This window comes from Falco biarmicus, chromosome 2 (assembly GCF_023638135.1).
Source record: "Falco biarmicus isolate bFalBia1 chromosome 2, bFalBia1.pri, whole genome shotgun sequence".
Lineage (NCBI taxonomy): Eukaryota > Metazoa > Chordata > Aves > Falconiformes > Falconidae > Falco > Falco biarmicus.
Genome location: NC_079289.1, coordinates 83,245,546 through 83,316,469, shown reverse-complemented (window position 1 = coordinate 83,316,469; position 70,924 = coordinate 83,245,546). Strand labels below are relative to the sequence as shown.

Genomic DNA, 70,924 nt, shown 5'->3' with positions numbered 1-70,924 from the left:
CGCTCTCCAGAATAACCCCAAAGTGCTTAAATTCAGCAGTCCTGACAGGGGAGTTAATCAGAGCTCTCATCCCCCACACTTCAGTTTTCCAGCCAGGCTCCAAGCTCAGTCAGTGCCCCGTGACAGTGGATGGAGTGTCATTGCTGAAGCAGCGGTAACCACACAATGAGGGGATGGGGACAGGCTCTATGCCCAGAGTGTGGACGGACCACAGAGACAACAAGGACATGAGAGGGTGCACGAGTGGAAATCAAGGAGGGTGGCACATCTGGTTTCTCAGGGAGAACTCAGTATTTTCAGGAGGAAGAACACATTTCTGGTGAGAAATGTTCAGCCAGACATCCAACTGTCCACTGATGTTCATGTCTGCCAACTGATTCCAACCAATCCTGACTCAATGTTGGTGTTTTTAGTGAGCTTTCAGGAAATTTCCATCACAATGTCATTATATCACGCGGGCCTGGCAGCTCAGGCTACACTAAGCTCTTAGACCTTGCTGCGTGCATCCCTCCATATGGCTACCTCATGAAGCAGCCACAAACTTTGCACCTCTGGGGGTGACTAAGCCTTTGTTTTAAACCAGAGAAATTTGCATTGTGGTAGGTGCTTTTGGGGGCTCAAACCCTTGCCAGGATTATCAACGAGGAGGGAGTATAAAGATGAAGGAGTTCTTTGACTCTTTTTGTGAATGTTGTAGTGTTAAGTAAGATACACTGTGTTGCCAACATGAAAGATTAATGGTGGCAATGTGGCATATTTCAAAAAAAATGTAAGCAGATTTCTTTATATTCTTTGTTCTTAATTATAGGAATGCTGTTATAAGCACAGGTAGAAGCTGTTACAGAGTGAGGTGACCTGGAAAGGAAAAATCTTTAGGCAAGGCAGTGGAAGATGTGTTAGATATCCTGTTAAAGGTGATAAAGAAGACAGCAATGACCAAAGAAGGGAGGAAAAAACAAACATGAGGAATGATGCAGGGGGAAAATAAGAAGACCAGGCAATGTTGCAAGGATGGAAGCTGGTCTGGAGACACTGCAATCCCAGCCTGATTTACGCTGGGTTTTTGACAGGGCACCACCAGGTAATGGCTCACCTTCGAAGCCTGGCTTGACCCATTACTGTCATAGCCAGTGGCAGAATTACAATCAAAACCTAGATCCGATTCCCAATTTTGGAGGTGTTCGGACGTGAGAGTTTTATTTAAGGCTCCCTTTTAATAAAAACTGGGCAAACTGTGATCAAGGGGAAGGAATTGTCTCCATTTTCATGATTCACATCTCCCGGCACCCAAAAGATATGCATTTCCATGCTCTGATCTGTGCTGCTCTGAAGGACACAGCTGAGAACAGAGCAGGGAGCTGCCGACTAAACGGCAAAAGAAAGAAAAAAAAATGCAGTTCCATTTTATTCTTCCTAACGTTTTGCTAAATTGGTTCAGCAAGCTTCCCCGAGTCTGGGGAGCTGGGAAGGGGAGGGAGAGAAACTTCATTAAGTGAAAGATTCTCGGAGATAATTGGGAGGCCAGGGATAATAGTGGTAGCCTGCATTGTGCTGGGAAAAGAGGGCGCTTGCTTCATATTTGTTAATTGAAGAAGCCAAGAGCAGCTTTCTGAGGGGCCAGGGCTCTGGCTGGAAGACTGAAGGGGATGTATATTTTTACTGGTTTAAATAGACATTAGGGGGCTCCATTTTTTAAAAAATAAGTCTCTGAGTTGCGTTGGCAGCCTATGCAAACAAGCACAAGCAGCACAGTCTGCAGCCTCCCCCACCCTTCTCACTGGCAGCCGGGTCCAGGGCTTGCTCTGCAAAATACTTCAGCCAGGGGAGGTGCCGCTGGATGTGGCGGGGGGACAGAGCCAGGACCCAGCAGCTCCTGCGGGAGGGAGTGTGGGAGGGATGGAGAGGGGGCTACCCAGCCGGGCAGAGGCACATGAAATTTTGAGAGACGCGGAACCTTCCTATGTGGCATGCCGGTCACTGCTTGCAGACTTTGAAAATTAAATTCTCCCCACAGTGCAAGTTTGCAGCTTTATCATGCAGACATCAGGGGTTTGTTAAATAAGATTGCAGTTCTTCTCACTGTGGAATAGATGGAGATCGGTCATTTTTCTAAAGACAGTCTTCTTTTTGTAAATACGTCCAGAGTGCTGTGCCTGGTGATATTATTTGCACATCTATCCACTTGTGCCCTAAAATTATCCAGATTTTTAAAAAAAGAATCTCTATCTGCCTAATTAAAAATCATTAACATGATACTGTCTTACTAGTTTCATGAATACTGCCTTGTCTTTCTTGACTCTTCCATGCAAATCAGAAACATTTTGGGTCTGATTCTCCTTTGCCCTAAGGCTCATTTACTCCATGCAGGAAAAGTCAATCAGCATCAGAAGGAAAGCAAGCAAGGGCTGCACCCACTGCAAGCTTTCTCTGTTCCCCAAGTGGCATAGAGGAATTTCAGCATACAAAAGAATCCAATCCTTGCACATCCAATGCTGTGCAATAGGCTGGGTCCTGTAAACTGCCGAGGAACGTGTTTTTGCTGACGTCAGTTATTGTTTCCCTTCCAAGCTTCTTGCAGTTCTAGGTCTGTTGTGACAATTAGTGATAAATCACTGCTGGGACTTTGGGCCATCCATTGGAAAAGCTCCCAGTAGTCAGTCACCAGGAGAGCACCGGGGCACACAGCAACGTCATGCTTCATATTCTCTCTGTTTTTAATGGTGGGGGGAGGAGGGTTACACTTTAGTTCTGCATATACTGTGTCAGGGTAAAATAATGTTCTTTTCTGGCAGCACTGAATCAGCACGCATCCAAAATTTGCCTTCTTCCGCTGCATGTGCTGCCCCCATGGAAATCAGCAAAAGCCTCATGCAGGCATATGAGGGCAGGATTTAGCCCGTAAATCACAACCCAGATCATAAATACATGCTTGAACCCTCTCTTAATATGATTCATTAAGAAGGAGCTTTTACGGTTGGGGTGGTTTTAATTATCGTTGTGTAATTTTATTGTTATTGTTTCCATTAAACATTAACAAACGTTCCTTATTTTTGGTTAACAAAGATCTTTCTTAGATTGCACAGTAGTTAATGAAAACCACATAAACGCATGCAGAAAGATACCAGGACTCTCATTCAATTAAATATAAAACTTAAAGTAGAAGATCTATAAAAATCCAGATTGTAATGAATCATAAATAAATACGGAAAACTAACAACTGCCTTGGGTAGAGTAGTAAATTTATAGCCTGAAGATTTGCATTTTTAAGGTCTGCAGCATTGTCTGCATTGCATTCGCTCTCACCCAAAGAAGATGCACATCCTCAGTGGCAGAGTCCCCAGCCTCATGTCATTTTCTTGGCTTCTCTAGACAAACCCTACAATTGCCACCATGCCCGGAGTTAAACCTGCCTCTGCCCGGCATGATCTCCAAGTCTCTGAAGCCACTTTCTAACTGAGGAGTGAGAAGTCACAGGCACACCAGGTTTCCTGGGTGTTTGGCCACTGGAGGGCTGGAGATGTGTCCAGCAAAGTTGTCCCCACACATGCTGTGGAGGATGCATCTGGCACCCCCAGGGCAAGACCTCTCCTCCCAGACATGTTGGAGGAGGAGGAAGAGAAATATGGAGAGAGCAACCAGCTCCTCACCCTTGGCTTCCCACACCAAGAGGGGGTTCTGCAGCCATTTGTTAGGCTGAGGTTGTCCTGTTTTTCCAAATCAGTCTGGAAATCAATTGGCTGTAACTTCCAGCCAGTCATTGGCACCTGTATGAAAAGGGATGGTTAAAAGGCTGCTTCAGCTACTGACACACAGTTCTGAGCCCATTGTACATCCAAATGAGTTTTTGTTGAGGGGTATGAAGTAAAAAGGTTTTAGCTGTGTAAAAACAAGCCCACTAGGATGCTCAACGGTCCCATAAGGGCCAGCTAGCATGCTCTTGAGATAGATATCAAGGGCATAACTGGCACATGCACAGACTCCTGCCCGTTGAATGGTGTCAAGTCACTAGTCACCAGCCTCAAAACTCATGTTCCAGCCTCCTTCAAGATTCACGCTGACATTTTAGCTTCGCAAGTGTGAAAAAAATTTGGAAACTCTTCCAGTACTTCTGGAAGCAAAGCAAACTGGTCTCCAGACCAGAGGCTCCACTGGAAACACGGGAATGTCAGCATTGAAAGAGTTAATGCGCGAGAGAAGTGGAAGGATTTGATCATGGCAAAAACTCTGAGGCATCTGCTCCAGCGTTATGAGTGTGTGTCAGTCTGTCTGACACAGCCGTTGCCATGGTGGCAGGGTTCTCCCAAAAATCACAAAAAGCGGACAAGATGGATGAGTGCCTGAGCAAGACACAGGAGAGGGGAGATGGCTGCAGATGGGGATGACTTGGCCTTTGTAGGTGGGGCTTGGTGCTGGTACTGTAGGCCAGCTAATGTAAAAACGAGTCTCGTGAGATCCATGGTCTTTTCCAGCTGGACAGATGTTTCAGGGGCTGGAGCCAGCTGTTAAAAAAAATGGAAATCCCTGGAAGTTTCACCCAACCTAACCTCATCTCCATTGTTCCAAGGAACGTGGCATGATGCAGGGAGCCACTGCCTGCAGTAGTCATAGGAATGGCTGTAGAGAACCTTGAGAATTAAGGCTTTCCCAGGCAGCCCAAGATTCTGAAAAATGTGTCCGTGTGTCTGCTGCAGCTGTTTGGACAGGCAGGAGTCTAGATGTGACTATTAAAGTGAAGAAGTCCCTCAGCTGCTGGCCTCCAGCAGCCCTGGGAGGGAAAGGCTGGGAGCCCTACGCATGCCAGGAGCTGGGGCCAGCTGGGGCTTGCAAAGCACAGGGGGACCAAGGCTGGACATGCTGGGGAAGCAGGGAGGGGTATACACACCTTTGGGCCTGGAGGGGCTTGGAGGAATGGGATGGGGCAGTTGGGGCAACAGAAGTTGAGATAGGAGCATCAGGAGCCTGCTAGAAAGAATTTGGGGTATTTGGACCCTGAAGCAGGAGAGAGAAGGACTAGAGGGGCTGTGAGTCAGGGGTTGCTGTAGTTCTTGAGGACAGTCACCACTTGGGCCCTTGTCACCATGCCCCATGCAAGCACGCAAGGAAGTTCTAAGCTGGGGCTACTTCAGCCTCGATGCAACACTGACAGTGCGAGGAGCCCTGCTTGACCAGGAGCTGATGCTGGCACGGGGAGGCTGTAGAGCCAGACCAGGGATTTGTGAGCCCCGAGCAGGAGGACACCTGCTGTTCAACACACTGGATCATCAACAGCGTATCAAATGAGGTCAGCAAGGGAGCTTTAAGCAGGGGTAAACTCATACGAGCAAGGCAACAACTGAGGCAGTGGAGCTGACTGCTCTGGAGTTTGCACATCTGGTAGCATGCAGTTTTCAGTACGTTTGTCTTTCCCTCCATCTTGCCCCTCTGATAAGAGGAACTGGCGGTTCAGTGCTCCCTAAGGAGCAGGCTGCCGCAAATGGGGAACGCAAGCTGCACGTGAGCAAAGAGGTTATCTTTCAGCTCACCAGCGGGAGTGCGGCTCTGACAGCCGAGCCACATGAACCTCTCGCAGGCTGAAGCTGGCCAAGCTGCAGCTATTGGCGCCAGCACACGGGCTGCATCATTCCAGCGCGGCTAGCGAGTATTACAGAACAAGTCAGAAGTATGCTCAACAAACCACAAGCTTAAAAATAAGGGAAAACACATTTCCTCTCCTCGCCAAGGTGGGAGAAGATAGCGCTTTCTCGAGCATTGCCTTTACTAGCACAGTGAGGATAGATCTTAGCTGGTAATTCTTTAAAAGTGAAGCCAAAACAAAACCAAAGTGTTTGGGAGCATGGGCTGGGGGGACCCGCACAGAGAAACCTCTGTATTCATACACAGCGTGAGCAGCAAGTTGTGGTCAGGCCAGCCATACAGGTGAGTATTTTCATGGGTCTGATGCACACCTGCCACATTGTGACAATTAACACTTCTGTACCACTCTTTTTTTAAGTGGAAGGAAACATTTGCAGTTCTTCTAGCCTTGGATCAGGTGAAATAATTTTCTAGTCTTGTTACTTTTCTGTTGTGCATGGACTTAATAGAAGTTACCTTGGATATTAAGGTAGGCATGTTTATGTTTTCTGGTTTTAATCCAGACCTCCAGCACCAAAAGGGGACAACATTAAGTAGGTAAGTGGCTTATATGCCAAGAGTCTTTTTTTTTTTTTTTTTTAATTGATAGACTGTTCGGTTTTGAAGGATCGTTTATGGATTATTTATTGTGGTCTCCAGTGTCCAACTCCAATATCAAGAAGATGGACTGCAAACCCTTAATTATACTTGCATGTCCTGTACATATTAAGAACCTATAAAACAAAGCACATGCATGCTTCAGGCTTGCAATACTTTGATGAAGATTTCTAAATTTTTCAAGCTGCCAGTTCATTTCAAAAGATGGATTACCTCTCTAAGGATTTCATCTACCTAATTATTTCTGTCCTGATTATGTAACTGCCCCGTATTTTTCCTCCTGCTGCTGCCCCTGAGTAGCACCCAGAGTTCAAGTGAATTGGTGCTACTGCTTAGCAAGGTGACACGCAGTAGCAGCTCGGCTGTATTTGTAGAAAAATGCTGTTAGGGAGGTATATGGCATACGAAGTGCAGGGGCACCAGGCTCACCCCATTGTTTCTGCAGGTGGCAGACAGATAAGAGCACAGAAAAAGCATGTGTCCGGTCAGGTGCGTTTGTACCTAAGCTCTTTGCAACACAAAGTTATCACATGGCAGGAAGCACAAAACGATAATATGATGGTGGGTATACTTAGGTGTCTACACAAGGAGACCTGTGAATGCCTAGCAGGAGGAACATCGCCTGTTGATGGCACGCTGTGGTCCTGCTGGCCTCACTTCCCCACTCTGCAGGAATGACAGGCAGCATTTCAAATGAGACTTAGGAGCAGAAAGCTCTGTAGTGGTTTCAAACCAGCCAAGCAAGCTGTGAGACTGTCCAAGAGAGACCTGCTCCACAGCACAGCACGGCTACAGTTCAAACAAAGCAGCAGTGTGATCTGAGCAGGTCTTGCAGCTGGCAGCCTCCTGCTCAAGGCTTGACGACACACACGGATATATGTGTCTACAAGGAAGGTTTTGTCTGAGCAGAGGGGAGGACAAGTGCTTTCTCCTCTGGAGCCTCAGAGGTCTACATGGCTAAGGGACTGGAATGTCTGCCCCCAGGCTCCAGCTACCAGCAAGGCTCCCCAGATACAGAATTCCAAGCCACCTCCAAAGTTTCCATGTCATAAAGTAAAATATGATAGCAAGCAAGCTTTTTTAATAGTATGACGCTGCAGCTGAGGTTTTAACTGTTGATAACATAGGCAAGGCTCTTAATATTTTTTGCAGGAAGAATTGCCCCTAATTGCAGTGCTTTCCTTCTGAAGCCAGCCATGCCACGGATCAAACAACACAAGAAGATGGTGTTTTAAGTTTCTCTTACTTCTTCTTCCCCTCCCTGCCAGTGTATGGCCTTTATTAGCATTACGGCTGTGTAACTCCTCTGTAGCCATCACAGTTCAATGAGAACACCTGTCATTCATTTTCAGTGCAAGGAGGAGTCACAGCATGGGTTTGAAGCCCCCCTCAGTGGGGGTGTGCTGAGAGCTGCTCTTGCCCGTCTTCATGGCAGTGGGTCTGGGGGGGGTCCCTGTTGCACTGGCACCAGCACAAGTTTTCCAGGGGTGGGACGCAAAGGTGCCCGTGCTTAGGAGAAGGGGCAATGGGTGCTTCCCCCAGCCATCGCGGTGCAGCGGGATGCAGCGAGCACAGGGAGCACCTCGCTCCTCGGGGACTGGGGAATACAGGTACATCCTGGTGGTGGTTTGGTGTGTCAGGATCCAGCCCAGTCCCAGCATCAGCGTAGGACTGGGCAGCAAGCAAGTTGAGGCAGACACACGTGCCCCAGCTGGTGCTTGGTGCTAGGGCAGAAGGGAACAGTGCAACTTGGGGGGGTAGTGGGTGAGGGGACCTGGCTCGCCCCTACACCTGCCCCACCTGGGTGCCCCGCGCAGCCTGTGTGCTGCCCTTTGGCTGATGCTGCGGCCGGGAGGAGGGCCAGGACCTTTGAAACCGCTGCCCACCCGCCCGGCGCAAGCGGCCTGCCCTTGAGCGATGGTGGGCCTGAGTGGGGCGGGAGGGGAGCGGGGGGCGACCAGGGAGGGAGCAGGAGGGGAGCTGGGGGAGATCAGAAGGGGAGCAGGGCAGGAGCTGGGGGAGATCGGGGAGGGGGGCGGGGAACAGGGGAGATCGAGGGGAGATCAGGAGGAGAGCAGGGAGAGAGCAGGAGGAGAGCACCCCTCGCTCCCCAAGCTGCAGGGTCACCCCCTCTTCTCACACCCTGCCAGGAAGGAGGCATTTGTTTCCAGCGGATTAATTGCAGCCTCTGCACCTGTGGTTATCAGCTTCAATATACTTTAAATTTAACCTGCATCATCTATTTATACACCCAGGGCCCGAAACACGTTTTTCTGTGGACTTGGTGTGGGGGTAGCAGCCCCGGGGAGGGTTGGGGCTGGCTGGGGAAGCTGTACAGCCAGGCTGATGATCCAATTAAGTCAACAAAGAGCCCCAGTGATACGATCTAAGGGTTCAGGAGCTGGGAGTAAACAGGGAACTGCGGCAGAAGGCAAAGCCAAGCAAACATATGGAATAAGTTACGGGGGAGACGGTTGAGACAAAGTGCAGAAATGAGTTCAAGAGATGCCTGGGCTTTTCTCAAGAGAAGGAAAAGGACTCGAGGGGGTATGCTTGAAAAAGCAGGAAGGGAGGATTAAGATAAAGCCAAAAGATGGAGGCCTGCTGTGCTGACTGGCCTTTGCTTGTTCCGGGAGCTTTTTTTTTTTTTTTTCCCCCTGGTTTTTTTTCCTCTCTTTTTTCATTTGACTGTAACAGATATTAATGTAATTAAAAGATGAGGGAGCTACTGGAGAGATCAGCAGTAAGTTAAGGGCAAGCTGAAGGGAGTAGGAGTGGGAGCTACCTAGCAACCAATGCACAGGAGCCAATAAAATGTACGGATAGGCAAAATCCAGGGGAAAAAAATAAAATACAAAGCCCAGGACCATGAACAATGAGCTCAGACGTTGCAGCCCCAAAGTCCTACAGTGGCGTAAGCAGGAGAATTGACAGCTATGCAGTGGGCCAGGGGATGTGACACCAGTCCCAGGGTCCTGGGACAAATTCCCACCTGCCCCCATCTCTGTGTCGCTGTGGCCTTATGCCATGGCTTGGTCGTGTCCAAACTCTGGCCAGCACTTTGTAGCACCTGTTGAGGGTTCAGCTGGGTTTATGGCCAGGGCAGTGTTGGCAGGCAGGTGGAGAAGGTGAGAAGCACAGGTCCCCGTGCTGGGCAGCTGAGGGTAGTAGAGGCAGCGGCAGCAAGACCTGGGAACCCAGAGGAAAGTGTCTATAAGTAGTGGGGGCTATTTTGACTGCTGTCTGTAACCCCCAGGGATGGCAGCGTCCCCCACCCCTGGGAGCAGCCTTCCTGCTGGCTCCAAAACCCAGCCTCAGTGGGGTGAGCCACGCTCCTTGCCCAAGGAGGAGGGAGGGGGGAAACTAGCCCACAAAGAGTGTCCCTGCTATGCTTTGACCTGCTTAAGAGCTTTTTATAAAACTTACTTGCAGTTAAAGCTGTGTGACTTTTTATTTCAGGCAAGACCTCACATTTGATCCTGTAATTGTGGCATGATTTATTTTTTAAAGAAGACAGTGTTACAGAAAACAACACCCAAGAAGAGCTCATCCTCAGTCTTGCTGTGCTTTCGGGAAGGACAGTGGCCTTTCTCCAGCAAGCAAACCCCCAGTTTCCATTTTGAATCATACTTCCACATTATTATTGGATGTAAAACTTGTTTGGCTTCAGAGTGTGGAGAATTATCCCAAAAGGTCAAGTAAATTGGACAAGTTGCCTTCTAAATTACCAGGCTGTAAAAAAAAAAAAAAAATTATCCAGATTTGAAATTTTGTTCTGTGTATTCTTTCTTTAATGTGGGTTTTTATTTACTAAACTGCTGTTACTATATCACTGAGTTTTTCACCCAGGTGAAATGTGTTGACAAGCTATTTCTAAGAAAATATGGCATGATTAAGGCACTGAGGGGTAAGGAGGGCTAAAGAATTTTTTGCCCTCCCGTGGCAGATTGCAGCTGATATCTCCACTGGTGTCATACATGTCACCTTGCCATGGGCTTTCTCCCAGGCCCTGGGCAGGAGCAACCACAGAACTGAAGAGGAGGGCTAGAGCTCCACTGCATGCTTCAGGGCTTGACCACATCCTTATGTTTATTTGGCCCCCACTCGTGCATGCTGCTCCGCACTAATGCCAGTAGCTTCTGCCGTGGCTTCCCTCGGTACACTTGCATAGTTAAAAGTAAGCACATTCATGCTTGCAGGATCAGGGACTTGTTTTGCAGTAATGGATTTGTTGCAGAATTATAGCTAACTAGCTGTGTCTTCTGCAAAAAAGAAAAAAATTGGTTATGCTGGTTTTTGAGTTTCAGGCCATTAAAAATTACCCAGAATGTACAGTCACTCAGTAGCAGCTTCATAGATAAGGATTTAATTATAAGCCCTGCACTTACTTATACTCTTTGAATACCAAATGTATTTTGTGATTGCTTTCAGAGCACACTATTTTTTTTCCCCAGAAATTTGAAGGCAATTGAGCAATTTTACAGTCTGGAGTCCTGATTCAGCAGCCTTCCCTGTTCAGCAAAGAAATGATGTGCATAATTCCAATGGGACTTGGGCATATGCCTAATTGGGACCAATGTTTAAGATCACATTAAAATTAAAATCTTAATTTTTGTACCATTTTTGCGCCTCTGTGCGGAACACAATTTGGTTCTCTGACTCAAACTTTTATACAAAGAGGTCTTCGTAATATCTCCACTTTGCTGCAGATGCTCTTGCATGTACTGCACAAAGCCCAGAAGGTTTAATGGAAACTTTGCATTCAGTTTGTATGTAAAATACTTTGAATACTTTCTATGTATTACAACATATGTATGCACTCAGAGAAGGAGGAAGAGAAAAGGAGGCTTTAGAGATGCCCTTTGGAGATGACCCGGGGGTGGGTGGGGGGGTGTTAGCTGAGCAGTTCAGCGTGGGGATAGCTAAAAGTAGGCTTGTAGCTGGAGATTTTCCCTGGCCAATGACAACTTCCACTGTTCCGAGGTTTTGCTTTTGTTTTTACAGTGTTTCTTGCTTTCTTTTGCCTTCCCCATCGCACATCCCAATTCTTGGAGAATTAGATGCTTCAGAACAGCTTTGCAATGCTGAGCTGGCCCAAGGCACCCACTGACAGTGTTGGAGACCCAGTTCAAGTGCAAGCTCTGCTCAGCTAAAAGATTTATACTCAGTCTTCCCTTGTCCTAATCATTTGGCTACTGGCCAGGCAGTCCTGATATTGTATCCTCCTCCAAACTCTGGCTTTAAGCAAAAATTCCATCCTTCTTTCTGTGAAAGTTTATAGCAGCTGCTGTGCTCCTGGGGAACAAATCAGCTCTGATGAGCTTGCATTGTCTTATGGAAAAGCCGTTTTATTCATAAATTTCTAGGCAAGCTGTAGCCAGCATGCTGGGCTTTGTCCCCATGCTCTGAATGACGTGTGATCTGCAGCACTGGGGACCACGCTGCGGTGCCTATCTCCAGCAACCTGGGGGCAACTGAAGAGCAGAAGCCCTGTGCCTGGGATCCATCCTCCCTCCTGCCTTCTCATCCAGTGGGATGGGGAGAGGAAAAGGTGTTTGTAAGCAGTCCCTGCAGAATATGTGGGGAGCATCATGGTCACTTAGCCAGGGTAGGTTAAACCAGCACATGTGTGCTGAGCCCCAGGACTGCTGGTGTGGGTTTAGGGGTGCTAATGGAAATGTGTGGGGCACAGAGAGTGTACATGGGAAATGGTGGTTCACTGGTTTTGTCCAACTTCCATCAGCACCTTGGTTTCACCGGCGAAAGGGATGACCCAGCCAGGGGCTGGAACTCTGGTTACACATATGTTCAAGAGGTACAGTGCATCATGTAAGAGGACCTCCAGTTTGGACTGTAGCTGTGATCTTTCACACCAGCATGTTACAGGGCAGATAAACCTCATTTGAATTTTCCCCAATAGGATTTTTTATGACCTGTTACACCAGCGTGAAAAATAATTCTCCCGGACAGTTGACTTCATTACACCAAAAGGCTTAGGCTGTTTCAAACTGCAGCGCCCTTCATGCTTCTCTTGTCTGCTACAGACTTGCCGAGGAGGAGAAAGACAGGAATATGGGAGTGCTGTATCCCTCCTACCCTGAACCACCCCACAACTGCACAGCTTTGCTTCACTTGTGCTTGTGCTTCCCCTTCCCTCGCTGTTTGGGACACCAGCAAACCAAGCTGAAGTACTGTGAGCCTTCCCAGGTGGGAACCATGGCACTGAACTCACACATCATCCCAGAGCTACAGCATTCTCATCCAGCAGCCCCTCTACTGTGAATAATTGGCCAAACACAGACTAACACGTCATCTGCAAGTATGCCATGCACTGGGTCCTGGGTCCCTTCAGAGTACCCTGCCCACTAAAGGTCACACCACTGGGACCCTAATTCACAGAGGGTCTCCCCAGCATCTGCTCAAACCAGAAGGGTGCACTGCTTCCCAGCTTGCTTTAATGTCCCTTCTCCTGGAGGGCGTCAAGCTTTGAGGAGCTGGACCAGTCTGTAGGGCAGGTGGCAAGCCCCATGGAAGTGTCTGGGGGAAACACATCTCCCTCTCAGCCCCCTCGTGACAGCACAGTTGGGAACAGTAATGGGTCACAGGGCAGTTTTGCTTTAGGAAAGCTACTACCGCACATTGTACGCTACTATGCTGCAAGGTAGTATCTGGATATTAAATAAGGAGCATAGAGGTTTTTCTCACCATTATAATAACACTGCAAACTGCTATGTTATTTATTGTCATATCATTTTTGCCAAGGGCTTTAGCTTGTCTATTGGTCGTTAGAAGCAGAAGCGTTTGCAAAACAGTTTAAAAAAAATCTTGCGCTGTTATTCCTCAGCTTCCATTTCCGAGCGCTCTACCTCAGGATAATGGTGAAACTGCCTGCACACAAAACGCTGCCAGATGTAGAAAGTAAACGAGCTGAGAAAAAGAAATGCTTTTTATCATTTCTTTCAGCTAGAGTAATTGTACGTGTTACTCGGAACAATTGCAGGAATGAAATTTTCAGAGGGAAGTGTGATTTAGCTGAATTTCAGCTCCCTTTTCCCTGTCTTTTTTTAACACTAGCTGTAACTTGTGTCTATGGCCAGTCGTCCTGGAGGGTCTGTTGGGCTTTCCACAACGTGAGCAACCCTGAAATACAGGCTTTGCCTGTCACCCATCATAGTCTTTAGCAGCAGTCTGTGCCACAGCCACTGCACCGCACACCACGGCCGACAGCGAACAACTGCAGCGCTCTGGCGTTCGCAGCATGTTTGCTTTTCGCCCCCCTGCCACCCCACCACCACCCCCCCCACCACCCCCCCCGCCCAAGCAATCGACATGTAATTGCAGAATATTTAGAAGAAGAGGAGAAATGAAGGTCAGGACCCCGCAGCCCACGCCTGCTGCCCCCACGCCGACCAACCGTCCCTGCCGGCACTACGTGACATGACTCGGCCGCAAGCCCGGCCTCACCCCGGCCGTGACTTGCATGGGATAAGGAGTGGGAAGCGCTGGAGCCATCTCCCCGGTGTCTGAGCCAGGGGCACGGTGTTCCCAGGGCAGTGCCCTGGCTCCAGGAGCCGGCAGGGATGTCTGCTGCTGAGCAAGGCAGGCACCAGCCTGCCAGTCCCTCCGTCAGCAACCACTGGCTACCGGCTTTTGTCATTCAGATGGTGATGTCCCTGTGTCTGCACCGTTATTGGGCTCTTAATATTTAGCAGCCTGTCGGGCAGCTTTAATTACTTTCTCTCCAGAGCAGGCTGTGGTTTGAGGAGGGCGGCGGGGGTGGGGGGTGGGGGGGTTGCTGCAAAAGGCATTTGCGGAGGTTCACATGCAAGGCAGCTCAGGCTTAAATGCGCAGGATCGTGGGATTAAAAGGAGTGTTAAAAATGTGCCCTTTGTGATATGCCTTGCAGCGCCAGGGGCCGGCGTGCACAGCAATTATGAATATACGCAGCTGATTTAGGGCCACAGCCTGCCAGCAGAGCTGCCGCAGCCCACACAGCCGAGCAGAGGACGGCCCCCCTGGCCCCTCTGTCCCCACTCTGGTGGAAGCCTCTGAGTACCCCTCAACACACAGGCACCCCTCCCCTCCCCAAACCACCCTCCAGCCCCAGGAGCAGCTGAAGTTCCCCCAGCTCTCCTCCACAGAGGACACAGACCCCAGACCAGCACCCTGGCATTGCTCTACCCCTTTGCTTGCTCCCCCTTGCCCACCCACTGGCTTCCCTAAGTCCCCTCGTGGGCCCTCCCCTCCCCGGTCCCACAGCCCAGTCCTTCTTTTAGTGGCACCCGAAACAGCCAGGATGACACCTTAAGGCCCATTTGCCTTCATTTTGTCTGTCCTGAGTCAACCAAAAAGTTTGTACTCTCCCTGCCACCCACCCCACCGCCCCACCCCGGTATGTTCTACATGTCCTCTACATCCCATCTATTCCAGACCACCAGCACTGGGGAGGGTGGCCATGTGCTTCTGCGCAACTCAGGAATAATCCCATCATGACCTAGGGTGGACCCATGAGCCAGAAATAATAATTCCAAATATTTTAAACAGCCAAAGGAGACTGGCTGAGATAAAATGTCATGGGTAATTCCCTGCCAGCACAAACAATATGAATTACAGAATTAGTAACACAAAGTATCGTTAGCTGTCCTGGCTCCACAAAAATAGGCTGTGTCTCCACAGTCCGAAGGCAGTACAGGGCGGTTTGAGAAGGGTGAGACTGGTGGCACACGGATACTGCTGAAAAGAAGCCAATTAGTGGTTTTCTTCATGGCTTTTGTGGTGTTTCATGACCTCCCTGGTTGGGCATATTCTCCAGAGGTTGCTCTGACCTGGATCGTTGGGATTCAGATGTTAATTTTTTTTTTTTTATGTGATAGAAGTAAAAGTGGCCAGCCTGGCATTTGGGACATATGCGTTGCTCCCCAGCAGGTTGGAAAAGCATTGGCTCTCAAGGCAGCACGTGGCCTGGCTTAGCTGTTTCTGAAATGAAGGTAAGCCTACAGTGTCCAGAGCAGCTAGTTACATCAGATATTGAATATTTGAGGAAAAAAAGTCCCAGTATGGAGCAGCTCCAGCTTTTCTTGTTTCCCCCTCTGTGTTCACTCCTGCACCATGAGATTCCCACTCTCCTTGACAGCATGTTGCAGGGATTGTTCGTACCAGTTTGCTTCTCAGTGCAGCAGAGGTGAAAGCTGCACAGATATTTAACAGTAATAACCCTCACATTCAACCACTTTGCAGACATTTACTGCAGGTAGCAATATCTCTGTTCTACAGATAGGGATTTTAAGAGAGACAGGGATAACCTGAATCGCCCAGGGTCCCAAAGGAGAAGTGTGGTATATCAGAGCTGCAAGTCTACCTTACAGACCCATGCAAAGCCTGTTAGACAAAATCTTTCTGTATTAAAAGTCTTTCTTTGGGGAAACCAGTGATCCAACTCTCATCCTGTGTCCATTTCGTAAATTGCTTCTCACAGCCCATGCACAGCTTTTGAAACCCATCCTGAACTCCCACTGTTCCACATGCTTCTTGTCGGCTCCAGGTGACGGCCAAACGTCTTCTTTGAAATGAGAAGTATTTTTTAAACTAGATAGAAATTAGTAGTTTATTTTTTAAATGTTGGAATATTTAACTAGATAAGAAATATTTGCTTAGAGAGACTTCTTGTGCAGCTAACCAGCTCAGTAATGCATCACTTTGATAAAAAGCTCTCCCCTCTTCATGTGGTAAATACAGCATACATTATTCCTTTCTGCGTGATGATGTTAAATAAGGGAAGCATGCTGCAGATGGGGGGTTTCCTGCCTTTCTCATTTGATTTAGGCAGTTCCAGATGATGAGAACTCAGATCCGGGAGGGATGCAGTGACTGCCTATGTGGGTTAAAAGCGGCTCTGCCACTGACTGCCTTTATGTCCTTGGTCTTATCACTTAGCCTGAAGTATTCTCAAATTCCTTACTTTTAGGTTTCAGGGAGGGCTGGGGGGTTTACACATTATTGTAATAATTTCCTGAGGCTTTACACGTGACTCCCTGAACTCCCTTCCATGGGAAATGGTCAACAACAGCAAAATCCTGGGTGGGCCCACCAAGCTCCCTGGACCCCTAACCTGGAGGCAAGCAGAGGGGATCCAGGAAGGCAGGATTAGCCAGGAAACACACCCAGTTGTGATGCAGGCTGAGCCAACGGCTGGGAGTTTGCGAGTGAACAAACTGGCACCGCCTAATCAGATGTTAATTCCAGGGAGGGAAGAAGCTGGCTGGAGCCTGCAACGGGTGCTGGCAGCAAGGAAAGGCACGGATCCACTCCCCAATCTGCTCTGCAGAGAGGCGGGATGTGATTTGGGGTGTAAAGCTGTATTAATGTCCAAAGCACTGCTTGGCTCACACAGGAATCCTTTGTGTCCTTAATGAAGGGAAAAAGCAGGGCTTTATTCTGAAGCTTTGTGTATAATCAGATGCCGTGTTGTAAGGCTCTGGAAAACACACCAGAAATAATAATCGGGAGGAAATAAAAGGTTTAGTTCAAAACAGTGTGTGATTTAAATAAGAAGTGAAAAAGAAAGTGCGCAGGATTTGAGCATCGGAAGAATGAACTTTTAATTCATTTGCATTGAGATTACAGGGGGAGGGGCAGCATTTAAACTGGTATAAAAAACTAGTTTAGATGTAAATGAGAGATAATGGTCTTTGGTAAGGAAATAAGCAGGGGGATGAACTTTGGCCATCAGGAGCCCGCAGCAAGTCCTGGCATTGTCGCTGGAGCTGGAAGCCCCAGATGCAGTAATTAGCAATGAGTTTGCAGATCTCAGCACCGGCAGAACAAAAGGGCATCGCTGTGGAGCTGGGCTGCCAGCTGGGAGAAGGGGAGGTGAGCTGGCACGCCACAAGGGATCATTACCCAGCAGTCTGCAGAGGGGAAAAGAAAAGATCCGAGGGTGCAGCCTGGGGCAGGCATAAAAGCGATCTAGGGTTTGGGGGGTTTAATAGTTCCCAGAGCCCTGGCATTTTCAGCTGTAAAAAATTCCCTCGGCAGCTGAGCCAAACGGGTCGAGGTTTTTAAATAGGTCCTGTGATACCCACGGAGACAAGTGTTGTTATTCTTTAACCCTTGAAGGCTCAGCTGATTAGTCTGGATCAGGCAGGGATGGCAGGTGGAGTAAGGTGATTTGGTTTATAATCATCTCATATGCTTGTGCTCACCTCCACAAGAAGGGAGAGTGGGAAACCGATCACAAGCCCCTGCTGGCTGCAGCCACGCTGCTGCTCACCCCCTCGTCCCCAGCCCAGGACGGTGTCTGCTGCACAGGCAAGTTAAAGCCGTTTACATACAGCCCATGTGCACCTCATGTCCTGCAAGGGTATCAATCTCCGAAGTTTAGCCAGAGATCTGAGGTTCATTACTGGTATTATTTGTATTTATTGGAGAAGAACTGGTCCCCAGTTTGCTCTGGGAAAAGCCCAGCTCTTTCCCTAGGGTCCCTTAATTCATGAAGGGATTGATTGATGTGCTTATTACTATCGTGTTATCATTTTTTAACTGCTGGCAAGGAACGGCCTCCCTGGAATGCAGCATTTGTTTCTGCTGAGGCTGTCATGGCCCAAAATCCTCCAACCCAGGACGGCAGCTTCTGGCATAGCAACCCCCATGCTCATGAAAGAATGTGCCTCTGCTCCTTTCCCTGTGTGTGGTGCGGAGCCGTTTGCTGTGGGCACATCTGATGAATACCGCCTGTTGCCACCTCTCAGTAGCCTGCCTAATCCCAAACAGATTTGTTATAGATTTACATGCGGAGTGACCTGGTTTCTAGGTCCTGTCAGGAAAAAAATAACTCTGCTGTCATCTGAGTGATGCATGAGGCAGGCAGCCCTCAGGTCAGGCCCAGGCTTTACGATCCCAGGACTGGTGGAGGAAGGCAATTTGGCCTCCTGCTCCTGTGCCACTGCGCTTAATGCCCCATACAGCACCTAAATACTGCCGAGGGTGCTGCCAGCTGAGGCTCCCCCCTCGCAGCATCACTGAGCAGGGCTTCATCTCTTCCTGTGGGCTTTCACTCACTTTTTGTAGGTGCTGGCTTTGCACACCGTGAGATGGGGTCCCAGGAAAAAGCCCCCAACCCCCCCCCCCCAAGAGGTTCCCATGCAGCATTTGAAGCAGAAGAGGTTGAACAGGCTGAAAGCCAGGAGAAAGAGAGGTTTCCACTGCAGGGCAGTGGAGAGGGAGGTGAGGGGCAGCTGTTTTGGTTCCCCACTGAGCTCCAGGTTAGCAGCCAACACCCTAGTGCCATCTGGGCAGAGGGACAGGAGGTGCAGCCCCATCTCCACCCCTGTCCCTGTCCAGGCACATTGAAGCAGCCCTGCTCTTCTACCCGGGTCTCCCACACAGAGACATCAGAGGGTCCTGTGAAGGATGCACAGGGAAGAAAGCACCCAGCCTTCGATAGCCCTGCCTGGGCTGCTGTGATTTAGAAAGCAGGTAGCAAGTCTGTTCCTGCTATGCTCAGGCCCTATTTTTATTAGTTTCTTAGCAGCGCGTGTCAGGGAAAGTCCTGAAGCTCACCACAAGGATCATTTATTTCTCTTTCTCCTTCCCTCCCCCAAACTAATCCCATTTCACCGCAGCACTGCCCAGCAGCTCCCCTGCCTGCATGCTGCCTGCTGTGCTCCTTCCTGCTGCCACACTGCTCTGAGGCCACTGCTCCTGCCCTACAGAGTGTCCATGTCCTTGTGTAAGTACACAGGTGTGTGTGTGCAGGAAAAGCAGGGAGGGAAGGGAAATAGCCCCAGGCTTTCTGCAGCCTTCTGCAGCTGCCCAGTGCTGTAGGCAGCTTTAGCTTTGCAGAGTGGGTGCCAGGGTCCCATCTTTCACTGACGGGTGCTAGGAAGCATTTATGTGTTACTGTGAAAGGCATTGAGTGACCTGGCATGGGTGGTCCCAAGGGGAGGAAGAGCAAAGGCGATGCAGGTCTCTCCTCCCTCCCATATGCCTTCTTTAACCTGGGCTGTGCCACCACTCGCTGCGAGCCTGGGGCTGGAACCTGGGTCCCCAGTCAGGTCCTGAAGGGAGCTCCACCCTGATGGCTTCAGGAGAGCCGAGCCTGGGGACCCACAGGCTTCGCCACTGTGTTTTCAGTGGAGTGAGCAAAGGAGGCATGTGGTCATAATCCTTTGACAGCAGAGCTGGGCGCTGCTTATCCAGATATCCAGTCCCTGCCCTGACACCCATGCCCCAGTGTGGCCCTGAGCAAGCTGTTTGGTCTCTGAGGCTGGAAGCGTGCTATATGGTGGTACCCCTGGCCTTTGGTGAGAGAGATGTTTCTGGTTCAGTCTGAGGTTTCCTAGCAAGCCGTTTGATAGCTGAATATGTAGAAGTGGATGGAGGATTGATATTTGAAATGCATTAGTGGATGGAGGAAAAAAGTGAGTCCCTCCTCAAAATAGCAATGTGCTAGCATGGGCAGCAACCATCTGTCCACTGCGCTGGCTGGCCTGTGCCAGGCAGCACACAGCTGGCATTGCCAGGGGGGCACCACTCTGCTGTGCCATGCCGGGCTGGTGGGTTTTTTTTTTTTTTCAAACTTCTCTTTTATTGAAGAAATAGCAGACATTCCCAGCCAGATTTGCTGCTGGCATCATCCCAGCCACATTGCTAGAGTAATGCCAGGAGCCAATTCTGCTCCAGGGCTTGACTGTCATTCGAAATGTGAAGCGGCACCAGTTAAAGCCGCTAAGGTCAGGATCCTGCCGGCCACGGAGGAGGAGGAGACGGGAGACGGGAGCGCAGGCAGGGAAACGCTGTGCAAATGGAGCTGTTTGTAGTAACCACTCCTAAAACACTGCGCTGCACAGATTGGGATTGCAGGTATTTCCCATACCTGTCATGTAAAGCTCTGCTAATCCAGCAGCATTGTGGTTGGCTTTTTCTCCCACACCTGCTCTGCTTTTTCCCAGCAAGAGAAGCATGGATCAGCAGCCCCAGTTCACTCGCCACTTCACACCCCTCCCTGCTTGCATTCGGGAAGAGTAGGCAAGCTTTGGTCTGGGAGCCAGAGCGTACTTGGGAGCCACCCCTCCTAACTCCCAGAGACTCAGAGCTGAGAAACTCACCCAAACTCAGGGGAAGCTTGCACCAAGATGGGGCGTGCTGCATTTGTTAACCCCCATCCCCCTCCTGGTCCTTTTACTGTTTTTCTTCCTTTAGGAAATCAAGAAATGAGTTCTTTGCCACCTAGCATGTCAGAGGAGCCTGGTGCTTCACAGCTGGGGCAGCCCCTGCCTCACCCTGCCCTCTTTGTCTGTCACTGATTTTTATTTCCAAGCTAGCTCTTTATCACCAGTTTAAAAAATCCCCACAACCATTTCTAATGCGTCTCAGGTATAATCTTCCCAGGGAGGCTGCGTCCCCTCGCCACGTGCTCCCTGCACTCCTGGAAAGGCTGGGCTGATTGCATTCATGCATCAGTGTGCAATCATACGGCCACTTCCCTCCCTGGAGGATTTCTCTCTCTGCAGGAGGATCCCTGAAGTCAGGGGGGCAGGGGAAGGATGCACAGGGAACAGCAGTGGCAGCCCTGGCCGTGGCTGCTGGGTACATGTGTGAGGCTGGTATGGCAGGGGCAGAGGGACAGGCAGGGGGAGGAGGGAAAAAAACAGGTAAAGAGGAAACAGCTCAGGCCCTTTCTCTGTGTCCCAGGTAGGCTGCATCACCTCTCTGCACCCCGGACAAGTGCACACCTGGCCCCACCAGGTGTAAATTAAGGCAAATATCTTGCACGTCTCTACCCTATCTGCAGGTGAGACACACACCAACACACAGTTTCCAGAGGGGCTAGAGCAGTAAGGGAGCCTGTGGTGGATGTGGGCACAGCAGTGCAGCGAGGCTCCACATAACCTCTCCAATCTTGGGGCTCACGGCAAGCCCCCCTCCTGCCCCATCACCAAGGGTGCTGGCTCCAAGAAGAGCATGAGCATGGCTTGGAGGCTCTCCGGCAACCCCCAGCATAACTACAAGGCAGCGCCCTGCCACGGCCACGCTCCTGTCCCCACCACCAGCATGGGAGCGTGCCCCAGCTGCTCCTGTCCCGCTCCTTAATTTTTATCCAGTGTCAACAGCTGCTGCGCCACGCAGGAGCGAACCGGAGGAACTGTCGGCTTTAAACTGGCTCCTGGAGAGACCTCCCGACTAGTAAATTTTCCAGCTAATCATGTCCCAGTAGAGGGGACACTCACAAATCAGCACAGCGCCCGGCACTCCGGAGCAACACTCCCTCCTATGGGTACAAGTAATCCTTCAGAAGAGTGGCCGGGGAGAGGGGGGTGTTTTTCCCTGTGTTCTCAGTTTGCTAACTGCAGGCCTGTGACGGCTCTTCCAGGGTAGCTGTTATCACTGCTCCTCTTCCAGAGGCAATTAGCCTGCTTCCCCCGCTGTTTGCACAGGCCTCACGGGCAGCAATGGGGGCGCTGGAAAGATGGGAAGTTAAACTTGATTGCAGAGCCACAAAATCAACAGGATGACAGCAGGAGCTGAGTATTGCGTGAAATAGGATGTAAAGCTCATTTTCTTTCGTTCGGCAATGGATTCATTCCCAGCTCAGGGAGAGCTGCTGGCTGTAGGTCAGACGGCACATTGTCTTCTTGCCATCAGGCTTTCACTCTGCCAAAACCAGACCAGCCAGATGCTTTTATCAGAGTGATGACCCATGTCTTGGGTCTGGAAAGCAAAAGTCCTGGGATATTGTCCCCCTCCATGATGCAGGTGACAGCACTCCACACCCCTGCAGAGCATGGGACAGTGGTGGCCATCCCCTGCGGATGGGCTGTTTCACTGCGTGGCGCAGGGCTGTGCTGTCAGACTGCAGCACAAGGCTTTCCACAGGCAGTTCACATCTCCTCATTCAAAATGTCCCCCCAGTCCTTCTGTCCTTCCTCTCTGCCTCTGATGGGGTGTGAGTGGGTTTGGGGTATGTGGTACTGGACCAGCAGGAGAGGGATGACACGGTGCTGAGGTGGCTCTTTGCACTTTAGTTTTCTGTTGCAGCCAGAATGCATTATCTGAACCCTTAACATGCATGAAACACCCCAGTTCCAAGCTGAGTCCATTCCAGTCCCACTTCCACTGTAAGCAGCAACAGGATGTAAATTATGAGTTTCCACTTTTTTAACATTATTCCTGGTTTTGTCAGGCTTATCCAGCTGGTGGCATTTCCCAGGGAAAGCTTTTGCCTTCTCCTAGTGCCCCAGGGGCACCTGAGAGCCAGGCTAGGACAGTTCTGCCACTTGTGCCCCCCACAAGCCCTCAACTGCTCAGGGAGGCTCCTGCGAGGAGCAAGGAGATGACAGCTGCTCCATGAGGAGCCCTTGCACCGGCATGCCCCCTCCTTCCCTGTGCTGTCTCCTCTAACCTGTGGCTGGAGGGGAGGGCAGCCCCCTGCTCTTGCTGCCACAGGGAAGAAAGGCCAGAAGGGAAGCTACCTGGCAGCCTTGGTGTTAACCCAGCATACGTCCACTATGACTGGCTGGGAAAGCGCAGCCTGACACCCGCCACCCATCATTCAAAAGGGGCCCTGACTCCATGTTCTGGTTTGGGGGGCACACGGCCCTCGGCACCTCCCCTAGATGCAAAGACCTGCAGCAGGCACCTGCAGGTGAGTGCGTCAGGCTTGGTCCTTGGCTGTAATCCAAGCTTGAGTCCCTATGCCGTTTTTCCCTGCTGAGACTTTGGGCACTGCTTGTCTTTGCTAGAACCCCTTTAGGGATCAAGCCCTTATGCAAGGATGCTGCTGCCTCTTCCCATAAAAGGACTTTGTCATTTCTTCCAATGCAAAGGCTGAGGAGCATCTAATACAACAGTCAGCAGGCTGTTGCAGAGAGGATGCCTCTTCTCCACTGGCCTCTTGCTGCCTCCATCCAGGCAAGCAGAGGAAGACGTGCACGTATTCACACCTGAGCCCACGCTCACCTGCTGTTTGTGGGAAAAGTCCCTTGGCAGGGGGAGGCAAGTCTTCTCCTGCTCTGCAAAGTTAGAGCTGCTGGGATATTCCCATCTCCTGCCAAAAGCACTGCTGCTGAAATCACATTGCTGCAAATAAAACCGTCTCCTGGCTAATTACTAGGGAACGGTTCACCTTCTATTTTTAGACAAGCTTGCAAGCGTGCGTTGAAGATTATCCTGCTCCTGTTTCTCTCCCGTCTCTTTGCTATGCATGTTTCTCTTCCTTTCTCTGCCTCGCTGTGAGTTGCACTGAACCAAGCTCAGCTTCCCCTGGGGTCGTGGAGCAGAGGACAGCCATGCACTTGCATGCCAAAAACAGTGATTCTAAAGCCATCAAGAGCAATTGCTTTAGCATTAGGTGGAGAGGAAGCAGCGTTTAGCAGAGCCAGGAGTTGCTTCTCAGCTTGCCATGCCCAGCCTCAGCCTGCTGAGTGCTCCCTCCACCTGGCCACAGCTAGGGACCTGCTTCCATCTGCTCAACACACTGTTCAAATCGTCCTGTCCAGGTTCTACAGTCTTCCAAGACAAGGGGGAATAATAAAGAAGGAAAAAAAAAACAAACCTCTTGCCTGTGGGGCAGTGAGCACATAACATGGAAGCAGGGGGAAGCTGGATGGGGACAGAGGTGGGCAGGAATAACCGCACGAGTTGTAAATCCTGCATGTGCAGCGGCTGCAGGAAAGCATGCCATGGCAGTGCTGCTTGGCACAGAGCTGCACGCCATACTCGTCCTGCCGTGCTCACAGCCGCAGCAAAGAACGAAGTCTGTTCCACTCGCCTGCCAAGGGGGACCAGCCAGCATCGCAGCAGTGCTGGTGCTGCCTCAGGGTGGCAGTCCTCCCTGCCAGGATACCTGAGATAGCACGGCTCAAAGAGCGGGGGTAACACATCCAAAGTAACCCTGGAGCCTGCAGGCATCCCCCCTCCCGCGTGCACGGATGCAGGAGGCCCCAGCCAGAAGGAGTGCATCCAAGCCTGCTTGGCGGGTTAACCTTGGTCCCAAAAGTCGGTTAGGCAAATTAGCACAGCGTTTTCCCTGAGCTAATTAACTTCCCTCACAGCAGGGCTAATGAGCTCCATCGCAGCGCTTGGCTGTGGCAGCTAGCTGGCCCCTAGGAGAGGGGCTGGCCTCGAGGGCTCACTGCAGCCTGCAGCATCACAGACTCCCTCCAGGAAACCCCCCTCTCCAGCCCCCACTGCGCAGCACCACTGGCCCAGGAGTAGGGAGGTCAGTCTTCCCCACTGGCCCTGGGGGCCACCTGCAGTTTGGAGAGTGTGTGGGAGTTTCCATCTGGCACCAGGCAGGTCCAGGATGCTCCTCAGAGCAAGGCAGTAGCAAGCACAAGCCTTGGCACCTCGGAGCAGCTTCAGAGGGACATGGCTGGGATTCCCTCCACCGGCGAATGAGAGTGTTTGCGAGCTGCCTTTCAACATGTCTCTTTTTTGGTGAGCATGGGTGCAGTCCAGCCCTGTGTCCAATAAAGTCAGTGGCCAGTTTTCCATTTATTTCGGTGTCCAGCGAAGCAAAATGTCTTCAGTATTCTCTTCCTCTCCTCCCATCCCCGCAAACCACATTTATTTTACCCTCCACTCGACTCTTCCAGGGATCGATGGGTCGTCAAGATGATGAGTTAGTGCCTGTAGTGACAGTGGCACTTTCCATTACTGCTGATATACCTGGGGGACACATGTCTCCCAAAGACTCATCAAGGGGGGGAAATTCAACAAAGAGGCTAAAACTGTCATTTCAGTGAAGCCACCCCAAAGCCACAGTCCTGCAGTGCAGACAGGACCTTCCCAGACTTGTGAACACCCCCTGGACCCTGGAGAGCTCCAAGGACACCAGCACAGGCACTGCAAACATGGAGCTGAGTACAGGCTTGCACCTAGCCTACTGCTGCTTTGTGGGGTTTTACTTTCCCCTTTTCCCTGACTGATTTTCCCACGGAGAGCCATTTGAGTAAACACTTCTAGCTGGGGAATGATTTCTTTTCCTGCGTATCTTTCATAACTAGCAGACACTGGGGTTTTTTGAGGTTGCGTTATTATGACGTTTTAATTGGCTCAGGACTAAGCAAGTCTCAAAGCCCATTTGGCCCCGGCGTTTTCAGGCAGAACTGTTTTCTGTCTCCATTTTGATAGATACTTTACAGTGGCCAAAATGTCCTTGCATTAAATAAAACAAAACCTCCTCTTCTTTTACAGCTCATGGGTGATCTGGTTCCTTCCCTTCCTGCTTTCATTTCACCTTGAAACATGAACCGTACCTGTTCCCCCATCACGAGCTGCCCGCCCCCGCGGGGATGGCTGCAGGGTGAGCGAGCGGCAGCTGGGCTGCCTGTTCCCACTCGCCTTTGTTTCACTACGGTGCGTGCAGGAGCCAGGTCTGAGCCGGCACACTGAGTAATTGCAGGATTTCAGTCAAAGAGGAGGCTGCAAGTCATGAACCGCTAATGAATGGGTGTAGCTGGAAGGGCTGGTGGGGCCGGTGAGGGATGCTCAGGGCCCGTGGGGTGACAGCCAGCCGTGTGTTGTGGCAAGGGCACTGGCTGTGCCACTCCAGCAAGGCTGGAGGATGTATCTGAAATGTGCCACACAATGTGATGTCAGTGGCAGTCAGCAGTGAGACAAACCCCCAGTGGCAGCAAAGCCCACACAGATCATCCCCACGTGCAGCAGTGCTAATCTTTAATTTGTCACACCTGCATGGCTCCCCGGCCTCCTTCCTCCCTGCCTTTTCTTTTTTTTCCAAAGGTGCTGGCTTTGACACTACCTGACACCCCGATGCTCCCGCTGCTTCTCCAACACCCCCCAGCTACCCCTGGGCTGCCCTCCTTTCCCATGCTTCCCATCTAGGAGGCTGCAACCCACAGACCCTACTGCCACCTGGGAGCCACCCCGCTGCCCTGTGCCTCCCTCCCACCCTTTCCTGTTGAGATTTCCCTTCAGAGCAAAGCTGCGAATTGCTGGGTATCAACAGCTCCCGGAAGGGTCTCCAGCGAAGCCAGAGACGACCGCCTGAATGCTGGGTACAGTGCTCACCCACCTCCGGGTCCTGCCCTCTGCAGCGAGAGCAGCAAGCAGCCCTGGCCACAGGCACGCTGCCTGGCTCGTTAGGGTCACCACCAGAGGGCTTTTAATTAGCGATGGCCAAAATGCGCAGATCAAACCACTATGATGGCCCATGCCACGGCTCTGATCCAGTGACACAGCACACACAGGCACCAACCTAGGGACATGCATCATTTATCAACTCCCCTGCCTGGAGCACTGCTTGCTTGCAATAGCAAAGATGCAGCAGCTCGCCGAGCATCAGAGGAGAAAAGCGACAGAGCCGCCAACTAATACCGCACCGCTACCAATACAGTGCCTGTCTGCCCCAGTCTTCCTTGGACTGGAAACCTTTTTGGTCAAAAAACCTCCAGTTTGCTTGTGCCACGTCTCAAAATCTTTTGGGTTTTGGCCCATTCTGAGCTAAGCCACTGAGAGGCTCCCGGAAAGGAAAGGTGCGGGACGGGTGTCAGGCAGCTGAGGTGGGTATCAGGCCTGCGTAAACCCTGCCCTGGGCTTGGGTGTGACACACGAGTTGATGTCTGTAATGTATCACCACAGGATCTTGTGTCAACAACTTCCCTAGCTTCATTTTTTTTAACCAACCTGCCAGGTGTTACTGCAGTTCATGACCTGAGATCCATTTGTTTTTCTTCTGACTTTATGCTTTCAATATGATTTACAAAAATTGCTTATAATAAAGCTCATTCAGCAGCTGGATAATGGTTGTCAGCGAGTTAAGAGACACTGTAGTGTGTTTAGCACAGAAGCATATTGTGTATCTGGGTCCCAAAGCTCTGTGGTCTTGGGTAGCTTCTACTAAGGGTGGGATGTGCAAAGGTACCTATGAGGTGCCAACAAGGTCATTTGTTGCAAGGGACATGAGGGCTGCAAAACTGAGGAGGGACAATAAATGGCCTCAACAATGAATTCACAGCTGTAAATCCAGATTAGGAGAAGAGTTCAAGGTCTTGGAAAGGCTGCATTAATCCCTTCCTAACCTTGGCCTTAAATACTTGAGCGTCTGGCTCTCTCCCCACTGCATCCCCATCTGGCAGCTGTGACCTGCCTGCTGGGTGCTGCGTGGGGCCAGGGAGGGACACCGGCTGCAGCTGCCCATAGGACCTGACAAAGCAGGTCCTCATCCCTCAGAAACATCTTTTTGTCCTGATGTTACTTGCATGCCTAGAGCACGGGCGCTAAGAGCATGGTGCTTGCAAAGCCACCCCTGCGGGTGGGAGCCTCTCCTGGGCAGGAGGGGAGGGTCTTCACCAGCAGTGGGGCTCCTTCCTTACCATGCCTGTGCCCCAGCAGAACCTGCCCTTCTGCTCACCCTTTCTTGCTGGCATCACCTCAACCACCCTTCCTCGTTTTGGGATTTATTTTATTTTTTTTTTTGAGTTGGACAGAGAGATGCTTTTGTGGCTAGCAGCTCTTGGGTTTGCCCATCATTCTGCCAAACTCGCTCCACATAAGCCAGCACTAAGTCTGTGGGCTAATTGGCTTTATTTATTGTCTCTTTTGCATAGTGCAGGGGGTTATTTGCTGTTGCTGCTGCTTTGCTTATTTGTTTGGGGCAGGGGTTTTGTTTTTCTTTTTGCCTTCCTCTCAAGGGCCTCTGTAATTATCACCTCAGGCATCAATTATGGCTCAGCAGTGCTTTTGGGCACTGTCCGAGTTTGGGAATTGAACAGCCCTGGGGAGGGGGAGGCTAGGCAAGGGAGCCTGCATTGTGCAGATGCCACGGGGTGATGCTGTGGGGAGGGGCTGGGAGCACCACAGGGATGAGCTCTGGGGTTTCATAACCAGGGCTTTTGGGATGTTTGCTGTCATAAAGGTCTCCCCGCTGAAGCTGAGCTGCATAAACTGTTGGATAATCTGTGTTAGAGGCTTTTCCTCTCTGGCAGGAGAGCTGCTGGATGCCAGCCACATGAGTGTTTCATGCTTGCAAACCTCTACTTTGCTTCCCAAATTCAGCCGCTCATAATTCTGCCAATTTTGCAAACAAAAAATTGGAGAGTTTTTTGCATGGTTTATTACCAGTAAAATCCTCTTGCTGTTTTTTTTTTTTTAATTGCCAAAAAGTGCAAAGAATGTTTCATTTCTCCTGAAACATGCAGAAAATGTATTTTGTGGGTTTTGGTGTGGGGTTTTTTTTACTTGTTTCCCCTGAAATGGAGGATTTCCATTGCAGCTGTCCCATGACTTATTTTTCTCTCCAGGGGAAAGAGGCTGGGAAGGAGTTACCTTCCCAGAAGGTTGTCTCAGGATCAACACACCCAACTTCATTACACTCCTGAAAAAGTATCACTGCAGAGCCCAAAGCATCACTTGGCAGAAAGAATGTGCTCATATCAGCTGTCTTCCCTTTCATCCTCTGCTACGCCATCTCTTCAGAAAATCAGGGTAATTAATGTAGCTGTGTCTTGTCCTGCCTAACACTTTGCGCTGTGCTTGCCATGTGCTAAGAGCCGTCTGCCTGATTTCTGGTTAGTGTAGATGGAGGGGAAAGAGGGAAGCAAGAAAGATCAAAACCAGAGTGATGCTGTGCAAAAGACCTGAAACTGCATCTGGGCTCCCCACCACAGCCCCATCAAGGGGCACATCCCCATGCATGAAGGGGCTGGCCGCAGGGATGCTTGGAGCCCAGGGATGCTAGGGGCCCATCTGCCTTGGAAGCCATGTCCTAGGAGTCAAGCAATGGGATTAAGAAGTCAGCCAGACATGCTGTCCGCTGGGTAAGATTAGTCCCTGCTAAAGCATTTCTTAATCCTAGGCGCAACTGAAATAATCTAAGCACAGATTAACCAGGTCCAGCTGGAGTTAAGCTCCCTGCTCCCCGTTTATTTTTGGCAGGCAGAGACTACTACTGCTCTGGTGCCTCATCAGATGTTTGCACACCAGACGCTGCCCAGGAGAGTAGGATTTGGAAACTCAAGTGTAGTAGATTCACTTTGCAACAGAGGTCCCAAATCCTGCAGTTTTATCACAAGTTTTGTGATACAGGGTGGCATTTTGTTCCCGGGGCCCAGTGTCTCAGATTTCTCTGACTGCATAATAAACCATCTTTTAGCTTCCAGGAGAAAAAAAAAGAAATTGTTGGCCCTCAAAATGCAAATAAAAGTGTCAATATGAAGCCATCTTCAAGAAAGCCTTTCCCTAGGGCTTTTCTGTGGGGTAAATCAGTGACTAGCTCAGGGAATTACCTCCATCAGCCTTCCACACAGCAGTATTTGAAAAGCTACAGGGTTTGGGGAGAAAAAATATAACTTCATTCCATGAGTCTCCTTTTTACTTTCTCAGCTGAAGGCTCACGTGTGGCTGGGCCTGGACACAGGAGCTGAAGGTCGTTTTGCTTTCAGGATCTCCCTGCTGCAGCATCTTGATTTTCTTTACGTGAAACTATCAGTGAAGGCTCGTTGAGTTTGTAAAGCTTTGAGAATGTTCCTATTATTCTTAGATATTACAAAAGCTTGCTTTTCAAAATAAAATAAACTCTGCCAAAATCTCATCATCTGCCTTTAAGTAATCAAGGAAAGGAACAGCATAAGGAGCATTAAAAATGTAAACTGGTATTCCCAGACCCTTAAAGCAGCTCTGGTTTTGGGGGGTTTGGTTGTGGTTTTTTTTAAGAAGAAACATCTAATTTTCAGTCTCTCAAACATTTCTGGATTGTTTTAAGGTAGCAAGAACACTGTGGCAATGACTCACATTACTGCATTTCGATACGTCCCGTTGTCATCTCCAGTATGAGACACTTTGCATTTTGGCTGAAATATAACTTTCTCACAGGCACATGTATGCATGCATGCATCTGTGTCTCTGCACAGAAATCATATACTGTGAGAAAAAGCTGGGTGCAGGGTTCTCTTGGAGCTAGCGGCTCCAGCGTGCTGTGTTAAGGGCCGGAGGGAGCTGCTGGCATGCCATGCAGCCAAAGAGGCTGTAGCAGGGGTGGCACTGGGTGCTGGTAGCACTCCTTGGGTGCTGTGGGATGCTCTCTCCAGCCTCTCTGCATACGTGATTGCTCTGCAAGAACTGTCAGCTCCGAGAGAGGAATGTCCTGGGAGATATGGGGCAGCTCAGTCCTCTCTTCAAAGAAGGGCCCTGCCCAGGGAGGGCAGCAGGAGGCAGGCACAGGTGCTGACCATCCCCAGGGAGTACCCAGGCACCTCAGGTCTAAACCAACAGGAGCCTCATCCTCCCGCACTGCCACGTTTTCCTGCTGCTGGCAGCCATCCAGGCTTGTTTTATTGCTTCAGTCTTAGTTTCTTGCAGCAACAGGCTGGCTGGGTGAGTGGGCACCTCACTGTTTAACGAAGAGCCACGTCTCCATGCTGCATCCTGGAAACTTCTGCATGTGTTTTACAAAGAGGGACAGGTTAAAGAGATGGATTTATTTTTCCCTACAAAGGCCAACACTAGACTGCAAGATGATTGATCAAATGGTCTTTTTCCCCATTTACTGCCCTTCCCAGAAACCTGTTGTATCTGCACTGCAAACACCTCCGATGGGATCTAACAGCTGTGCCATGCACGCAGTGCAAATGCTGCACACCTCAAATGTGTGATGCCTTTATCAGCCTTCTTAAGCGAAAGGTTGGAATTAGACACACACTGTTGCCACAGCACTTTGTAGCCACGCAAGCCTTCTGTATACCAGCAACACTCCGCAGCATCCTGAACGCAGAGCTGCCGGTCCTGCGGCAGCTACGGGGATGAGGTAGGATTGCTGCTGCCCCTTTCTCCTCCCACCATCCTGCTTCCTTTGGATGCATGCTTCCCTTCCCCAGTCTCCAGTGGGATGAAGCAGAGGGCAATCAATTCAGGGAAAAACCCCCACGAGTTTCCCAGGCAGCACCTTTTCCCCCTTGGGGAGCACAGCATCATGGAGCATGGTTATTAACCAGACAGTCCTGAAGGACATTTAAAAATAAATGAAAAGGGCTGTTCCGCTCCTGCAGCTGATTACAGGCATGCCTGTTGGTTTTTTTTTTCCAGAGAGTGGAAAAGAATGCTTGGAAAAAATTCTGTAATTTTCCCTTTTTGCCAGATCAGGCCTCTGTGTAATAACAAAACCACGGTGCTCACCGCTCGCTGCTCTCTTTGGGACACCCAGGCTAAGCGAAAGCGCGTAAATCTGCGGGAGGCCTGGGGCCAGAGCACAGCTGTCCTGACATGCTATCCGCCTCCCGCCTCCCTGCTATGTCTTTAGCATCTGAAACGCAGGAGACACGCAGATCTGGAGGTAAGCCCTGGTGGGAAGGAGAGCAGCACCAGGTCCTGCAGGTCACCAGTTAAGCATTTCAGCCCAGAGCAGATCTCTCATAAGCCACTTTTTGGAGATAAGCTTATCTAGACCCGACAGCTGAATTTAACCCTGAACTTTTGATCTTGATTTTTAGCCTCGGCAAGCCTATACATTTCCTTGAAATTATACACACTAGATTTCAGCTCCCCTGTTACAACGGCTCCACCGCTCCCTTAAAAGGGACCTGCATGGCTGTGCATGACAGCATCATCCAGTAATGCCCTTGGTTTCACAGCCAGCCCTGCAAGTTAGACAGGCTCCTGGCTGGGGAAAGCCTTCAATTAATGACAGTGGGGCTCCAGCAGGAGAGGAGCTGGATTTTACACTTCCAGTGATAATGCATTTGAAGGTAATATTGCACAGGAGTGGATTATAACCCCAGCACTTTGCTATGCGGGCTTTTGGAAATTTGTTTTCAGTGCATAGAGGCAGCTAGAAACGCTCTTTCTCACTGCATGAAAAATGCACTTGGTAATAGTCTTTCTATTTTTTTCTTTCTGGACAAGCTGACTGCGTTGGGGCTGTCAGAGCCATGACAGACTAGCCAAGAAGGGGTTTGCTAATCAGTTTTCCTAGCATCAAATCAGCATCTGCTATATATGATCAAGGAAATTGAGGAATCTCAATGTTTTTGCAATATTGCTTAGTTGGCCATGAAATATGGGTGGTTCTGAGAGGAACAGCTTATTTCTCCCTCACGAAGATAAAGCAACTTTGGCTAACGATGAAGCATCGCTGCACGATGAAGCCAGCTAATAGCAGCGCTCTGATGAGGGCAGATACACAGCAGCATCCCAGCAGAAGGGAAGGGAGGCGTAAACAGCTTTGCAAGTAAGACATTATTAATATGGTTGAACTACAGAGGGCAGAAGGGATTTCTTTTCTCCTCTTTCACTCCAAAAGCAATATTCTGAAAACGTCTAGGTTCCCATGTTTAGCCAAGAAATTAAACTCTTAGAAATTTAACTGGATGTTTTCTAGCTTGAGTATTGTTTGGTAGCACACAAGACCAGTGTTCCTGGGCAAGGCAGTTGTCTGGAATTGGGCTGAGGAAACACTCTCCTGGCCAAGGGGTGGATAAATAGTATTTAAACAGAGCCAAAGTCCTACTTTTGGAAATTATTTGGGGCTCTACTTGCCCAGGTCGCTCCTGACACTAGGGTCTGAGCTCTGCAAGCTCTCTATGGCTTCTGAAATGTACCTTCTCCATTTGCCTAAACAGGTCTGTAACACTCCCTTGTTTAAGTCTATGACATTTGCCACAGCAACAAAAAGCTCCCGGGGTCAGTGTGAAGTGCCATGACTTTGTGGAGTTCATGGAGACCAAGAGGCCCACAGCAGCTGAGGGCCAGGCCCTTTACGCTCGAGGCAGGGCATATATCCACACTACCATGGGTACCCCAGCCCACCTTTGCGATGGGAGCACCCAGCTCTCAGGCAGCTTTTCCTGGTCAAAGTGATCTCTCGGTTTCTGCTTGGCAAGACAGCTGTGGTAGCAAAGACGGAGGAATTTGCTTCCTTCCCTCCCTCCCCAGCACTAGCATTTTTTCCTAAGGGTGAAAAAAAAATAATCCCAGAGCCTACCACATGCCTTCCCTCCCTCTCCATCCAGCTGGCGAGCGGGGGAGTCACCGCTATGCAATGGTGGGGCTGGCTGTGGGGAGACTGCTCCCAGGGCCAGTGCGGCAAAGCTCAGCACTTGGATGGCTCACAAGGGAGGGAACAGCCTAGTTTTTGTGGCCCTTGTGAGATTTTTAGGCCAACCGCAGGCTGGTCAGTTGAGATCCATGCTGAAAAGTGCAAACCTGTTCCTGGGACAGAAACACATAAGCCCTTTTTATCTAACAGCCCTGTGATATAAGCAGCAGCTGGGGATTTATGCTGTCTTTGAAGTAAATTGCATCCCGCTGCACTATAGCATGAAAGTTAAGATTTACCATTGCCGGGACACTGAAGACCCTGGTGGAAGCAAGGGAATAAATAGTGCGGCACTCTTCTTGCTGCCTTCTGCTGTGCGACTCAGCTTCACAGACCTTCCTCCCCTCTCCGCCCCTGCTTCCACTTGCATTGTGTCGGGGAAGCAAATTGGTCACATCTGCATCCAGCCAGAGAGGAACAAATGTGCTGGCTAGGCAGCGAGGAGCTTTCTGAGGGGGGATACCTCAAAGTAAAATGAAAGGCTGGCCATCAAAGGTAGAAAACAGACCAGTGGATGAAAGGGATTCTTTGCTTAGCTTTGGTAAGGCTATGAGGTATTAATAAAATTTAAAAAAGCACAAGAAAACTGGGGCATCCAGAGCAGCACGTTTTTTTCCCCCTCCCCTTTCCCTTCGCTCATCCTCTGTCATCAGCGGAGGGGAGGGATCGGCATCCCCCCATGCTGCGGCAACCACTGTTTATCTTCACTCCTCAGGACGCTGCCATTAGCAGGGCTTCAGTGTGCCGTGATGCTTCATCATTAGCTGGAGGTGCTTGATCTGGCTGGAGAATAAATGAGCCGTTCCCCCCGAAGAAACCCTTGCGTTTCATGGCCAGCTGAGCAAATATTTTGAAATATTCCATCTCTGCAATTTCAGCAGGCAGATAAAACAAAGGAGGATCTGATACAAAAGGGCTGAATTCTTCTGTTTGCTCTCCGGCAACCCCACCAAAGCCAGCAGCAGTAACAGGGAACTGAGTTCAGCACAGCAGGGAAGCACATGCATAAGTCCCATGGAAAATCCCTGTGGTCTTTACAGTTAATCATGTCCAGAGGTGGACAAGCGCTCAACTGATGCGCTGAATCATGACATACAGGCAATTACCCTAAATCAGAGCAGTACCTTCCCATCCCAAAAGGCTCCATTGTGCTTCACCAACTCCTGAAGGGAAGGCAAAAACCCCAAGCAGAAGCACTGTGGTGTAGGGAGGATGAAACGGCCAGGTGTTCTTCTGCCGCCTTTCCAGCACTTTTCTAACCTCGTGAAAAGTTCTGCCAGCTCTTTAAATCCAGGCAGTTGAGATTTACAGCTCCAGGCCCTCTGGGCAGCTTGCTGAGTTTACTCTGGGCTTCTCCCAGCCAGCTGCCTCAAGCCCCGCAGACAAAGTTTCTCAGGGGCTGAGACTTATGAACTGGGCAGTGTTTGGCCTCCTTCCCTCTGACTGCAAATATGTGTCTTCCCCTCTTCTGAGCATCCTGGCCCCCTTCTCAGGCACTCTGCTGAAGCAAAGTCCTTTTGCCACCCTTTCATTGCCTGGGCCCAGCATGGCAGAGGGATGCTCTTCATGCATGCTGACAGAGATCCAGAAGAAGTTGCTGCCTGCTGGGAATAGGCCTGCCCTCACCCCATGCCACTGCCAGCAGCTCAGGCACCTGATGGGAGTTTGGCTCCCAGAGCATCTCAGCTTGTGCTCGCTCGGCATCAGCAAGGAAAGAGCCCCTGAGGAAGTATGTTTGTTAGCTGCAGCATCTCTCCTGCTGGCCAGGCTCCCATGGCTGCACAGCCAAGACCTTGGAAAGCTGGGTTATCCAGCCCCGGGATGGCAGTGCTTCGATCGCCTCCAGGCACTCAGCTCAGCAGGATTCCTTGCTGCACCACTCTGCAATTGGAAGCATTTTCCAGTCCACCACTTGCTAGGAGAAGAGAAATACCCAAAATGAGAGTTTTTGTGGGGAGGGGATGTGATGCTGGGGTGGATGGATTGGTGTCTGATAAAGGAGAAGGAGACCCCTTCCCTGGCTGCTTACACTGTCTCTGAAACAGGCACTCCCATCCCAGGAACAGCTTTGGCATCCATTTATAGGATTATAATATTACCACACATAAAGACACAAGCTAAGCTCTATTTTTCATTTGTGCACAGGGGAAAAGGCAAGGCAGGAGGAGGGCCTGTGTATTCTTGTTTAGGAGCCAAAGACTAATGTACCCAGCAAAGCAAAATTAACACAAATACCATGATTATGCAGGAAAAAAAAACCTGCCAGAGAATGTCATTTCACCAACGATATCCTGCAGTTTCCCACCGGCAAGAGTTCGAGAGGTGGCATAGTTACAGAGTACATCAGGGCAGGCATTTGACTGGAAGCATTAAATACCTCAGAAAGGTGAATGGCCAAGGTCTTTCCAATAATTAAAATGTGTGCAGTCTTCATAGACCAAGAAAGGGACAGAGCTATTGTTTAAACAGGTAATTAGAGCTGTATTTTAAGCAAACTTGAGGAAGTAACGAGCTCTCTCAGATGGAGAGAGCAGCTCTCCTGCTCCTGGTTCCAGCATGAATAACTATTGTCCCTCCACTCACTGGTGGGGGACCGCCACAGTGCTCCCAGCCCCACTCCCTGGCAACTGCGTCTGGGTGGGGAAAAAAAAAAATCCTATTTGATTTCACATTTTTCACTCCCTGTCTCCTTCCTTCTGCGTTCAGGTTCAAGAGAATTGGCTGAGCCACTTTTTTTTATTAGAGCTGTAGCAGGAGGGAAAAAAAAAAAAAAAAAGGGACCCAGTCAAGCCCCAAGGGAAGGGAGGAAATAGCATGAGCCAGCGCTTGCTTGCTCGCACACACACGCTCACACTCTCTCACACTCTCTCTCTCACACACACACACTCCCCATTCACACAGGAACAGCAAAAGGGCAGCCATCTGGTAGAGCTGGCATAGAGGCAAAATCAGGCACCCCCACCCCACAACCCAACCCCAGGAGACTAGATAGCCTCCTCGGCAGCCAAATCCATGTGGAGGAGCCCCATGGATGTGCCGTAATCTCTTTCTGGACAGCCAGGGATGCGTATTCTTCTGTTGGAAGATCCACACTGGAGCTAGGCAGGGAAAGACCTAAAGTCTTCACAGTGCTGAGGAGGGGGCCAGGGAGCCATGCTCACCCCGGCTCTGCCTCCTGCAAAGGGCTAATCCCTCCCTCACCTCCCTCTAGCTGCTGGCTCCAGATCCCTTTCCACATGAGCTGGGGTGGGTGGGTGGGTGGGGGTGGGGGGAGATGCCAGCTTCTAATTAACCCCCTTGTACGCAAAACCAGAAAAAACAATCAGACCTGGGGGAAGGCAAGGAGGCACCTTTGCACCATCAGCACAGTCTTCCATGAAAAATATATAAGGGCTAGACATCAGCGATAAGGAAACAGGAGAGTACGAAGAACTGCGCTCAGCTGCCTGGCTTTGCAGCCCACATTACTTGGGTTGCTCTGACAGTCCAAAAAGAAAAGCCTCAAACAAAATACTTTGAACTACAAAGGGCTTTGGGAGCTGCCTGAAAACCAGGCTTGTGGAGAGCAGCAGGGTGAGGGCATACTGCTCTGACATTGAGCAGGGCGAAGCAAAAGCCCCTGGAAAGCAAAGGGCAGGTCGCATCTGGGAACAGCCCATGGCTGTGCACTGACCACAGCGATTGTCTCATGCTCTGTTTGTTTGCAGCCTGGCTTCAGAAGCCAGGCCCAAAGTTTTGTATGGAAAACTCAGGATGAATTTTTGCTCTGTATTTTGCTCCAGAGGAGAAGACTGATGCCAGCAAGCATGGAAGGGCCAGCCTGTTTTGAACCTGGTCATCTCTCACCCCTTTGGGAGTAGAGCTGGAAGACAAGGCACAACACAATGATGAAGGACATCCTTACCCCTTCAACAACTCACTACGCTCAGAGCCACCTCTTTGACAGTCAAGGAAGGCTTTGGGTAGTTCCCTGAAGCAGTTTGGCTTGCTTAGATTTTTTTCCTTAAATACCAGGTTAAATTATAATAATGACAATACCTGCAACATGCAGAAATCTTCTTTCCTCTTTCCACTAGAAAGGGTGGGAAAGAAAATGAGTGAGAGTATCTTACTGCTGGTTTTGACTGCCCACACGGTACGGCGTGAACTTCAGAAATAATTTCTATTTCTTGTGTCAGGATACCAGGAGGTTTTGTTGCTGCCCCAGCTCCCAGAGCCCTGTAATAATGTGAAACTGTCGCTGCTCTCATTTTCTGTAACGCTATTTCCTGCAAGAAAGCTGTGAAAGTGTTAATGGTGGGTGGAAAGCAGGGGGAAACTCATCTATGTGGTCTTTAAAGAGCCTAAGGTCAGATTTCCTGTCCCCTGTGGCTGGAATGCTCAGCACTGCTCCGGGGCTGGGGGTCTGGCTGCTGGCAGGACCCACCGTGCCAGCGAGCGCCACGGCACGGGGCCGGGGAGCGTGCGGGGTTAGCCCGGGTCTGCAGGAAGCTCCCCCTCCTGACTTCTTGACTAAAACCACCGAGAGCTGTCTCGGTGGCTGCCGGTGTGTCAGTAGCTGTGAGTGTCCGGCTGCCCTACCGGGGGTCTCACCCCCAGCCCGCGGGAGCCGGGGGCTGAACGCATGGTCAGAGGGGAGCTGAGTTTCGTGGGGCCGGGTTGCACCACTGGAGCATCTCGCCGCTCTTCCCCGGCAGGGCTGGGCAAACCCCGGGCTTTTCCCAGGAGAGGGGCCAGCCTCAGCAGCACAGAGCAAAACAGCTCCGTCCCCTGACCTCCACCGTGGGCTGACTCTTAAACAGCTCAGAGCACAAACATCCCGGTGACTCATACTGCGAAACTGGGGTATTTTATTTATTTTTTTTTTTTGAAGTAGGCGCGCTGCTCCATCAGTCAATTACTTGAAGAGCCGCTCTAATTTGGCACCAATTGTTTCCCCAGCTGCTGCTGCGTCTGATCTCTGCTGTGGGCAGCAGGAGCAGGCTGCCTGCACTGGGGCGGGAGCACTGGCTCCCAAGGGGGGAGGAGGCTGCCCGGCTGAGCAGCCCCACGCCCGCAGAACAGCACTAAAAATGCAGGCATTAAAAATATCTCAGGGTCACAGGTGATTGCTAGATAATAAAAATGACTTCGGGAGGCGGTAATGGGAGGGACAGGTCCTGGCGGCAGGGGAGCAGCCAGCCAAGGCTGGCCTGGCCACAGTGGCTATCTGTGAGCCATAGCTGTGGCTGCCGCTGCTCAGTAATGAATGTGATGTGACATTTATGGCTTTTTCCACTGTGGATTTTAAATTGTTTCACAAAGGTTGCTTAACAACACTGTCCCCTTCCTCTCTTCCTTTCTCTCCCCACCTCCTATTTAATATAAAAAATAAGTGACTTCTCTCCCATCACACGAGAAGTCAGCGGCTGAGCCAGCAGCAGAGCACAATTCCCCAACCTCTGTCTCCTGCCCTTTAGCCCCTACAAGCACTCCCTTTTTTCCAAGAAATCCAAGAATAGGAGCTGTACCACGACAGCTGTTTCTAAGTCAGTGAGGACTTTTGACTGAAAAAGAAGAGGCTGGCTTTCAGCGAGGAGCGTTGATTAAAACTGCACTGCCTCCCAGGCATTGCGAAAGGCTGCGGGTGTTGTGGTGAGGCAAGCGGGTGTGATGCTCCCCTCTCCAGAACAGAGATACCCAGAAGCACGAAGAGGCTTTGGCATAGCTCCAGCCAAATATGTGTCTCTGGGCTGTAGCTCCTCTTTCACTCTTGTAACACAAGCATTTCCATATTCTGTCGCAGGCACGCATGCATGCGTTCACACACGCACATGCAAACGCCCACCTCATCCTTCAGTGCTGCCACCAAACTGCTCCTCCAGCTGCACCCGCAGGCAGGCAGGCAGGCAGGCAGGCTCCCCACACACCCGTGGCAGAGAGCAGCCCCTGCCTGCACAGCTGCTCATCTGCACTCCTGCTCCTCTGTTTTACCTCCTGAGGCCTGTTCAAGTTGGGACATATACAGCAGCAGTTCCAGCCAAGGGCAAAGAAGCAGCACAGTCGTTTTGGAGGAAGCCCATCTGTGCTGTGTGCAGTAGAAGAGATGCCTGTGGAAGGACAGGCTGCAGCAGGAAGGCAGAGCGTGACATTCCTGCCCTTTTCTAGTACAATTCTTGGACTAGGCTGTGAAGTTTTTAGCATGTCCTCACAGTGCCTAAACTGACTTATGGCACATGTAACTCTTTTTTCTTCTTGGTGGGAAAATTAGGATTACTCAAAGCACTTGCATTCACACATGCACTCATACATGCACATATACCCATTTGTATGCCCTGGTGCTGCCTGTAGCAATACAGGCTCTCAAAAGTCATTCCTGCAAGTTTGCTCCACCAGACTGGACCTTTCTGCCTTACTCTGCCAGGACATTGTCTGCTGAAACTGACGCATTGCCCAGACAACAAACAAACCATTGCACCTCATCCACAGAGTTCTCCAGGAGCTCCAGGTGAACCTCCTGCAGTCTTGGATTCAGGCCACTGTGTCTGCAGGTGATGAGGCCTGAGACCCAGGACTTGCTTTGATGTGCTCACAGCAGCTCCTGCTTGAAGGCACTTGGGCTCCACATCAGGTGGCATCTCCTGAGGGCAGGTGACTCCCCACCAGAGGGGAGGAGATGCAGACCCGTGCCAGTGAGGCTGGGTCACTCTCCACCAGGCCAGGCAAGAGAGTCCCAGCCAGATGGAGCCAGGAGAAAGCACTACCAAGTTGTTGGCCAACTTAGGATGTGATGTTGGCTTCACAGGAAGCTACTTGGCTGCCTGTCCCTGAATCAAGATTCAGTGATGCCAGGAGACAGGCACAGCAGGGAAACTGAAAGCAAAAAATGGCAGAGTGGATGGCAACTCGACATTAATTCATTTTTACCATATGTCTGACTATTCATTACACTCTACCATTCTGTTATACAAGACTCCTGGGGGTCTTCTGTGCCATTTTATGGCTAGCAGGGTTCCTCTATGCTTGCGGCACCATGTTACCATGCGCTCAGGCTAATGGCTCACAAGGTCCAGTGGCAGAAGCAGCCCCATCCCGTGCACAGGCAGCTACTGGCAGCGATGTACTCGGGCGTTCACAGCCTGTCCCCGGCACACCACAGGCCTGCCAGGTCACCTGGCGCAGGGGTCTGTCCCCTGGGAGCACGCACAGGCAGGTGACACCTGCTACAAACACACTCTGGCACCTGCTGAGAGACCCCTACTGAGAAGCAACGGGGGGGGGCGGTTTATGGATTTGCAAATTATTCTGTATTTCTCTGCGGTCTCCCTCTGGAGTACGTTCCTGGCACGGGACCAAGCCCCAGCTCCAGCAGCAAGCGTGATTCATCCTGGCAGGCGGCGGTCTGGGAGGAGGAGGATCACCCGGGCTGGGAAGCCAACACCATGGCTTTCCTGCGTGCACTGTCTGCAGTGGCAGCAACAGCTGTTTCTCCTTGTAAAGTGGGAGGATTGAATTAGCGGCCCCATTGCCTGGATCTAGCTGTCCAGACCCCTGTGCGCCCTCATGGCTTCTCACCCTCACTCCCATCACATGCACACGAAGCAGCAGCGCGCTGCCTACACGGCTGCCTGCACTCTGCCCTCTCTGTATGCCTCCTGAGCAGAGCTCCTGTCCCGAGTCTGCGCAGACCTCCGTCTTCTTTAGGCTGCAAGACTCTGGACCAACTCCTCGTGGATAAGCCCCTCTGAGGGACATCAAGGGGAATCAGAGGGCATTCTGCACAGGGAGGTGCAGGGGTCTCTCTCTGGATGTCAGTAAGAAAGGCATGACAGCAGGTAGTGTAATGATGATATTGCTTTATTAATAAGATAAAATAAGAAGAGGAATACAAAGATAAAGTAATTATTATGTCCTTTCAGATGCTGGGAACCCCACATAAGTGCTGCATCGGTTGGCCTCCAGCTGAATAGCCACAGCACAGACTGCAGATCGCATCAGTGAGGGGATGGGTCTCCCTCCTGTAGCATGGTGCCTTTAACCTCACATGACAAAAAAAATCATATTATCTTCTTCCAACAGGTAGGGACATTCTGTCTTTCAGGATGTCTGCCAGAGCACACCACCAGTGACACCAATATCCATCTCAGCATTTTCCCTCATGTTGCTGCATACATGGGTCTGCAGCCTCCCCAGGACAGGCCCCAGTAAAGCAGACATGGCTTGCTCAATGTCACTAGCTCCTCAAATATAATGTCTTCCTCAAGGCTCCCAATAGGGAGAAGACCCTTATTTTTCTTTCTGTCAGACATGTCCTTTTCCGCTAAGGTTTTGTGCCTGCTAGTGATCACAGACTGAAGCCCGACCACAAAGGCTTTAGTTACCCTGTGTAATATTGATGATAAAAAATTGCTTCAGTGTGTTATTTTTCTTTTAAGGGGTGCCAGGTGGATATACTTGCAGGCCTAGCATGGACTCAGTACAGCAGTGACCTGTAAAGCACAGGTACACGTATTTCCTGGAGCACCTTGGGGATACTGAAATTGTGTCTGATGTGAACAACTATTTAGCAACAACTGTATCAAGACAATCAAGACTTCCTGTGTCTGCTTCCTTTGCCATCAGCGACAAAATAAAGCTCCTCGCAGTCTGACATGCCTGGGACCTGGAGAAAAGCACCCAAGCAGCTGTGTGGGAGAAGTCCCAGAGGCTGCAGGGGGAGATCCGATTCCCAGTCCTAGGGTTGCAAGCCATGCAAAGGCCAAGACACACATGATTGAGAGCATAACTAATATTTTTGGCGTTTGTCCCTAAGGCCACTTGGTAACCCACTCTTGGAAAACTTCTCATATTCTGCTTCCATTCTGCTGAAGTGTCTGATCCCCAATATCTGCACTCCTTCCACTCCTGCACAGCCAGTTTTCCAAACAGTTGGTGCTTTACTGCAGAGTGCTTTCATTTGAGATTCCCCATTCTGTGCCAAACCAGGAACTGGGGCAGGGTTGAGGGGAGAAAAGTCTTTTAAAAGCAGTATTTATATCATTCACTCAGATGCAGTCTTCTGTGGCACTAGGATGATCTCCAGAAAAGGGGGAATAGGCTGCAGATACTCCCCTTAGTTTGCCTGGGAGCCCAGAAGCAGATTTCCCCTTGTGCTGTGTTCGATTTCTGCAATATTGCCTGCACATAGGAACGGCTTTTTCTTCTGTGGGAAAGGAAGTGTCCCTGTTGAACGCTTCTGGAACCTGACTTTATTTTTTCCTTCTTCTTCTTCTTTTTTTAATTCATCTCCCACGCAGTTCCTTGCAGCTCTGTGCCTTATGACAGCAGGCAAGCCTTTGGGCGGCACGCCAGCGGTACGAACCAGCAGCGCTTCCTGCCAGAGCCAGGAAATCTCCGCTGCAGCTTGCGGTGCTGGGAGGCTGGCTGCTGCCCTCAGCGAGGCACGGCTCTCCCCACCCTTCCTGCCGGTGGGATGAGAGCTGCTGATATGCCCAAGGAGGGATTTACTGATCCAGTGTGCTCCCTTTTCCAGTTCACAAACTGTTCATCAGCAGCCTGCAACCATTTCGCGTTTATTTAATTTAATGAATGAGTTTCACTGAGAGGCACTGCAAAAATTCCACATCTAAATCGGTATTTGCGTTCGTATTGGCATATTTCCTAAGGAACCTGAAATCATTTATGTTGCTTTATTGGCTGCCTGCTATAGCTAATTAACAACATGAATTAGCATGGAACAGTCCCAAATTCAATTCTTGGAAAAGCACATAGTTTTTGTCCCTGAAATTAGAAGGCGTCAAATCACATACACAGCACAACATGTATGATACATATGATACATACATGTGTGATGCACATACACCAAATACAAACCTAAGCAATCAGAGATGAGAGCTTACTGACATTAATTCACTTCAAATCATTGTTCAGACTACTTGAGAGACAAACATGCATTCAGTGACCTTGCAGAGCATGCAGTTCCTCAGCTGATGCGACACAGAAAGCTCCTGAAATAAATGATGACTAAATCCTTACCAAAGAAACACGTAAAAAGGATGGGTTAGAGAGGTACCCAGATGAACCCCAATAGCCACCAAGAATATAGGAAAGGATCACATCACTTACTTCTTCTGGTGGAGTAACAAGTAGTAAGGCTAATTAAGAAATACCCGAGCAAGGCTTTCGTGAAAGGTCTGTTCCCGAGGAAGACTCCAGCTCCTGGAGGAGCCATTGCAGAGCAGCCCTGAAGCCAGCCAGGGGATGTGGGGGGTGATATCATGGGTATGTGCAGACGAAGCTCGTGTCAGCAAGAAGGAGACTTGCAGCCCCTGCGGGAGACCTCGCCAGCGGGAGGCAGAGCACCAAAGGGAGGGCCAGGAGGGTGAATGCAGTGACCGGCGTGATACAGGGCTGGGACAGGCTCTGTATTAAAAGTGTCTCTGCCAGTTCCTTGGAAACAACCGAGAACTGAAAGCATCAAAGAAATAAAGCTGTTGCCAGCTGGAGGAACAATAGGCGAGCCAGAGCTATCTTTAGCTCACGGGATTAAATTCAAATTGCAAATGCAAAGGCCTGGAAGAAAAGGCCTTCCTGCACTACCGAGCGCCAGCGTCAGTGCACAGCACAGCACAGCACCAACAAGCATCCGCAGCTTCTTTGTCATCCGCTGTCATAACCTTACCCAAAGGAAGGGTAAAAGGAGAGACAGAGGGGAGGGGGAGCCCATCCCTGCCTCATGGCAGCTCTCCCAAAAGACCAGATTTTCCCCTGGGAGGGATGCTCCCAGGAGTGTGCCGTGCCTCAGCAGAAGTCTTGCAGACTCCAGCATCGGTAACTGTCCAGCTACAGCCACACAGACCTCAGCGCCTGCTGGTTTTCCCTGCTTCTTGTTCAAGGAGGGGGGAGCAGGCAGCAGCTGGATGTACAGGCAGTCAGCACAGCCTCCTGCAAAATCATCAGGCCTCCAGGACAGCAGTGTGGGGCTTGGTTCATCTGTGATTCTGAATTTGATGAGAGATGATAAAAATTGACCCCATGTACTGTTTTCCTCTGACACCTTCAGGCTGGGTGGTAGCTCGTGCCGACTCAGTTTACGGGCAGTGGCTCTGAATCTCTGGCCTACTGACAGCTCCCGAGGGTCCCTCTCAGCACAGCAGAAGAAAGCAAGTCCTCAGCAGCGGTTTTCAGGCTTTTCCCCTTCATCAGAAATTCTGTACAGACTGAAAATTAAAGAAGTTCAGCACAGCTCTGTGGCAACCGGGACATAGAGGAGGACTGTTGGGAACACATCCCTGCTGCCAGCCTCTGAAAGGGGGTGTTGATGTGCAACCCTAAGCCAGATTTGGCTGGTTTAGGTTGCATTAAGGGACACATTGTCTTGCCTTTAAGACACTTTAAGATGTTGTCTTAAAGCATCATCTCACTTTAAGACGTTGCTAGAGTGTGCTAGCTAAGGGGCTGACAGCTCACTTAGGTCTGACAGCGCACATCAGGCTGGCTGGCCATGGGGGTACATCTGCACCGTGCCCTCCAGATAGCTAAGCTCACTCCCAGCCAGCTCCCACTGCTCCTGGCTGCCAGCGTGACCGATAACCCTGCCGTGGAGCACAGGGCAGTCCCGGCAGAGCTCTGGGCTGCCGCAGCTATGCCGCTACCTGACTTCATTCATTTATAGCCATCCCCGGTGGCTGCAGAGGGCTGGGGAGCAGGGGCTGAACCCACAGGGCTGCAGGCAGCACTGCCAGTTCCTGCTCACACAGCAACTTGCACTCAACTAAGCACAGATTTTGAATCTGGCTCCTGCGGTATCAAATTGGGAAAAAAGCAAGCTGCAAGTTAGGGATTGCAGGCATGGCAAACAGAGAGCAGGGGAGGCTGTTGCCTGATAACTTGCCTAATGAATTGCAGGCTTCTAAGCTGGTTTGTTCGGCTGGGGAAATCCAACAAACACCTCACACCCAAGCGCGAGGAAATTGGTTTAATAGTCTCGATGCCTGTAATGAAACACCACCAGGGAGCAGAGGTCCCAGCTCTCACCTCCATGTGCAGTTTTCATGTTATAAAAAAAGCCAACTTCTCTATGATTCCACCAAGTGTTTCGAGGTGTTGTTTTAGAGACACAACAACAATTTTTAATAACAGCGTAAATGACAGTCGCAGAAGATCAAGCATGTAGCCGTCCAGCTAGGGCTATGTGCAAAGCCTGCCAGCAGTGCAGTGATTTTTAACTCTGTGCTGCAGTCATCTGCCTTTTTATGTTTGTTATTTTGTTTTTAGGCAGCCGATTAGTGGTATCTGGAGGGCATTTGCTACTCAAATACTCAGCCTGAATGTGCGTGAAAGGAAGGGCTTGAACAAGTGGCTGGGCTTTTTTAGGAGGAAGAAAAAGGAATTCCTGCTGGCTGCTGCAGCGCTAGAGCTGGGGGAGAAGGCAAGGAAAGGAAAACCTCCACCCCAGCCCTGCTTGCTGAGGGAGGGGAGCGGTGCAAGGAAAGCCTCTCTGCAGTGGGGCAAGCTGCAGCTGTGGCGACGTGCTGGCACGGCCTCCGTCCTTGGACCGCCAAGGCAGATGTGCCGGCACACAGCGGGTTAACAGCTAAGTTATAACTTCAGCTGTTAAAATTCATGAGGTGTAAAATACAAATTGCACGTGGTGGATGAGCTGTCTTTAAAGTTTATATATTACTTTCCCCCGCCCTGCTCTGGTTCAAACCTCTGTTGGCACAAGCTAATTAGAGCTCACCAAAGGGGGAAGCGCGGCCGTGGTGGGGCGGCGCAGGTTAGGGGGGAGGTCAGCCAGGGCCCCTCCAGACCCTGTTTATAGATGTTTGGCTCCGGGAAGCCAGGGGAAACCCACGTCCTCCGCATGCATGAACAATCTCAGATCAGAATTAATCGTTTACTCTCTCTTCTTCCTCTTTCAGACTTCTCAGTTTGAAAGATACAAAGCACTGCCTTTGAAGTTTATGCTCTTTTGTTTGATTATTCCCACAGCTCGATTTAAATGATTTTCCTATTAAAAAAAAAAACCAACCCAAAACAAAAAACCAGCAAAATATTTAAAAATAGTTCCCATATCAGTAAAGGTTTTGCATGGGGTTTTTTCAACAAACTCCAATCTCATTTTTTATGTGGACCATACAGCTTGGCACACTACACCTTCCAGAAGCAAGCTTTTTGCATTTTTTCTTACACTGTTGCCCTCTCCTCAGTACCACTACTTTCACCATCCTAGGGAGAGGAGGAGTAAGTGGAAAAAGGGCAGGTACTGACATGCATATGGGAGTACCATCCCCATCTGTGAGGATTTCTCCATGCCCTAGGTGACCCTATGTATTCTCACTCCGAATTCAGTCCCTGAGGGGGGTTTACTTACATAGTTCTTTCCCCGCCCAAGGACTTAGGGATCAGAGATTCAGTACAGAAAAAAAATATGTAAATATCCAGAGCACGGAGAATGAGCATCAGCTTATGCATAGCTGACTGAATTGAACACAAACAATGATTGAGAATAGGATGGGTTGGAAGAGGAAATTTAAATATTTATCCTAAACGCTCTTTCTTTGCATTTCTTGAAATAAATTACTCCCAGCAATTGCAGGCAGAGATTGTTGATTAATTCCAGCAAAGGCAGAGAGACGGGAAAAATTACTGTACATCGTCTATTTCTGAGTTTCAGACGGCGCTTTTCATTTTTCTTTGTAGTCTTTGTGATTGGGCTTTTTGACTCCAGGGTGATTTGTGGGTGGTTTGCAGAGGAGTTTGCTGCTCACGTCATATGTACAGATATAGATAGTGAAGCACCATCACACGTACAGTATGAGTAGGAAGTGCTTTTCATCCAGGGGGGGTGGAAACACAGGTTATTAACCTGGCCAGAAGGTACTGGGTTGAGGAGCACAGATGCCCTAAAGAGCTATCTGCTGAGAGGCACCTGTGCCGGGGCCACTTGCACCCGATCGCTCTCAGCCACCAGAAAAAGCAGTGAGCACTGGGAGGAGAAGCTGAAACCAGGATGCTGTTACAGCTGGTTGAGCCACGGCTGACATAAATGTCCCGGGGCCACTGGCAATTGGACATAAATTAGAACAGTTGTGAAGCTGCTTTGGTTTATACCCGGGCATCGGTCCAGCTCCAGCTGCCTCAGCAGCGGAGGAAGGTCTTAAAGCAGCCTGTCCTTTCTTGCATGCCTGGCCCAGCACTGCACACAGGCTGTCTGAGCAAAGGGGCCTCGCCATCCCACGTGAGTGTTACTTTTCCCTCGGCCAAAACGGGACCACTTGTGTTACGGTAGCAAACCACAGACTGGTTGTGCTGATATCTCAGTGGCTTTAGGGAGGCTGCAGCAGTTAGCCTGGTCTAAGGTGTATGGGATGTCTCAAGTAAGGCGCTGTGAATTCACTCAGTGAGGGAAATCGTCCACACAGCTATGGGAAAAGGTGGTTTGTCATTTTTTTCCAGCCTCAGGAGTCGGAGCTGAGTTTTGCACGCCCTCTGAAATTGTGTGAGCAGCTGCACTGCAATGCACGTAATGAAAGACTAAAACGGCTTAAAAAACACTGCCATGCGGCTAATCCCTCTGAAACCTGGAGAAAGTCTGAGCTGAGGTCTCACTTGGCCGCTCCCTCCATGCCCCATGCCCGCTCCCGCGCTTCCCTGTGCACGCATCAGTCCAGCTGTGGGGCGGCAGCTGTGCTGCATGCAGCACGCTTGGCAGAGGCAGGCAGCACTGCCAGCACTGCCTGTGACAGCCGCTCCCCAGCACAGCCGGTGTCTGCGGTCCCTGCTCCCTCTGCGAGGGGATTTTCTCATGTGCCAGCTCATGCTGGGCACTGAACCACCCCTTGTGTGACCTGCAGCAGGACCTCCATGTGCAGCCATGTCAGCTGTGAACACCCAGCAATGCCTCTGAGAGCAGCCAAAAACCATGGCAGAAAATCGGTCCCTGACCCCGAAGCCCTGCAAGGTGGCCTTGCAGCCCAGGGCGCTGAGGCTTACCCTGAGCAGGCACAGGCTGCGTGGCTCTCCACACTGCTTTAAGCAGTGCCTGAGGGGCCGGGGACCAGGCAGGACAATGACCTCACCGAGGGTGCTGCAGGGCCTCCCCTCTGCCTCCCTCCTTGGGGCTTGGCCCAAGCGCCTCAGGTTCATGCATTGCCTGCAAGGGAGCTGAGCCAGAGGCTGAATTTGACTTCCATGAGATCTGAAGCTCCAGCAGAGGACATCAGAGGGGCTCCGCAAATTCAGAAATCCATTGCAAACCAGAGGCATGAGCAATAGAGCAGGTACATTTTGCTGGCAGCTCTGCTAGCTGGCTTATAGATAAGTGGCGGCACATACCATGGCTGACCCAGAGGATGGATGGAAGGGAAAGGAGCACCTTGCTTTTCTCTGTTGTCACTGGGATTCAACAAAAGCTTCACTACCATTTGCATTCAAGCCTTTGCAAGCAGTGCCATTGTACATAGGGGGTCTGCAGGCAGTAACGCAGTGCACGGTGACACAGATAAAATTGTGTCCCAATAGCTGAGACTTTGCAGTATGAAACATATTCCCCACACTCCCACGAAATATTATTGCCTCTTCAGTTAATGCAGGTGTCTCATTGGTTTCTCTGTTTAAAGGTATTTCTAATGTTTCCCTCTGATCTAGTTTTCTTTCTTGTAATCAGTGAGAGTGAGACCCTGGGGTCTGCTGGAAATCCAGTCAGAGTCTTCTCTGCATCTGTGGATACCCTGTGAGGTGTGAAAGACCACCCTGCCCACTTACACCAACCGATGTCCATAGGGCAGCAATTCCTTGCAAAGCTGTCTACAGCACCTTGCAGAAGGGAAGTCTTTGTTTTGGCCACAGCTTTGGAACCCCTGTGGTTACATTAGCAGCATGTTAGGGCTAGAGCATTATTTTCTTCATTCTTCAGTCGTTGTCTTGGTGCTTCCAATAAACAGACGGATAGACCAGAGAGGTGATCAAAATGTCCCCGCGCTGGATACCAGCCCGATAACTTGACATCAGGCAGCAATAACATATAATAAGCCAGTCTCCCTGGCCTCTGCCTCCACTCAAAAGCCACACTGTATGTTGAGTTAGCCAACATGGACAGCCTGCTGTCAGTACAGGCTGAGCTCTTCCACCTTCCTCACAGCTAGTTGTGTCTCACCCCAGACCCACAGTCACTGTCTCCTCCAGTGGAGCAAGGGTTAGACACCAAGCATTAGGAAACTAAAGCATAAAGCATTAGGAAGCCCTCAAAAGATCTCCATAAAGGGAGCTGTGGCCACAGTAGCTGTCCAGTTAACAGGTTGGAAAGGAAGACCTATTTCTCTGGCCAGAGCAACCTTCACTACCACATTGGGCCAAGACCGTGCTAGCTGCGGCTGTGGGGTGGCAGGCAGGGGGTGCGAGACATGTCTGGGCTCCAGTGCCACATGAGCTCAAGTGTGTGGCATCAAGCACAGCATTTTGAGAAAGCAGATCTGGCTGCCCAGGCTGCCAGAACCAGCACCCAGTGGAGAAGGTGCCCAGCACAGCTGGGGAGCCAGCGGTCACTGCCTCCCCATCAGCGCTCCTCTAACATCCAGTGTTGGTAAGGCTGAGTTCTGTTAGCACCGGGACTTAAGAGAAACAAGAGGCTATTAAACCGTTAGCAGAGCCTGGGGGAAAAGAGTCTTGCTGGTTCAAGGTACACAGAGGGATTCTAAAACCCAGGCTTAAGAATAAAAAGCAAAAAAAGATTGCTCGGAGGCAGTGCTTTTCAAGAAACCTGCAATGTAGTGACCACCTGAGGTTAATCCAGGCAGAGTGGGTGGCAGGCATAAGGAATTACTTGATTGCGGGGGATGGACCAGCTGAATAAGGGATTTACTTGTGAGAAGGGCAGAAAAGGAGGGCTGGAGGAGTAAGCAACTTGGTGGTGAGCCTTTTCACAGCAAGTGATTAACTGCAGTTTCTAATGAGCAAAGAGAGACTAAAGCTGACTGCTTTTTTAAAGCCATTTCGATAACATTGGCCCCGATGTAATAAGCTATTTGTTTGTGCCTACTGGCAGGGACAGCAAGTCGCTGCTGAACATAATCCTCTAGACCTGGTGCCGTCAGCTCGTTTAGATGTGTCAGCGACAGCATCCAAAAGGGCCCAGGCCCCATCACAACAACCATCCCAAGCACTATTTAAATGCCTCGTGCTCTTTTGTGCTCTTTCTCTCTCTTTCTGCCTTCTCTTTACGCTATTCTTCTCCCTCCCCAAGCGTCAGCGGGGCTGCTTCCCAGCCCTGTGCCCCTGGGCTAGCTGGGAGGCTCAGGGTGGGCTGGCCCACAGCCGGGGATCCCCAGACGACCTTCGAATCACAACCCTGCCAGTTCACTGAGCTGCCCTTTCTGATAAGCGTCACTGCTGGTGAAAGCAGGCAGATTATTGATGGGGGGGCACAAGGGGGGGCAGAGGGCTGGGGAGCTGGTGGGAGGGGGAGGGGGATCAGCCTGCCTGCCCTGGATAGTTGAGGAGGTTTGCTGGCTCCTTTGCGATGAGGGGTACTTGTGGGAATCTGTGTTTCTCTGATAATTTTGATGAGTACACAGGCTTTCTTAAAATAGCATGAAAACATCACGCAACAGCGCAATTAAATGCAACCCAAAGAACAGGCTGCACACAGCACTGAACTCGCAGCCCCAGCCGAGCCCTTTTGACCAGGAACACAATGCTCCTTTAAAGCCACAGATTCACAAATAAACACCACTTTTCTTATAAACTCCACTTGCTGCTTCGATGCCAAATCATTCCTTTTGCAAAAGTACTCAAGATCACCCACAAACTCAAAAATCCCAAAGCCCTGCCTGATCTCCCAGCATGTCAGAGCTGTTAACATCACGGTGCGTGCAGGGAGCCTTGGTGAGACAGAGGTGCTTGGGCAAAATCACCAGCAAGCAGAGGGTCCACTTTTATCCCTCTTCCAGGGGCACAGATGAGAAGACTGCTTGTGTTTTGCCTGAAACGCTGATGCTGGGTCATGTCAGAGGCTGGGTGGCTCTGGAGGGGGTGGACATTGGGAGTGGCAGTAGATTATTTTTATTAGCTATTATTTATATTACTGTAATTCCTTCTCCCAGCAGTTTCTGCAGCCCTTGGCTCTGGATACATGCCATCTCTGGCAGGCAGGTGTGACAAAACTCTTAGGAGATGGAGGTTTTTGTGTGAGAAGGGGCACGCTCAGTTTTCTTCTCTGAATTTGCTACCTGGATTCCCTGTTGCAAAACAGAAAGTCAATTGGTTGTGTGCCTCTCAGTTCAAAATCTGCTAAAGGCATGCAAAATACACCATGCTGCTATCTGTACACTTGAATATACAGTGCCTGATTTGCCTGAAGACTTTGCATGTACACTCACACATAATCTCTGACTCTGTAAATTGCCCATAGGTCCCACTCTTGCTCTAGCTCTCTTGATAGTTCCTGGTATATCCCTCTCTTCCCCAAGGGCTCCCCCTTTTTTGTCTGAGTCCCCCCTACACTTCATTCCCCACGCTGCTGGGATGAAGGATCACTTCATTTTAGAGACTTCCAGCTTCACCATGCTGGTGGACCCCCAATCTGCAGGACCTCCGTGAAAAAGGGCAACTGCAAAACAACGTGCTGAGTGCCGCCTTCTCAGGGCAAGTTGGCTGAACTTGTCCCCCAGGCTCAAGGCAGGGCAGCAGGCAGGAGACTTTATGCTTTTAAAGGCAGTTTCATCTAAAAAAATGATTTGGATTTAGTGCTGTTTAATCCCATGGCCGTGGCCAGAGAGAAAAGCACAGGCAATGCCATGCCCATCGAGAGACCTCACGAGGGAATTACCGATGTCACTCAGAGCTGGCAGCCTGGATATAAATAGGCCTGCCCAACAGCTGCTGGGTCTCCACCCTTTTTTCCTTGCATGAACTTGTGGTTCCTGTTAAAGACGCAGGATTATTTGAGGTCTGGCTGGAAAAGAGCAGATGTTCTGCAAATGACACCGAAAGCCCCGTGCCTTACGGAGGCACAGACCTCCCAGGGCTCTTCCCTTGCACACGCTAGCTGGCAGGGAGGGTTTGCAATAGGGACAGGCTTCCTTCTCCTGAAAAACCAATTTTCCCACAGCAAATTCTCATTAACAAAGTCCCACTCCTATAGTTATTTTTAAAATGAGGTGGAAAAAACAGGCTGAAGTTTCATGTTTGTCTGTTCAGCTGTGGAGAATAATGTAAAATAACAAGAAAGCCTGTTTCTCTGGCTATGCCTCCCCCCCTCTCAGCAAAAGATCCTCACTTCAAATGGAAAATGTAAACCTCCCCCCACCTTCTTGCATTATTTTTTTCCCCCTGAAAATCTTTTTCTTCCACATTTCCAAAGCATTGTCCAATTAATTACTTCTAGACTGCATCTCGCAGCATGGCTGAGCAATAATGAACGAATCCTTGTGGCTTACATGCTGGTGGCTTTTTTTTAAAAAAAAGACTGTTAATCAGCTGAATGAGCACAGGGGCAAATCTTATTGAACTCGAGCATTAAGCAGAGAGCCCAGAGCAGCACCGAGAGCAGAGCGTGGCTGCAGCCCGCTCAGTCTGGCCTGCGGCAGGAGCCTTCCCTCGAGTGGGTCCCTGGAGAAGAACGAGTAGGCACTACCTCATGCACATTGCAGCCACTCCTAGGCTGCTTGGCAGGCAGGTGAAATGGTTTGTAAAACATTACCGTTTTCTCTCTCTCCCACCCTCTCCTTTTTAAAGCCCCATTTTTCAAGCTGAGTGATTCCAACGAAAGTAATTTTCATATGTTCCCCCTCCTCCACCAGTGCAAGGAAAGATGCAGCAAAACTTCAGCTCTACCCGCAAAAATCATGAAGCAAAAGTTGTGCTTTCCCTCCAATGACATTATTTCTTTTTCATTGCAAATATTTTGGGACCAGCATTCTCTTTTACTCTCTGTACAGCATTAAACAGTGAGATCATCAGCGTGCTCTCTATCTCCTACCGCAGTCTGAATAATAAGGAGTAATAACAATTCCCATTCCATCTTCTGGTCCTGTTTCTGAGCAGAATGGATGCAGGCTTCTGTGAAGCACAGAGCTCTTTGTTCCTACCTTCCCTTGAGGTCTCTAACAATAAGATCCTTTAACATCGCTTTACTACATACTTCAAGTGCCTTTTCTCCTAAGCACCTCCTGCCTCTGTATACCTGTCTCACTCCTGTTACAGACTTTTGGTTTTTTTAATTACTTAACTGTATACTCTTAAGGCACAATTTATTAATATTTTGACAGTTAGCAACATGCCTCTCACCCAGAAAATGCCTCAAAGCCCTGTACAATTCTACTTACAGATTGCATCTTCCTTAATCTGATCAGTGGCTGTACTGGGCTAGTAAGGAATTCTCTACTTGGGGTGAATACTGGCAATTCTTTAGCAAAGAAATTTCCCACTCCTTGCTAAAATTTCAACACTCTGCAAATGTTGACCAGTGTATGGGTTGAAGATGACCAGCTTGTGACAATATTGTCACATTTTCCTCCTCTCAATATTGCAATTTCAGTAGATTTTTCTGCCAGCTCCAGAAAAAAATGCAGCCAGCTCTGATCAGCAGTGAATCACCTGGCCCACACATCAAGCATTGCATCCTCCAGGGTGGAATGCAGCATGAGACGTTATGCAAAATTAATTAGTATTGCACAGGCTGATTAAAAGCACTTCCTAGGGCAACAGGCTGCTTCTGCCTCTCTCTCTCTCTCTTTCTAAAAAGAGAGCATAAGTTTCCCCAAAAACTGACCAATACAAAACAAACCTGTGACTTGGGTGAGAGGTTTGTACCAGCTGCTGTTAAAGTTGATCTCCACCTGACAAATGATAGCTCTCCCAAAAACCATAGCCATTTTACTTCAAGAAACTGTGATCTTTCCCATGTTTCTTGCACTAACTGGACATGATAATAGCAAGCCTTGGACCTACAGTTTGAGAAATTTCTGGTATTGTCTGTGAGTGTCACAATCACGTTATCATCCATAATTGGCAGTGTACAGAGGAACTTCTTGGGGCCCTTCTAGCTCACCATGGTCTGTCCCTTCTGCTTTGGCCAGGCTTGATGCTGTGCAGGGAGTACAAATGTGGCTTGATTGGATTAAGGCCTTTATTTCTGTGAGGTCTGCTACTATTCACCAAGGTTTAATTAAATTTGTGACCTCCAAGTGGTCAGGGAATGTGTGTCAAGTCAGGCACGTAGGAAAACTGATTCATTCTGCGAAAGCTTTGGAGGTGGACAATGCCATTTGAATCTTTCATGATACTGATACCAAGAAAAGGGCCACAGCATCAAGTATTATGCTTTTGCTGAGCCTCTGGGACAAAGGTTTGAGCTGGGAAGGTTCAGGAGTCCGGGTGAAGGCAAATTTCCCTTTTTATCCCTCTCTAGTTCCTACTACTTAGCTGGTCCAGTTATACTGGGGCAGTGAAACCCTTCCTGAGAGACTGCATCCCCTGGCAAAACTTGTGGAGTGTTTGGCACTGGGGGACTTGGTACGGCCTCTCCCCTCCCTCACACCCCAACCCCCAGACACTTCCTTGGGGCAGTCCCCTCCCTCACCCACTCTGCTCAGTCTCCTGCCTGCCCCAGGGCTCTGCCCTGCTCCAGTGCTTTGTGGAGAAGAAAAGGAGCAACACAGGCCACGTTCTGTGCAGATAAGGTCTTCCTATTGCTGGAGACAGAAGCATAATAGTCTGCAGTGGAGACCAACACACAAAGCAGAGCACAAAGTTAGTCTTGTGGAGTTTGTGGCCTCAGCACCTAGTAATTTTGGTAGCACTGGATAGGGCACACTTTTCAGATTGTAACCCCAGTGTGGTCTGATTGCATTGACCATTACTACTTCAAACCCTGTGGGAGCACGGGATGAGTTTGGCAGTCATATATTCCAGTCAACTACTTTGGAAGTGGTCTCCTACTTTGGCAGCAGGTAGTCCTCATATCTCAGCTGGATGAAGACTCTCTGCCTGGTTTTCTAGAGAGCTGAAGGGTGACCTATTGCTGTTCATGACAGTGTGGTAGGGACTCTTACAGCAACATGAATTTTAATAGTGACAGAGACAGAACAGGGCTGTTGCTTCCAGTAAGATGGCAAGAAGCCTGTCTTTTCTGAGAAAGTGTGTCTCTGAATGGAAAAGACTAGACAAAAGAGACGTGTCTCAAGGAAGGAGATTGTAACTCAGCATGTCTTTGCCTAAAAGGTTGGAAGGGATGTAGGCAGAGGTAGCATCGTTAGTTAAACAAAATATTATATCTGAGAAAAACAACTGAACAACCTGGCCTTTGGGAATGTAAGCACTCCTTCAGGTCTGAAATGGGAAGCAACAATCTCACCAAGGTAAATGTGGGTGATAACAACTGGGTTTATGCTAATCCGCTGGACGATCTGAGGGAATTGATAGCTGGTATTTGCAGGGCAGGCTGGAGGAGATGAGGAAGGGGAGGAGCATTACGCAGAGGTGACAAAAGGAGGTAGCTCATCATTCATTCCTCTCCCTTTCCTCAGGGTCCAAGGCCAGGAAGGTCCTTCCTCATGCTGAGGAGGGATGCGGCTGTATCCTGCCGCCCCAGCCTACAGCTGTCTCCCAGGGCAGCTCACACATGAAGAGGATTGGGGGATGCTGAGGTGTCTTTGCCTGTGATCCAAAGCAACAATAGGTATTTTTGGTATTTCAGACAAAAGCCCAGTGAAGATAAGAAGACCTGTCTTGGCGCACAGTAGCAAGTCAGTTAGTACTGGGACATGGTCACAGTGTGGAGGGTAAGGAGGAGACAGAATGACCTTTCTTATAAGAGGAGTGCCATGACACTGAAGGAGGGAAGCAGAAGATAAGGAACAGTAGAACAGAGCTGGGGAAGACAAGGAATGACTGACAAATGCACAGTGGAGGGGGGTGGGAGAGCAGAGGGAACTGTAAATGGCTGACAGATTGGGAAATGCTCTGTAGGTGGCAAAAGGAAATTATAGAAAAGAGGACACGCTTTTCTAGGAGAGAGGGAAAGATACTGCAGCTAAGAGGTAGCTCATAAATACTGAAAAGGTTGAGGGAAAGACACCTAAGCAATCACCCTACCAAAACAAGGCTCCTGCCTGGTCTGCCTCAGCAGAAGTGCTTTCTCTGACAAAACTGGTTGAGGGATCCAGAAGGAGCAGCTTAATCACCAAGAAACATTTAGAAATCCATAAACATTTTTTAGTCTAAAATGAAAGGCAAGAGAACCCTGAAAAGAAGCCCTCCAACTGAAGAGAGACTCCAACTGAAGTATTTCCAAATGGGGTAGGATTTGATCATCAAAAGGACTATTTTCCAAATGTAAATAAATATGCTGGAAATATACCACCCAGAGCAGTAACACATCCTGCAAAACAGCAAAGAACCCTGTACAGTTTAAAAACACTGTCTTATATCTGCAGGCAACCGCTAGCCAGAATTCTTGTTCCATCTTCTTTGAACAGCTATGGAATTACAGGAAGAGAACCTGGACAAATGTCATCTCATTAGAAGACAATTTAGGTGTCCGTCTGTCATTTAGAATGAATTAAAGCCGTGGAGAAGAAATTGCCTGCTGTCCCCAGGCACACACCAAGGAACATCTCAGCAGAGTTTTCACTCTGGTGATGTATGCTAGAGCCATTTCTTGTTCCAAGAGTCAACAAAAAAAATCAGTCTTAACCATGGAAAAATTGCAAAATAACCACATTTTGAATATTTCTTGTAATACGTGTGCCTCTTCTTAAGCTTTGGCTTTGTGTCTTTGTTGGGTTGGTGTTTTTTAACTACGACCCTAAATTTTACTGTCCTTACCCCTTAAATACAATAATCATACTTAATGTGGAGAAGGACAGTCAGCAAATGGTCCTAGAGCTTTAAGATTTCTCTTCCATGGCATTATCAATAGTCTCTTGGCAAAAGAACTCATGGCTTTCCTTGTGTCTGATGGTGCTCAAGTGACTTTAAGTTTAAGCAAATAGCTTAGCAAATGTATTTCTAGGCAATCATCCTCTACACCGTTCTCTGAGCACCAATGTCAGAGAAACACAGTAAGTGCCCTGCTGCTCAAAGGATCCAATACATCCTTCGTCCTCCAAAGCCTGCAGTTTGTAGTAAACGGCCAGTTTTATCGATTCAGTACTTGCCCTTTTCCCCTTTCCGTGTTGCTGAGGTCTTCACAAGGAACCTTGAAGGACAGTTGTCAAGGCTTTGCAGATAAGTACATTTGCATACACCAGGGAGCCCAGCACTGCCTGCTCTCAATTAAGCAGGGAAAGTGTTTCCATGACTTACAGCAGTCAGACGGTGAGCTCTGTAGTCCACATCAGCAGCCAGCTTGACTTTAGGTCATAAAGAGAAGGGCCAAGATGGTGTTTGGTCCTCTGATCTAGCATTCTGCCTGATTTGTGAAGTGTCTCTCCTGGGTCACCTGTGAGCTTGGTCTCCAGCACATCCCAGGGACACAGACAAAACTCTGCCCAAGCAATGCCACAGTTTCCTGGGGCCATCTGTGTTGAGCCCTGCAGACCTTCCTCACTTTTTCAGCAGTCAGTCGGCCACCAGTCTGTTTGCCAGCTGGGCTTCCACACAGCTACCCCATGTCTGCAGCAGATGGCCGGATCCACAGCCCACGTGGTAGTTGCCAGCACCTTCCCTGTGAGCAGGAGATCAGAGGGACTCTCACACATAGTCCTTCCTGGCTCTGATTCACACTGGATGACGCTTCAAGGTCAGGGATGGCTGAATAGAAATCACAGAGGCACCTGTCGTTCGATCTGGTTGCTGTGGTCTTTCCTTTTCCAGTGTCCCTGCCACAGGGGCTCGCCCCAGCCAAAAAGCAGGAAGGGAGATGGGCTGTGCCTTTTGGCAGCGCATCCGGGGGAAGGAGCATGAGACAGCACTGGAGGGTCTCATGATGAAGCTGACCTCCTCTTCTTCCAAGTGCCTTGCACGTGCTGATCTTGTCATTGCATTTTACCCAGGCACGCCCTTTTGCCAGGCTGAGAATTCATTCGTTAATCAACTTTAACATTAAAAGCCACTTAGCGGCAGATGTAAGAGGGTCATCAGGGCAGAGTATGAGAGTCACCTCTGGTTGCTGACATTACAGGGGTACAACCCTGCCATGTGATCCATTAGCCTCTGTGAGAGTTAGGGTACATGAGGGGCGGACACCGGCTGCAAATCATTTTGCATATGGCTTGCAGCCACTTGTGCTTTATCATCGTTGTTGGATATCATTAAGATGGATGTCAATATGTTGCTTATCTGAGGTTTTCAAAGGCCTGTTTGGTCTTCATCACGGAAGGGGCTCCTTGTGCCTACGTTGTGTAATATGGCAGACAAGAGTAGCCTTTCACTCAGTGCCCTTATCATTTCATGCACAGAGGAGGAAGACTGTTCTCCTCACTGAATATTTAGTGTCTTCCTTTTTCTGTTTTGACTTCTCAGGATGTGTGGAGGTTACGTTTTCCTTAACTGTTGAAGTCTGAGGCCTTCACTCCATGCCTAATAAATCTTGCTGAACTTAAAAAGACCTTCCCCGAGTAAAAACAAAATAAAAAGAGTAGAGTATTTGGGGTTTGCTTTATCCTTTCTAATTTTCCTATGATTCTCTGTGCCATTTTCCCTTTGATGTATATTTCCATCTGCCGGGTGTTATAAGAACTTTTATATTCTTCCTACAACACGTCCATGTGAAGGAGACCAAGGAGTCCAAGCAAAGGCCTAAGAATCCCAGTGCTGTTTACTCTTGATTGCTATTGAGACCTCTCATAGCTGTGATGCTCATGCCTAATGTCTTGAGCCCAGACATGTTGAGATTAGCTACAGAGATGCAGTGACAACTTCTTCACCCCCTGCAAGATCAGCCTGCAACCTTGAACTGAGACAGGTGCTGGGAGCATGTCTTCTCCTTGCATTAACGATCCTCCCTTTCAGACTGGCTGGTGCTGGGCAAGCTGGCCCTGGCAGGAGCAGCTCCTGTAGAGCGTACTAAAAAGGGAACAGCAGCGTTGCTCTTTTAGCTGTCCCTTACCCCACAAAATCTGCCAAATGCACGGTTGCCAGTGGTGTGGTAGATCCTCCTCTGCTGGGCGGTGCAGCACTGAGCTCTGGCATGACTGATGGCAGTCTCCAGGCTCCTGCTGCTGATCAACACTGTCAGTGCCCCTCATATAATGATGACTTACCTCTTCCCAGATTGGAGAAAAGGAGGCCTGTGAAAAGCACCGTTGCTCATAAGTAACTACTCCTTTCAGCTTCAATGACATGCTGCATCCATCTTTGAGCTCTTCCAAAAATTCCCTCCTGGGACTTTGCTTTCCCTGTAACTTGAAGTGACATGCACCGGCGAGGAGGGAGACGAGGGTCTCGCTCGGCCTCAGTCCTGCCATGTGTAAATGAAAAGGCGGGGTGGCAGGGGGTGGAAGGAGAGGGCTGTGGCAGAGTAAATAAATTGCACCCTGCATGTGTTTTGCCAGCGGGGTTCCAGAACAGTTCTACAGGCTTTCGTAAATGGGAATTCACCTCCTCGATCGCTCAGGGCAGTGCTGTCAAACAGTGTTGCCAGGCTTGTGCCTCATCCAGAGGTCTTGAATATTTCCCAAGTCGCCCCACTTCAATTTACTTTCATGAAATGATTTTTCCCTTCTGGGAGAGGATGGGTGGGTGGGAAGCAGAAAAGCAAGCCCAGAAAGCCCATTGAGAGGCCATGAAAGGAGGGGAGGGGAGACAGCAGGTGAATGGGAAGGGACAGGAGGCTGGATAAGACAAGAGCTTTCATAACACAGGAATTCAGGCTCTTCCTCCCATCTTGTCCCCCGTTCCACCCCCCCCACCCCCCGCCCCGTTGTTTGAATTTATCATGCGTCCTCCTATGGCGTCGTAATTACTAAGATTACCAAATGAATCTTTTGCTTCTGTACACACCGGGCATTCAGCGGAGCTCTAATAGTTGTCATTAAGTTTTCAGGGAGGTGGGAGAAGATAGATTGAATGCATGACTCCAGTGCTGCACAGAGCCCATTGATGGCTGCTGAGTAATGATTTTTTTCTAATTGGTGGAGAGCAGCGGCCCTAATGGATGGAGCCTCTCTGTGCATTTACACTGTCTCCTCAATCAATAACCCTCGCTGTGCCTGGCACGGAGGAGTTCCTAAAAGCCCCTTTGTAATAATGGATTGCTGGAGGTTACACAAACCACTGCCTCCTGCTGAGTCAGCCCTCTGTCAGGCACCTCGAGCTTCCACAGGGCCCCAGCTTTCCAGATGGGACATCCACACAGGGGGCCCTCACCTCAGGTCTCTGCCCCCATCCTGCAGCCACCAGCACCCCGCAGGCTCCCCGGCTGCTGGGAGGGTTTTGTTCCCTGCAGAGCCCATGCCAGCTCGGAGGAGCGGGAACAGCTGGGAAGCTTTTTATTGGCTTTGGCTTGGGAAGTTCAGCTTTTTATAGGAGGCTTTGTGGGTTTTTTTCCCCTCTCATCTTCTTAAAGAAAAATCCACGGGTCAGATGCCAAATCTTTACTGAAGCCAGAATCATTGAGAGGCCAAGCCATGCCAAGCAGGAATCTTGACTTGGCCGGGCTGTGCGGAGCAGGAGCCCAGCTCAGGGAGGACAAACTTCAACTGCCCATTAACCATTTTCCTGCAGCATGTGTGCACAGGCTGCTTGTATCTTATCCCTCAACATTCCCCCATTTTCTGCTTTCCCTTCTGAGGGACGACATGCAAGTAACAGTCACAAGACGGCTCTTGAAATTCAGCCTCGCCAGTGGATTTCCAGGAGGCAGGCAGGTCTGGCAGTTGTGGGAGACATGAGAAAAGGGATGTTATGGGGTATCTTAAAAGGGAGGCTTCAACAATGTGCCTGCTCAGCCTTCCTCTTTCCCACACAAGGGAGCCTTTTACTGGGAAAAAAGAAGGGATTTCCATGGTTTGCTGAGATTTACATATGGCTAGACTTGGTTTCTTCACTGTTACTCTGTTTCTGTGAAGACTGTGTCCTCACAGCCCATTGCAAAACATTTCCAAGTGCCAGCATGTTGTCAGCTGTAAACTCCAAGCCCCCTGGGAAAGGTGCACATTGCTGGGACTGCTGAGAAGTGAACCTGCCCTAGTTATGTGGTCCAGACCCCCATAAGTCACAGGTCCCAAGTGCCCTGTATTGTGTCTGCTCTTGCTGGTTTGCTAGCAAGGTTTTTATGTCTCATCATGTACCTGGGATTTACCCAGCTGCACAATTTGGGCCATAGTCCACCCCAGTCTCTGGAAGGGACATTACTGTGAGAAGGAGAGGGAAGGCTTGGGATTGCCCTGCTGACATGGCTGGCTGCAGCCTGTTCCGCCATGAATGTCTGGATCTTCTCCGGCATTGAGGCAATTGGCACTTTCTGTTGTCCTCTCCAATGCTTGGGGTCCTCAGAGCTTGTAATGATCTCCAATCCTTCTCCCTGAGACTGAATGTGAGTTTAAGGTCTGCCCCCAGCTTGCTTTGGTTAAAAGCTGAAAACACTGAAGGATAAGGCACAAGAGTTGATTTTACTGGTGGGGCCATTAGAAGGGAGGATCTAGCCTCAAAACTTTACACTGGGTGCCAAGCCTAGACCTTAGCAAGTGGCTATTTGGGGCTGGGTGGCAGAGGGCATCTCAGTATGAAAGCAGCATATCTGCTGATTCCTCCAGGGCTAAGGACTTAGCAAAGAGTGGGTCCCAACATCCCTGCATCACTCCCAGTAGCCTAGGAGCATGGCTGGGGACAGGAGGGTGATCTGGGACTCTGCAGTGGCATGAATGTCCTTGCTTGGCACGTTACCACTGGGAAGCATCCCTCAGGGTGAACTTCAGCAGAGGCTATTTCTACACTGTTGGGTACACACCTTAGTTTCAGCTGAAGAACGGGCAAGTAAAAGGATTGTGAAGAAGAAATATTTTTTCTTGGCTCATGCCACAGCAAAGGGGAAGACTACTGAATTGGTTTAGGAGGTGGAAGTCTGATTCATCCTCATTGTCGCTCCTGACTCTCTGAGTGCAGTGAGTGATTTTCTCTCCCTTTCACAGAGGGAATCAGTCATACATAAGCTACTTTCTCACTGAGCAAGGAATGGCAGAGGGAGAGGGAGGGAGGTGGCCTGATCCTCTGTTTTTCAGCAGCATGTCTCCCCAGCATGGGCAAAGGTCTGGGCAAGAAGAAGGTGAATTCTTCCAGGATCTGTGTCCACCCCAAGGTATCATGGCCCATGGGTGTGAGATCATCCCTCGGGTCTTCCTGATCCCTGAGATCATCCCTGAGATCATTATGTTCTCATAATCTGGGGCTGCTCCTTGCCTGTGCCCAAGGTGACAGAGTGTGCACTGGGAGGACAGGGTGGCAGAAACCCCAGCCTGCCAAGGGAGACACAAGCAGCATGCCAGCAGGCAGTGACGATATCAAGAAAGAAGAAGGGTCCAGCAAGGCCCTTTTTTAGAGCAACCAGGACAGAGGGTCTTCGAAGGGAAACTAGTGTGACAGTGAGGCAAAGGTGCAATAGCTGAGGCATCCCAGACAGAGACCCACAGCAGAGGACAGCATGTTTCCTTGCTGCTGCTGTCTTGTGAGTGGAAGAAGTTCCCTGGCCATCAGTAGGGAGGGGCTGGCTCACCACAGACCAGAGGCAGCAAGATAGACTGAAGCAGCGTGGAAAATTTAGAGGGAAGGGCAGGGCAAGAGGAATTTTATTTTTATCTTTTATGAAGATGTTTTAGAACCCTTTTGTAAGGATTATTATCACTTAAGCAAAGGGGCAGGCCAGTTCAGCAGTGTAATTTGTGCTGGAGAAGGGAGCTGTACCTGGAGAAGGGGGCCTGGAGCCAAACCAGGGAAGACCTGGAGATGCCAGCAGGTCTGCCCAGGGGAGCCCTGCCTATGCTGTAAGGGCAGGATGGGCAGCAGCAGGAAGATCTGCAGAGGCAGCTCCGGGGCAGCTGGCCCCACAGGGCCCCAGCATGGGCAGCAACAGCCTGCCCCTGTGGCGGGGGGAACATGGAGCAAGCACTCAGGGTTGCTGCTAAAAGGGTCCCCAAAGGGGAAGGCTATTGAGAAAATACCCAGATCAGGAAAAGCTCCTTAGCTGGCAGAGAGGAGAAGCCAAAGCAATGGCAAATGATACACATTCAGGAGCAGGATTTGGCCCAGCTTCCAGCCCTGACTTGCCAGTGCAGATGGTGGCAAAGGGAAAGGATCTGTCTCATTCACTCTCTCTGTGATAGCTGTGTTAGGTAATCAGTGTTGCAGGAGTTAAATATATAGGTTTTCAGAGCAGGACCATGCTTCACCTATTGTGCAACTGATGTGTAGGTTAGAGCAGGTTTGGCTCATGTCCCATCACAGCAACAGAGATCCTTGCAGTGGGACTTGCTGATGGTCTTGCAGCACAACCTTGGGAAAAGAGCACAAGATCTTGGGAGCCACAGTGCAGCCTGAAGGCATCCAGCCATTCATTTATGCTGCTGCTTCTTCACAATCCACCTACTAGCAGGTGGTTCAGATAAATCAGACTGGAAATATTTCCATAAACTGTACTTTCTATGTGTTTTTTGGAACCAGAGAAAACCTGTGGACTCCATCCAGGAGTTCAGGTAAGGGGGATTATGATAGCTCAGGCAGAAGTGTTCATGCCTCTCTTCCAACCTCTGTTTTTCTGCAGTGCCCTTTCAATGCAAGAAGCCTGCCCGTCTATCTGCAAGGCAAGTCAGTGCTGTGAAGTAATGCAAGATGCCCTCTCTTGCTCATGGCAATAAACTTTTATTCTTTGTTTATTTGCAACCCTCCTCGATCTAGAGGAAATCGTCTTCACTTGGGAAGCATAGCTTGCTCTTTGTTTATAAAAAGCACAACCTTCTCACCTGCATTTGTGATTTCTCCCCTGCCCTGACAGCTCCTCAGGGACTCCAGACCTGTCCTCTGCAGCTTCTTTTCCTCACTTTTCTCCATGCTTTAAGAAAATAATGTCTGCTTTGGACTTTATTATCAGGCAAATCAGACAAACCAGGATCTTTCCAAACTGTCCCTCAAAATAAGCCCATACTCCCATAATTTCTGTAAAAAAGCTTGCAATGAACGATGTGAAGAAAACCTTTTTTAAAAAAAAAAAAACAAACAACACACACAAAACAATAGGAGCTGTCTGAAAGAAAATTGCCACAAAGGAAAGGAGCGAGGGCTCAGATTCTCTGACAATCAGAGTGCTACAGCTTGCGTGAGAATTTATTTCAGAATGCTTCTTCAGCACACACCAGACTCCCAGGAGGGTGTTTCATATCTCATTTCCTAACTTTCCTGATTGGAACTGAGGCTTGCATTCGCTTGGCTTTTTCTGTTTACACTATCGTTCAGAGTCCTGCTTGATTTCTTACAACCTTCCTGCCCTGTGTTCCCCACCCCTTCCCCAGTCCCCTCACCACAGTCCAGAGAGATAAGGAAATACTGAGGATGTGCCAGTGACCAGCAGCTCCAGCAAACTTCAGTTAATTTCTGCCCCTCTCCCAGCAGAAATCACTCCCTTCTCAGAGGTAGTCCTTGGCTATTTACAGCAGTCAAAAGTTCAACTTTTTTTCCCAAAGCAAGTTCTCATTACAGCTCAGGGTAAAGGCTCCCCAAGAAAAGCAGAAACATCTCTTCCATGCTTTCCAGTTCTGGAAAAACCAGCTGAACTGGCCCTTCTGATGGTCTCCAGGGTCTCCTAGAACATGGAGTTAGCCAGTCTTAAAAGGAGCCAAGGGATGAATATCCTGCATGAGTTTCAGATGCGTTCCTTTGACACAAGCAGCAGCTTGCACTCTGTGCAATCCCATTGGCCAAAGAACAGCAGCATCCAAGTCTCACAGGTGGCCTGAGGGTCTAGGTCGTGGCATCTCATCCTGCTTTCTCCCCATGGTACTTCAATTTGACACAAGAAAGTTTCTTCTTCCAAGTGCCATTTCAGTTCAATCTTGCTTCTTTCAGGCTTTTTTTTTTTCAGCTGATGTGGGAATACAACCTGTTGGGAGCAGGAGATTCCTGCATTTGATTACAGATCTTAGGGCAGAAGACCAAAGTGGTATTTAATAAACCGTTACCTTTGCCAAAAGCAGCAACATCAAATCCTGTGAAATGGGCAATTCTGCAACGGAGATAGCTTGAGCTGGTGGGCTGGCAGAGCGACAGCATGTTGTCTCTTGGCTACTGCTGAGCCAGGTTCAAGAGCTTGAACCTGGCTTCAAGATCTGGCAGCAAATCTCGAAGGCACCACATGCCCAAGCATCCCAAGGGCAGCAAACCCCCGTTACATCAATGCCTGCCACCCAGTCTGTGAAGGGGTGTTGCATCAGTTCCAAGAGCAAGAGGGGAGAGTGTGAGAGAGAGATGTTCACTCAAACTGGCAGCTGCTTTTTGTTTCGCGATGGCAGCTGCCAGCAAGAGACAGGCAGGGCAAGGGAAAAACACACAAGAGCAACACGCTAGATGCAAAGCATATTACACGCTAGATTTAAAATAAAATAGCATGCATGAGGGGTAAATATTCAGCATAATGCATGACGACTCAGCCCCAGCATTCTCCTTCCAGTTCCTAGGAGCTGTGGAACTGGATCTCCCTGGGCTGCGCTGGCCATTCTGGAAGAAAAGACAGGGGCAACACTCACATTTTATAAGCAAAGGAATCAAGTGTCTAAACATCAACTTTCTTTATCCACTTCAAGCAGGTGAAAGGAGAAATATCACTTTGGTGGAGAAGGGTGGTCTGTGGATGATCCTGTACAGTGGGCTCATTGTTTCTCTCTCACTGCTGACAGCTCACTTGCTTCCTTTCTGTATTTCAGACGGTTTAATGTTTTTGGCAGGGCAACAGCTCTGGAGCCTGACCTCCCTCCCTCTGCAGAAGCAGTGCTGGCAGCAGTGCCTCACATCCCTCTCCTCTATTTCAGCCTCCCTGCCAGCCTGGTCCCAGCACAGCACCCAGCACCACCTTCCACCCTGGGGGAAGCGCTTTGCCAGGGCAGTATCTGCTTTGCAACAGCTGCCGGGGCCTGGGCAATGGTGCATAAGGTCCACATCTGCAACGCTGAACATCCCTGGCCCTTCACCTCCCCATGCACCCCAGTGTTGTTCCTCAGAGACATGCCAGCAAAGGTAGGCATGCATTTCGCACTCCTTTCTTGAGTGCAGAATTTGACAGCAAAGTGAATCTGGCTCTGAGCTCCGTGGTACCACAGCAAAACCACTTTGGCCACGTGGCAGTCGCTCCACTGGTTTGAATTTATTTTAATGGTTCTGACAGGCCACCTTTGTACCAGCAGCTTCTTCTGCCAGATCAGATATTGTTTACCTGCCCCACTTTAACTTTATGCCATGTTCAATATCTTCTCTCCACACTGAGCTCACTTCATGCCAAATCAGGTATCATCTGTCCTCCCTTGGCCAGCACAGAGCATAAAGCTGGCATACATTTCCCACCGTGTGCTCTGACTAGTTCAGCAGAAATGCAAGCACACGCCTGCACCTGATCCGGACCATATTCCTCCTGCTGAGCGGTCTGATGGTGCACAGATCTGGTGTTTGCTGCCAGGGGAGCATGGCCTCGGCACGCTCTGGCAGCTGCCAGGAGCACCGGGCACACCATGGAAGCAGGCCTCCAGCTTCTCCCAGCCCTGGCCAGAGCAGCGGGAGCACCTGGCAGCTGGAAGGGTGGTGCTGGGACACTGGCATAAACATGCCAGTGTGTCAATGGAGGGGGGCGGGGAGAGGAGGGGGAAAGTTGTGTTTTTCATACTTCGGGTTAAAAGGGGAGTGAGGTGAGCTCTACTTGAGGCTGAATTCAAGCTGCTAGCCCCCTTTTAAAAAAAAAAGTAAATAAAACCAGGTTACTGTGTTTTTTCTGCTGTCTCTGCCTGCCGGAGCTAACTCAAGTTAGTCAAGCCACACTAAAAACCCTTTCCTTACTTGTTCTGATCAGGGAATGTAAACATACCTGAAGCGGGTCTGAGCTCCTTTTTATGCAAAGAAATGTTTCAGAGGAATCCAAGGAACCAGGACTTTTTTGCATGCGAGGTAGAGGATGAAATAAACTGTCTGAAAACAAAGTGGCTCTGAAGGTGGCCATGGAGATAAAATGGGATTTTCAACTCGTGCATGCAAGAGCAGCATTTCTCAAAGACAGCTTTTACCTATTTCATCTTCTTTCTGTTTATTTTAAGTGAAGCCATTTTTTATCTCCTTCTTTAGGTTTTAATCTTTGTATGGAACATACTCCATGACCCTGACAAAGGAAAAGCAGCAAAGTCCTACCTCTATAATTGTGTTTAGAAACACCAACTGATCAAAGTCCATGGTGAGCAGCGACTGAGTTACTCCTATTGCCACATGTTCCCAGGTCTGACAGACTGCATCATCTGGTGTGTTGATGTATCAGGATTCCACACACTATGAATATTCACCGCACACATTAAATTAACCAGGTGAGAAAATACAGGTTTGTTTTGCATGTTAACTCTGTGTTAACGCTGCCCCTAAGTGGTTAAGCTGGTTTATTGCAAGTTAATTAGCCTTCATTTCAGGCAGTTATTTATTTATTTGTGGAAGACTGTCTGGTTTGGTTTTTTTTCTCTTCCAGCTTTGTGACTAGGCCTTGCCTCTCTTTCTAGTTTGTGTCCTACTCTGTGTGGGTTTCACGTAACCGCAACATTTACAGTCAACTCAGCTCAGAAAACATGCATACAGGGAAACATGGATGCCTACTACATGTTTATTAGTCAATCCAAGTGAGGCTGTGATCCTGTCAACAGGCTCGCCTCCCTCAGCTCATTTTAATTAGCATTTCAAGGGATGCTTGGTACAGCAAGCTGGTGAAGTTTGAAGTTATGATGGGCTGTTCTTTGCATCTTTCCTCCTGAATTAATGTGCCACTTCACGATCATCTCATTGCCCAGGCAAGCCTTTTCCCAGGTGCCTTGGTATTCATACTTGTGCTCCTATCCTTCTGCATGGATACATGCAATGCACCAAGATCACACCTTCTCCTCTCCTCTGGCTGCTGTTGGAGTGGTACGTAGGCACGGGCACACTGAGCAGAGCAGCTCATGCTTGCTCTGGGGCCTCAAGCTTCCCTTCTTCTCAGTGTGTGCCCCTCTGCCTGCCCCACAGGGAAAGGCAGGTGAGGAAGGAGGGCAGCCACACACAGCTCACTGGCTCTGAAAAGCCTTATGCTGATAGAAGGGACTCAGCCAAACTTCCAACCAAACGACTGTAGAGCTTACTGGCATGCTGGGCTCTGAGGTGCCTTTTAAAATCATCTACCATGGACCTCCTTGGTTTAGTTGCTTCCAGGCTGTGGCTGAGGAGCCTGAGACTGCTCCCCAGTTTGGTTTTCAGTGACCAAATTCTCCCAGAGTGCATTAAGAAGGTGACCACAATGACCCCTTCAAAGTCCAAACTTCTTCAGCTCCTTCATTTCTGAAGCGATTCAGCTCCCTTTGGGACAGTGTGTAGCAGAAGCGCACCTTGGTGCTGACCATGCCTCATCCTCCTCAGGGGTCGGGGTCCAAACAGGCAGGGTTACACCAGCAGCAGGCAGAGTACTTGCACACTGGGCTTGCACCTCCAGAGACCTGGATTCAAAGTCACAGTAGTCTCTAGCTGAGGAAAGCAAACCTGGTCAATGCTGCAGGAGCAGATATGCCTGCACTGCACCAGGCAGCATAGCTATCCATCCCTGCTCAGGGCGTCGGTAGCACTGGGAGAGGAAGGTGAGGAAGAGCACGGGCAGTGCAGCTCAGGATATCTGGATGTACTGGCAGAATCTCTGTCTTGATTATCAGTCTCTTCACAAGCTCTAAAATTCATATCTAAGACACCATAAAAACTGAACAGCAGTGAATCTTCAGGAAGGGCTCCAGGTTTCAGCACAGAGCACAGGCTGCTTTTCCTTCACGCCACCACTGCCCTTCACCTTGAATGAGCGACGTTTGTCTCCTATTCCCTTCCCTCCTGAGCATGCAGACCGGAGTCTGGAGAGGTGTCTCGCTGCCTCGAGCTCCATGCAGCTATACATTACCTCCTTGTAGCGCATCCCAGTGCCAGGACTTGGAGGGAGATGTCTGGCCTTGCGAAGCAGGGGCTGGGGAGCACGACGGGGATGAGCAGGCATCCGTCCTTTCCCTGATGCCCTGCTCCAGCTGCGGAGAGCTGCCTACATCCTGGCCTTGCGCAGCACGGTTGGACACGGAGTTAAGGAGTCCAGACACTCCAATGAGAAAGGAGCTGTGACAGTGACAGGAGCTTGCTCATCTGAAAGAGGCTTTGGGAGGGTATTCACGGTGGCACACTTAAAGGGTCCCTGCTTCTTTGCTTCTTAAAAACCTGCCACCACATCTCTTTGGTGCTATGTTTTTCATCAGGGCAGAGAAAGGCTGCATGAAAGCTCAGGTCTACCTTAAATACCCTTAACCAAGCCTTCTTAAAACTCCTATTTAAATAGAAACACCACAGCCAAGACCGCAGGCTGGAGGTCTGCCCAGTGGCCAAATAAATCAAAATATTCCTGAGATCCTGTTTGCAAGCACCCATTAAAGTCTGACAACTGCCTAATACCAAATGAAAGACAAAAACAATGTGACCCTTCCTGCAAAGCAGCCCAGCTTTATTTCTTGCCCTTTCAAAGCAGGGCTTGACTGCTTTAATGCTGTCCTCTTCCCAGGAGCTGCAGAAAAGGGTTGCCAGGTGGCCTGGCGAGCAGCTCAGGGCAGCGAGGGCTGGGGTTGTGCAGCCGCAGCTCCTCACACCCCCAACCCCACCGCCAGCACCGGCCACCCACCAGCCTCTGCCAGGGATCTCCCCGTGCAGGACCAAAGCCTAGTGCCAGGGTTCAGGCCAGCGTGAAAAACAGTCATTTTTTCGCATTTGCTGCCCTGATGATGTCCGCAGGCACTTTCTGTGCTCTTTATCTGTTTTCTCAAATAAATTAATAAATAAAAGACAGAGAGGCTGGAAGAAATGACAGAGAAAATGAGCAGATTTTGATCTAGTAAGCAATTTAAATCTGGGCTGGCAAGCTGCATTCATTCATTCATTAATTCAGTCGTGTGCTCAGAAAACCCCAGCAGGACTCCCTTCCAGCGCAAGAACTTCCGACTGTGAAATAAACCCCGCATAACCAGATTAACTATGAGGTATGTATCAGCCAGGTTTTCGGCATTAATTCAAGCATACTTTCCTTGCGCTGTACACTGCCAAAGCCTGATTTCTGGACCAGGTGCCGCTCACTAGCAGGCATAAACTCTCTGAAGTTTCCTGTCTTCCACCTCCCCCTGTATTGCTGTTTCCTTGCTCAATAAATAAAAAAAATATTGTTATATGTGCTGTCAGGGAGTCTTGATTCAGCTGTTAATAGCAACGTTATCAATACCTTGTCTTTCAGTCTCACATAATTCAAAAGTGGCTGAACGGTTTTGTTCTGGTATTACAAAAATGAATCACTTCTGGGTTTAGCCCAAGCATAGAAAATCTCACCTTAAAACTTCAACATTTTGAATTCAGAACGTATTTAGTGTGCAGAAACTGATGGGCAAGATAGAAATCTCTTCATAAGCTTAGTGCAGTCTTCCACCTAGCAAGTCTGCACTATACTGAATCACCAT

At 49.7% G+C, this 70,924-nt stretch overlaps 2 long non-coding RNA genes across 2 annotated transcripts; one reads left to right on the top strand and one right to left on the bottom strand.

Moving 5' to 3' along the window:
* The first annotated feature begins 18,871 nt into the window (after positions 1-18,871).
* Positions 18,872-29,767, top strand: LOC130144790 (uncharacterized). Its single transcript, XR_008820243.1, has 3 exons — positions 18,872-18,959; positions 28,495-28,678; positions 29,576-29,767. It is a non-coding gene; the product is annotated as an uncharacterized LOC130144790 (long non-coding RNA).
* Positions 29,768-41,101: 11,334 nt separating this feature from the next.
* LOC130145291 (uncharacterized) lies at positions 41,102-44,574 on the bottom strand. The gene is made up of 2 exons (XR_008820471.1): positions 43,430-44,574; positions 41,102-43,267 (listed from the first exon to the last, which is right to left on the bottom strand). It is a non-coding gene; the product is annotated as an uncharacterized LOC130145291 (long non-coding RNA).
* Between the last annotated feature and the right edge of the window lie 26,350 nt (positions 44,575-70,924).